The sequence below is a fragment of the Mustela nivalis genome, assembly GCF_964662115.1.
Source record: "Mustela nivalis genome assembly, chromosome: 15".
Lineage (NCBI taxonomy): Eukaryota > Metazoa > Chordata > Mammalia > Carnivora > Mustelidae > Mustela > Mustela nivalis.
Window position 1 is genome coordinate 30,071,277 of NC_139034.1, and position 72,089 is coordinate 30,143,365.

Genomic DNA, 72,089 nt, shown 5'->3' on the forward strand with positions numbered 1-72,089 from the left:
GTCAGCGCTGTGGAGTCAGCGCTGCACTCTTGTCTGACTCCTTCCTGTGCTTCCTCCAAACATGAACAAATCATCAGTTATTTCCCCCGCGTCTTACTTAGATAACATTTGCGTACAGAAGTGCGTTGCCAAAGGGTTGGTGGTTTTCATTTGGGAAATGGCATTCCTTCACATTCCTTCGCAGTGACTTCCCCCAGACTCAAGAAAGCCCATAGGACAGTGTGTCCACTCCTCACTCATTCCCCCTACTTGACAAAATTATACTCTAGTTTCTCCAGAGCTGCCTTCCAAAGGCCCAGCTGAAGACTATTTTAGTTCTTGTGCCCATTTCATCTTTAACGTTAGTTCTGAGCTCTCTCAAGTACCCTCAAATAGTAGGTGTAACCAGTTTATCTTAGAAAGCTTTCTTTAAATTAAATTTAAATTAATTAAAATTTGTAATTTATGCTCGTGGAGACCAATATTCGAGTGCGCCATTTTCCACTCTTTGGTCTTGAGGTCTGCTGCATTCATTTGTGGGTTTCTGAATGGAATTGGGATAGATGTCTCTGTTGGTGTTTTCCATATATTTCCATGAACCTAAACAAAAACCCGACATAGCACTGTACACCCATCATTTCCTTCTCTTCAGGAGTGGCTGTGTGCAATAATAAAATGCTATTGTTTTTTAGTGATTTATTTGTGACAAAAGAGCCAAAAATTATATCCTGCTGTAGAAAGATAATATTTGCCTTTAAAAACAAAATTCTATTTCTTTCAGATATAATACAGTTTCATTTGTCATTTTCTTTATGGATATTGAATTTTCATCTTTGTTTTTCTGAATTCTAAATTTCTGATTCTCTCTGCTTACCGTGGAGGAGATGAGAATTGAAGGCAAAACTCTCAATACTGGAGTTCAGCTTTACTTTTACCTTTGCAAAAGTGTGAGAGAGAAAATGGCTTTTCCTGTTACTAGCTCCCCCACCCTGTGGAGGGGACCACCATAGACTTAACTGGAGTTCATGTCCTGGTGACTTTGCAGCTAAGATATGGTAAGAGTAAGTAATGGCATCTTTGTTCACTGCCACAGCTGTTTGGCAACAAGGAGAAATTCTCTGAGCTGTGAAGAGGAGCCGATTAGCACAGTGGATGTGATTCCTGAGCAGTTTGCCATGGGTGCACTTCTTAGGGTTGAGTCCCCTTGTCATTGGGTGGTTTCAAATTCATAACACTAGCTTTCCATCATTGGATGGAAACTAGGGAATCTCAAATAGGGCCACATTGGCAAAAGGGCTCCGTGCCTCACCCTGAGCTGGTGGGGGCCATGGGTGCTCCTTGACAACACTATGCAGTAGGTGGAGGCCATACTTCTCTACATCCCTCTCAGGGGCTTTCACTCCACTCTGGGCTCCCTACTCTTGTGGAGCTGGGGGGTGTGCAAACCTTTTGTTGTTAGACCTCACCCTTGGCAGCTTTTGCTTCTTTCCTTTCTTTCTTGCTACCTTGGGGAGAAAAGATAAGTATGGAATATTTGCTTTTGACACCCAGTTCCATTTCAAAACCCTTTGTCACAGGACTTACCATCTCTATCACTGATTTTAAAATTACTTACTGGATTTTTCCAATAAAAGAAAATATGTACAGGACTTGTGGCTGAAAACTACAAAATACTGATGAATGAAATCAAAGAATATTTAAACAAGTGGAAAGACACATCATGTTCATGGAATGGAAGATTCAACATAATAAAGATGTTAGTTCTGCCCAAACTGATCTATTAACACAATTCCTATCAAAATCACAGCAAGAAATTTTTTGTAGATATAGACAAGTTTGTCCTAAAGTTTATATGGAAAGACAAAAAAATTAGAATAGCTTGAACAATTTTGCAGAAGAATAAGGTGGGAGTCACTCTCCTCAATTCCAAAACTTACTACATACTGTAGTAATTGAGACTGTGTAGTACTGGTGAAAAGGCAGAAACAGAACAATGGAGCAGAACAGAGAATCAAGAAAAAGACCTACACACATGCTCATCTGATTTTTTTACAAAGATGCAAAAGCACTCAATGGAGGAAGGATAGTCTTTTCAACAAATAGTACTAGTAGAATAACCAGACACCTATAAGCAAAAAAAGAAGAAAGACAGGAAGGAAGGAAGGAAGAGAGGGAGGAACGGCGCAAGGGAGGAAACTTGACCCAAACCCCATCCTTTAAAAGAAAATAAGCTTAAAATAGATCATAGATTTAAATATGAGACATAAAAGTATAAAATATTTAGAGGAAAACATAGGGAAAAATCTTTGGAATGCAGGGCTAGATGTGAAATTCTTAGATGTGATTCCAAAAAGCACAATTCATAAAAGAAAAAAAAATTGATAAATTAAACTTCATCGACGTGAAAAACTTTTTCTCTGCAAAAGACTCCATTGAAATGATAAAAACCGGGGTGCCTGGGTGCCTCAGTGGGTTAAAATCTCTGCCTTCAGCTCGGGTCGTGATCCCAGGGTCCTGGGATGGAGCCCAACATCAGGCTCTCTGTTCAGCAGGGAGCCTGCTTCCCTTCCTCTCTCTCTGCCTGCCTCTCTGCCTACTTGTGATTGCTGTCTGTCAAATAAATAAATAAAATCTTTAAAATTAAAAAAATGATGAAAACCAAAGATCCCTTCTAGAAGGAAATATTTGCAAACCACATATCTGACAAAAGATTTACATCTAGAATAAATAATCTCAAAACTGGAGAATTAAAAAAATACAAAAAATCCAATTAGAAAATGAGCAAAAGACATGAACAGACATTTCACTAAAGAATATATACCGATGGCAAATAAGAACATGAAAATCTGTTCACTATAATTAACCATTAGGGAAATACAAATTAAATATCGCTACACACCTATTAGAATAGCTAAAAAGAAAAAATAGTAGTGATATCAAATGTTGGCAAGGATGCCTAGCAGCTGGATTACTTGAACATTGCTGGTGGGAATGCAAATGATACAGTCACTCTGGAAAATAGTTTGACAGTTTCTTATAAAGCTACATATATACTTACCTAATAACACAGCAATGACAAACCTGGACATTTATCCCAGAGAAATGAAAAATTATGTCCACACAAAAATGTGTACACAAATGTTCATAAACATTTTATTTGTAATAACCTCACCTTGGAAACAGCCCATATATCCTTTGGTGGGCGAACGATGGTTCATTCATACCTAGGACCACTACTCAGAAAAGAATTAACTAGTGGTACATGCAACAACTTGAATGAATCTCAAGGAAGTTATGCCAAACAATAACCAAAAAAGCCAGGCTCAAGAGGTGACATATTATGTGGTCCCATTTATGTAACATTCCTGAAATGACAAAATTATAGAACAGATTACTAGTTGCCTGGTATCAGGCAGTGGGAGGAAGGGCAGGAAATGGGTATGGCTAGAGAAGGGTAGCACGAGGGATCTTTGTGGTGAAGGAACCGTGATGTATCTTGATTATGACGGTGATTACACAAATCTACACATGTGATAAAATTATATAGAACTAGATACATGCACGCACACATACACAAGTGCATATAAAACTCGTGAGAACTAGGGCATCTGGGTGGCTCAGTGGGTTAAGCCTCTGCCTTCAGCTCAGGTCATGGTCTCACTCCTGGGATGGAGTCATGCATTAGGCTCTCTGCTCGGCAGGGAGCCTGCTTCCTCCTCCTCCTCTCTCTCTCTCTCTGTTTGCCTCTCTGCCTGCTTGTGATCTCTCTTTGTCAAATAAATAAAATCTTAAAAAAAAAAAAAAAGAACTCGTGAGAACTGAACATCGTCTATGGAATGTGCCAATGTAAATTTCCTGGCTCTGATATTGTACTATCATTATGTAAGATGTTACTATTGGGGAAAGTAGATGAAGGGAACACAAGATTCTCTGTACTATTTTTGCAACTTCTGGTGAATCTAGAGTTATTTTGAAATAAGTATAAAAATAAAAATACTAGCTCAGAGGAGCCACTTATGTACTATAAAAGTATCTCTTAAAACGGGTAATTCCTTCTGTCCTTTCAGTTCCAGTTTCTGAAGGAGCCAAAGTCTACTGTGTGAAGCTTCCTTATCTTTTCTATCAACACAAACCAAAACATATGGGTTTATGTTTCTTTGGACTGAAGGGGGAAGCTGTCTTGTTGCTTTTTGTTTATTTGTTTACAAGTATACATAACACATGCATTATTTTGAAACTTGTTTCTAGCCCTTATGGATATTCCCTGGACATGGCTCTGATGTCAGGTCCACTTGTAAACATAGGTCTGACTGATGATGCTTAATGGCTGCAGTGTTTTGGGCACCATAGCTAAGCCACTGGTTATTCAATTGTTCTTTTATTGATTGACTTTGAGGTTGTCTTGAGTTTTCTGTCTCTAGCAATTGTAATGCCTCTGCTTTTATTTCAGGAAGGCCGGATCCCCCACCAGTGATTTTCAAACTTTATGTTAGTAGTGGAAATTTCTTTTCAGATTAAATCTTACCACAACACTCGATAAGTAAAACAGAAAGATCTGTTTTATTGGGTTATTGGGTAATTGGGGTCGGGGAGCTTGGATCCCCTGCAGCATCTTTGAACCATTAGTGTTTAGGAAACAAAAACTTTACCAACTCGATTCCCACTATTCTAGAAGAAATGAAGTAAATATGCAGGCACACTCTCCGTGCCCTAAACACAATGGGCAAGTTCTCACTTGGGTGCCTTCACTTGAACTGTTTCTTCCACCCAGAATGCTTCCCCAGGTTGACGATTCCTGTAGGTCTTTGAACACTCCTCACTTTATTCTTAGTATCCAGATACCGTCCCCGAACCTGCATGTGTGTCAAGTTATCTCTAGGTTCGCACACTGCAAACACTGATCAGGTTTGTCTTCTCCACGTCAGCATGTCACATCTGCGTCCAAACCCTGTCACAGGTTCCTGAGCTCAGGGACCACACCATACAGATACATAGTTCCCAACCTGCCTAGCAGAGCTCTCTGCATGTAGCCAGGACTCGGGGACATAGCTCTCACTCCCCTGAGTGCCTGGGGCATATGCCTACCTCCTGTTTCATTTTTTTTCCCTTAAACTTGAAGCCAAATTCATAGAGTCTAATGAAACCACAAAAAACTGGATTAGAAGTGATGAACACTGATGTTGATGAGGCTGCTTCCCAGCAATTATTTAAACTCTGCTTCTCAAGAAGTGCCACGGTTTGGCCAAATGGGGTCTACATCTGTCCAGCCCGAGCAGTGGCAACCAGCGTTCGCACAACCTTGGCAAGGAAAGCAAAGCCTTTTACAGGAATCAGTTTGATGAAGACGTAGGGCTTAAAAATTGCACTTCAGTGGCTGAGTAAACAAATGCTAAGAAGTCAACATTACCAGCTCCGAAGCAGGAAGTAGACACTTGAGCAGAGGCAATGAGGGAAAATCCGACATCAAACACAGGAGCATCCCTAGGATGTGGTAGAGAAAAACTAGGATGAGGGCCCCTTGATGGCCTCTGACACACCAGAGCAGTCCCCCCGTCCTGAGGATAAAGGGGGTTCGATGCCGGAACCCAGTAGGGATTGCCACATGGCGGAGTCTGAATATTGTTCTCATTAATACAGGTGAGTTTGGCTATCTTTGGCCAATCCCTTTGTGACCTTCATTAATTTCCAGTCTGGGTGGAATATTTGAACAGGGTGGACCCAGGCAACTCTTCCAGAGTGGACAGAGCCCAGTAAGGAGCCTCTCACACAGCCATTCTTTAATGGCTGCACTTTTGCCCTTGTGTCTGTTGTAGTTGCCTATCTCTAAATGTGGGCATTAGAAAGAGAGCATGCCGGGGTGGGGGTGCGGGGGAGAAGAAGAGGAAAGAGAATTCTAAGCCGACTCCCCACTGGGCGTGGAGCCCTCTGCCGAGCCATGCAGGGCTCCATCTCACAACCCTGAGATCATGACCTGAGCCCAAGTCAAGAGTCGCGTGCTTCACTGACTGACTGAGCCAGGGGGGCCTCCAAACAACTCTCACTCACCACTTTTTGTTAGGCAGCTCATTCACATTATCTGTGGTTCCTACAGGTGTCCTGAAGGGTGGTCAACTGTTCGTTCATTATGTTAAAGAACGACACTAAAGCTTAGAAAGGCGAGGCCAGCGGGGCTGGTATTTCGGCTGGGAAACTACAGAGCTGGGCTCCACCCACCTTGGAAGTTCACATTTTGTAGCCTCCAGTCCCTCATGAAAATCCGTGTGCAGCCTTCCTTCTCCGTGCCCTTAGGGCCTATAGGCTGGCTAATCTCAGGAGCTGCTCCTGAGATTAGCCAAATTGTTTCTTAACACAAACAGCAGCTATTTCCTGTAAGGTAGCTTCTTGGTGAAGAGATTTGGAAACTCCTGTGGGAAGGGACATGTCTCAGCAGAGCACAAGCCCTCCAGATGGCCACGTATGAAAGCAGCTCTGAGTGCTCCCTCAGAGACGGCCAAGGGAGCCTTGACTCACCAGAAGGGAGTCTTAAGAATAGTCCCCATTTTTGCCTTGCAACTCCCCTCCTCCCCACCCGCCCCTACATTATCTAGTTTAATCCCTATTTTCCGCACAGTCCTCGAGAGGCATCAAGGCCACACAGCTCCTAAAGAGCAGGGCCACTCAGGCTCAGGTGTTCTGAGTGTGATGTCCCTAGACATCATGCAAACGGTTTACACAGTCAAAAGGAAAGAGCGTGGGCTTTGGAGTCAGAACAGAGTTCAGCCTTGGCTCCACCAGATGTGAGCTGTGTGGCCTCAGGCTTGTTAGTACACCTCTCTGAGCCTGAGATGCCTCATCTATAAAGTGAGCAGGAAGTGCACAGAATGGCCCAATGCAAAGCCCAGGGGACAGTAATATGCTGAGTCAATGATAATCATTCTTTTTAGGACCTTCACGACCTCTTGATATTTTTGAGTTCCCAAAAGGTGTAACCATACGGAAGAAATAGCAAATCTTATTTGCTGACTTCAGCCCCAGCCTTAGGGAGGTCTGTAAACTCGGCCACGTTACTTACACGCTTAGCCTTTAAGTTCCTCACTTTAAAACCAGACTGTTGTGCGAGGATCAGTGAGCTGATGCACGTGAGAGTGCCATGTCACGTGGGAAAGCCTGCCTCGATGTGCAGCTGTGGGGGATATTTGGAAGTGCGGGGTCAGTCTGGAGCCTATAGCAGTTCACAGCTCCAACACTATTGATCAGAGTACTAATCACAGGTTCTAGAAAGCGCATGGCAGAATCTTGCTGGAGCTGTAAAGAAACTTTGCCTTGGGTGCCTTGGTGGCTCAGTGGGTTAAAGCCTCTGCCTTCAGTTCAGGTCATGTTGCCAGAGTCCTGGGATCGAGTCCCACATCAGGCTCTCTGCTCAGCAGGGACCCTGCTTCCTCCTCTCTCTCTGTCTGCCTCTCTGCCTACTTGTGATCTCTGTCTGTCAAATAAATAAATAAAATCTAAAAAAAAAAAAGAAATTTTGCCTTAAATTCTACATCTAGTCGTGTGTGTATATATGTAAATAGACATGTAAATTTTCTAGGTGAGTATAATAATACATTCTATGATGATATCAGTCTAATTATACATCACGTAAATCCAGCAAGAGGCTTGTTCTTTTGTTTTGAAGCCCTTTCGAGCACTGCCCTCAGGCCCGTCTGGGAGTAAGTCCTGCTGTCTATGCTGATTGACAAAAATAAACCATGACACTGTAAGCTGGTTCACCAGACACCCAGATGGAGCCCCAAGGTCACAGCTAGCCCCGAAGGCAGCATGCCCCTGAACAGGAGACCTCCAATCGCCATGATTGGTAGGAACGCATTCACAAACATGAGCTCCCTCTGAGATAAATGGAAGACAAATATGAAAAAGCCATTTGCAAATTTCCCCAGACAAATCAGGTCAGGAATAGGCCCCGCAGAGCAGAAAGCACCTTTGAGGTTGTTGGCAGCTGCTGGTGGCAACCGTCTCTGATGGGTGGTCTGGTAGCCCAGCTCCACCTGGAGGGGAGCCTCGCAGAGCCTGTTCCCTCCGAAGGATGCCTTCGCCCTTCCACCCGCTTCCATCAGCTAACACGGCGTTCTTACCGGTCATCTGTTTGCCGCACATTCTCCATCGTGTTTTACTAGAGGATTCTCTTCGCACCATACTTTGCCAGTATGGCCTGGCATACAGAACAGTTTCACCCGAGAGAAGTCAATATAGTGTTTTAGAATGCAAATAAATGCAAGAGGGGAAAACCCAGATTGTTTTACCGAGCAACTGGCCGAGTGGATATAGTTAGCAGCTATCGGGTCCTTGAAAAATGAAAATTAATTAAATTCAATTGGACGAATGACAGTAATCACTTCAAATAGGATAATGCGATAAATAACCCCTTACATAAGGAAAGGAATCATTTCAGTGCTACAGATGCCTTATTTCAAGGAAGGCTGAAATGAGTTTTTGATGCAAATGGCGTTCATGAAAGTAAAGTGCTGCACTGAAGACCCCTTGGGTGAGACTCCCTCTTCTGGACACTGGGCTTGTTCTCACATCCCAGCCAGCTGGGGTGTTTGGGTCCCCAGAGGTTTATACTTCTCTGAGTAGTCAGTTCCTGTTGCGGCAGTAACAAATTACTATAAACCTATTACCCACACCGATTTTTGCTCTCTTTTGCTTCTGAGATCAGAAGTCCTGATTACGAGCCTCACTGGGCTAAAATCAAGGCAAAGCTATGCTCCTTTTGGAAACCTTGGGGGAAAATCGTTTCCTGGTGTCTTCCAGCTTCTAGAAGCCATCTACATTTCTGGTTCCTGTCCCCCCCTCCCCCCTCTGTTTTCAAAGCCAGCAACTTAACAGCTTCAAATCTCTCACTAACTCTGACCCCTGCTTCCAGTTTAGACCACGCACATCGAGGGTACACATATCTGCTCAAACCCACAGGAAGCCCAACAGTAGGAGCAAACCCGAGGATAAAGCACAGACCGTGCGTGATTATGACGTGCCAGTGTAGCTTCATCAATGGTCACAAACGTACCAGCCTGGGGCAAGGTGTGGTAGTGGGGGAAGCTATGCATATCTGAGCTAAGGGAATAAATGGGAAATCTCTGTACATTCTGCTCAATTTTGCTGTGAACCTAAAGCTGCTTTAAATAAATAAAAATAAGTGAATTAAGTCTTGTAAGGAAAAAATTATCTGAGCAATGTTCCTGTAAGGGTTTATTTGCATTTAACTGTTAGCTCCTTGGGAGAGGAGACCTGACAATTCGACTTTCTATCTCGGGAGCAGCACTAATGCCTGCCCGGGGTGGGAGCTAAACCCATGAATAAGGACCAGAGGGTGAGCCGGTGGTCCTGAAGTTTCGCCCCGCCCCCGCACCCCCTCAGTGACAGTGAATCTTTTCGCAATGTGACCCCCAAGCAGTGCTGGAGCCGCGAGCGGCCAGCAGAGGGCACTGTGCAGACGTGGTAGCCCAGGTCTTGCCGGGCCTACTCCCATCCCCCAACACCCTACTCCACCACACCCCGCCCCCCTCGCCCCGCCCCGCCCCGCCGCCCACACAGACCTAGCAATGCCCAGAGCAGGTGCTCAGCGTGAAGCCAGGGATGGAGAAATGTCTTTTTGAACTCAACTGGTTTCCTTCTCTTGAGACAAAGTAACACAGATACTATTTTTCGGAAAGCAGTGGAGAATGAGGTTTGCCTCTTGCAAATCACTAATTGTGGTTTTCTTGCTCTGACTTAAAATGTCCTTCCGCTACAGCAGATGTCAGGAGGCAGGGGGGAAACGTGAGTATGGGCAATCCCGGATCTCTTATTAGAGGCATAGGTTTTGTTTCTTCTGAGGCTCCTTTTTGTTTTCTGTGTGCTGGAAATCAAAGGCTTTCTCTGAGGGGTCTGTTCTGAAGACTCAAGATAGTGTACAGAAAAGGTAAGTCCACGATCTTATGCCCTTTGCATTCATTTTGGTCTTACACTCTTTACACCCTTTACACTCTTACAAGTTATTGAAGACTCAAAAAGCTTTGTTTATGCAGATTCTATCAATCAATATTTACCACATTAAAAACTAAAATTTACTTTTCAATTAAAATTCTCATTAAAATATTCATTTCATTAGGAAATAAGCCCACCACACACTTTAAAAACATGTTTTAAAAAAATAAATTTTACAAACTATGTTTTTATGAAAAAAGCTGTATTTCAAAATAAAAAAAAGCCTAGATGAGTGACATTGTTTCCCATTTTTGCAAATCTCTTTAATATCTGACATTTACTTATATGTCCTCATTCAGACTGTTGTGGTATCACACTCACACCTCATGTAGCTTCTAGAAAGCTCTTCCGTACAATCATGAAAGAACGAGAGTGAAAAATGCAAATAACATCTTAGTGTTCTATGAAAATCCTTTTGATCTCAAACTCAGTAAGTGGTAGTGATTACATTGTTATCTGAGTGAGTTCTTTCCAAATTTCTGGGCAGCCACACCAGCCTGTAACATGGGATGCTCCAGGAGGTGACTTGGTCCTTGGAGAAAGGATCTGACAAGAGGCTACGAGGCTTATCACTCAGCATGCAAAGAACCCAACAAGAGCTGGACTAATCCATGAGATGAGTCACATGTTGGCCCGTTGGACAAGCCTGAGCTCACCGGCCTTCTAATGCATGCCAAGGTGATTATCTGTCTTAAACATACAAAATCAAGAAGTCCCTGAGTGCACCTGGTTAACCAAACCCTTTATTTCAAATTTACATAAAGTCTCTCTTGCAGTGACTTCCAAACTGTTTCGTTTCCTTCCTGCTTTTGATGATGAGACGCATTAACTGTGTTTCCATCTCCTCCCCAGCAGGCATCCAAGCCTGATGAGTCCCTGTTAACAAACTGCTGCTTCCTGCAGAGACCTATGAGACTTCCCTGGGCCTTAATTTCCCCACATCTGTCCAGGTTGGCACAGGGCTTCCCCGTTGTCTTCGGGGTGGGGGGTGCTACCAGCCAGCAGGGCCAGAGCTGCGACAGTGTCCATGGGTCTCTGTCAGATTCCTTCTTCCTCCCCTTCCACTCTCCTCCTCAGCCACTCCCTCCTGGCCATCCATTTCAGAGCCCCCTCTTCTTGAACCTTTAGAGGCTCAGCCCTCTTTGTGGCCTTCATTTCTCCGGAGTTTCCTCCGTCTGCCCTACCCGAATCCTCCATACTCCGACTGCTCGCTCCCCATCCATCTAGACCCTGCTTCCCTCCTCTCTCCTTCATGCATTGCACATTGCAGCTTCCCATGCCAGGGCCATGCTGGATTCTCAGCACATGATTCAGAAACAATCTACAAAGTCAGTGGCATTTGGACTCACTTTCCTGATGAGAAAAATAAGGCAGAGAAGAAGCTTGCCCAGGTTCCTATAGCCAGTTACTGCTGGGACCAGGGAGTCACCTTGTGGCTGCCCAGCTTTCCATCACATCACTGATGTCTCTTCTAAGAAGCTTCTTCATTTGACGTGGTCCATGTTCACTCTCTTTCCCATGCACCACCTTTGCTAGGTCTCTGCACACACACCCTCTATGAGGTGCCTTCTGGACACATCTTCAAGGAGACTACAAATTCACCAGGTACCAGTGATGCACCAGGGACCGCTCTCATCCCCAGGGAAAGGGAAGTGAGCAAGCGTTGTCTCATGGAGCTGTCACTCTCTCCTTTCTGCACTGACAGTAGGTCTCGGTCAGGATCCTTTGCTTCTGCCTTTAGCCCAGAAACACTTTCATCTTAGGCACAAAGTTTAGCAAACCCCTCCCAGGCTTTCTTCTTGCAAAGGTCACTCTGCATGCAGTGCACTATTTAGTTCCCACCCTTTAAGGGTGGTTGGCTATCCTTCAACCACTTTGCTTTTCCTCACTCCTACCCTCTGTACCACTTCGGGGCACCTGTCCTTTCTGGAACCTCCCCTGTGCTCATAGGAAGCCTGGCTTCCCACTGTCTGCAGCAAGCTGAAAGCTGCCACAGTGGGGATGGCTCTAGGAGCTGCAGGGTGATGGCACCCTAGAGTCCACTGAGATGCCCTCGCCCGTGAGGCCAAGGACAGGCCAGAGGCCCCCCCGAGGACTAGTCCTGAGTAAGGATGAGCCACGTTAGGGAAGCCGAAACCAAGATTAGGTGCCTCATTCATTCCCAGTCATTCATTCAAAATCTGTTTGGAGTGGCTTCTTTGCTTCTGGGGCTCTTCTTGGCATGGGCCGCAGCCCTGAATGAAACCAATGAACTTGCCCTAGTGGAGTCAGCAATATATTGGGAAAGACAAGCCACACACAAATAAATGTGTATGGTAACATCACGTGGTGATAAGTATTGGAAAGAGGAATCAAGCAGTGTCGGGGATGGGCCTGATGGAAGGGAGGAGTAGGTGCCATTTTAGATCGAATAGTTAGAGAAGAGCCTTCTGGGAGGGGCAGCATTTAAGTGAAGTAATAAATGAAGTAAGAGAATGGTCCAAGCCAATACCTGAGGGACAGATTTCCAGACAGAGGAAACAGCTTTGCAAAGGCCCTAAGATGGGCGTGTGCTTGTGGGTTTTGAGTAGAAGCAGGAAGCCAGCATTGGTGGAAGGAGTGAGAGAGGAAGAGTGTAAGGGGTGAGGTGGAGACAGCCGGAGCTTCAGTCATGAGGGAGCTCACAGGCCATGATAAGCTGTTGGGATTCGAACCCAGGACTTCTGATTCCAGATATAGAGCTCTCTACGTTGTACCACACTGCTTCTTGAAGAGTTTTCCTAAGAGATAGTCCGGGTTGAAGGTCAGCAAAAGTGATCGTTTGGACTGTCTTGATATTTGCTTTCCTTCAGGTCGCTGGCAAGCCAACCAACAACCAGAGGGAAGGTCATGTACAAGATCATGAATACAAAGGACAAACGTCCTGACATCTCCCTTATTCTTCCCGTAGAGTTTCCCCAGGTTCTGAGTTCACAAAGCCTATGAGGAGAGAGGAGTCTGCTGTAAGGAGAGCCCAGGACCGCTGGGCCAAGGAGGAGCAGTTCGCCTCAGATGTATTGCTGCATCTGCAGAAAGAACTGTGTCACCCTCGAAATTTCTGCTGAGGCCCTAATCCCCAGTGGGACTATATTTGGAGATGGGGCCTTTGGGGAGGGGATTAAGGTCATAAGGGTAGGGCCCTAATCTGATAGGACTGGTATCCTCACAACAAGAAGAAGAGGCACCAGAGAGAGTTCTCTGTCTCTGTCTCACTATCTTTCTGAAAGGCCATTGCAGGACACAGGGGGGCAGTAGTTCTCTGCAAGTCTGGAAGAGAGGCCTCCTCAGTAACCAACCCCAAAGGCACCTTGATCTTGGACTTCTAGCCTCCAAAACTGTGAAAAAATAAATGTCTACGTTTGAAGCTACACAGTCTGTAGTATTTTGTTATGGGAGTCTGAGCAGACTAACGTATACCCCAATGAGTTCTGTTTTCTTTCGCATCACTGGACCTCAAGCAAGCCAGGCCACGGCCTACCTCACCATCAGATTCGAGAGGGGCATTCCCTCTGACTCCCAGGAAAGGCAGTTTTGCTTGCAGAAGAGCTGAGGAGGGGATAATTCGGAATCCAAAATGCCCTAACTTGTTTCTGCTTTTGTATCTTCATCTGTAAAATGGAGATGATCCTACCAATGCCGTGGGGGAAATCGTAGGTACAAAATTCAACTGAATAAATAGTTGCTGACATTATTCATGCAAAGTGTTGTATTGGCAAGAATATAAGGATACACATGTACGATCTATTATAGGAAATTTTTCTCAGTAATAATGTATGTGTAGAAAATAGTTGTGAAAGCATTTGGGAGTGTCAGATTTTTAGATGAGGAGGGCTTTTTTCCTATAAAGTTAATAATCTTGTTATTTGTTGAATGTAAATGCACTGATTTTTGTAATCATTACTGCCTTCTAAGTATTGTCTCTTAAAGTGGTAAAATATTTACAAGACTCTAATACATTTGTGAATTTAATTAAACATTTAGAAGTATTGAAATAGGTTTGCAATGTTTAAGTATTAAGAAAAAAATACCTTAGCATATATATTACTTATTATACTTATATATTTGTTATACCTTATTATATATTATTATATTTATATATTTTGATTTATTAGTTATGTACATAGTCTAGGACTATTTGGGAGGCTGTTGATTATTTGATGTCCAAGGCAATGCTAATAAGCTTAATAAATGTATATATAAGATTACAGCACTATGCACTGCCCCAAGGTAACAAAACAATGGGAAGAAGTTGGGGGGGGGCTGTTAACAGTGTGGAGTAGGGGGTGTGCAGAGAGACCCCGAAGCAGCTGCCAGACATCTGAGAGATAATGACAGAGGGAAGGATAGGGGGAGCCTTGCTGTAGCCAAAGAAAATAAATCCTCTTGGGCACTTTCGTGAAGGGATGTAATAACGATTCTAATTGCTTCATTACTCCTGCCGGTGTTTATGTGAGTGTGCCTTCCCTGCTGGAGCCGGACCACACAAGCCCCTGACTCCACATAGGTTACAGGAATGAATGTGCACGGGAAATGCACGGAATTATTCAAATGAAGCAGTTTTCTCTGGAGTATTATCCAAATAGCCCAAAGGCTTCCCTTCTGGTAAGTACAAATCGACTAAACTTAAGATGTCTGCAAAGTGACTTGTCCAAGTCCAAGTTGTCCAAAGTAACCTGCAGATGGAGGATGGTGGTGTTTAGGGAAGAACATCTCAGGGAGGCCTACCCTATATGAGTACTTTGCTAGGTACTTTTACATACATTGTCCTATGTCATCTTCACAGCCCCCCGAGACAGAGCTCAATATTTTCAGGCTTACCGACTAGCAAATAAAAGCTTCGAGGGAGTGCCTTCCGTGCCTGAGGACTCCCGACCGAGAGTTCAGACACAGGCTCCCAGGCTGCGAGCCCCCAGCCTCCCTGTTGCTCCAAACTGCTTCCCCAAACCACAGCCTTGAGTCTTGTTTGTGACCCACCATGCTGTGGGGGCTGCATTTCTTGCGGCCTTGTGGCAAAATGGAACAAACCACCACAAAGGTTAGGTAAAACCCCTAACCTTCAGTTTAAGCTTGTGAATGTCAACCCTCCCCTAAAGAACAGGCGGTCAGGACTGAGTTCAACCAGGTTTTGGGTTATTTTTGATTTCTAGCACACATCTCTGATCGTCTAACCTTTATCTTTTGAGATTCTGGCTTTGTTCCCATATTTCTGGAAGTAACAAAGTATATTTACGTAAGAAACTGTTTATAGATGTCTACATTTGAGAGGTGAAGGAGACCCAGACTTGCTTTGATTTACGATGAATTTGGCTTCCATGACCTCACTTCTTACGCAAAGGACAAAAGTTCTTTTATCTGACAGGATCTGGGGGACCCGCCTAGAGCAGGTCCAGGAGGCTTGCTTCTCCCTCATCACAAGGGCCAGCGCCGTCTTCTGGACTCCCTTCTGCCCAGAGCTGCATTACGCCCAGCATAATCACTGCGTTCTTTTTTTTTTTTTTTTTTTAAGAATTTTTATTTATTTATCAGAGAGAGAGAGGGCAAGAGAGCAAGCACAGGCAGACAGAATGGCAAGCAGAGGCAGAGGGAGAAGCAGGCTCCCTGCCAAGCAAGGAGCCCAATGCGGGACTCGATCCCAGGACGCTGGGATCATGACCTGAGCCGAAGGCAGCTGCTTAACCAACTGAGCCACCCAGGCGTCCCCACTGTGTTCTTTTAAGTAGGAACTTGAGTATGTGTTTTCAGAACCCTCAAAATAACAAAATTCAACTATGAAGAACTAATTAGAGACCGACTCATAATTAATTAAAAGTAAATAATTAATAAAAGATCAGCTTACACAAAGCATCTAGTAGTTCATGACAACTTGCATTTCTGCAGGGTTTTATAGATTCCGAGAGGACTGACATGCGCTTTCATATTTTATTTTGTCCTCACCACTACTTTGCAAGATGGGGCACGTATGTCACTTCCATGTTACAGATGAGAAAACTAAGGCAAAGACATCAAAGTCCTTTGCCCAAGGTCACGTGGATGGAAAGTATCAGAACTGAGGCTGGGTTTCAGCTCATTTGACTCAGTGTTACAACACTTTATCCTTTATAAGCATGTTTCTTCTTCAGATTTGTATTTTCCTTTGACGTAGAACTTACAGACTCAGGAGCTGCTTTGGCATATATTCAAATCTGAAATGGAGAACCATTTCTAAAAAAATGATTCAACTTTTCCCAAAGAGGGCAGTTGGGGGTCGGCAACATTCTGAAAAGAGTATCTGAATTTATACACCATGAGGAGCATTAGCAAAGCTTTTAAAAAACACAGTTAATCAAGTATGACTACAAGTACATTCAATAAAAATTTCCAGGTGTGGGTTAGTTTATTTGTTTGTTTATTTTAAAAGCTGAAGAGTTGATTTCAGCCCAAACTAAAAAGCACAAGTTTAAATGTGGATATTAGGCAATCTGAGAACTGGTGAGGAGAGTCACTGATTTGCAAAGTGAGTGGCTCCTGTGCTCAAAGGCTTACACCATTTCATGGGGGTGTCTGGGTGGCTCAGTGGGTTAAGGTCTGTGAACTCAGACACTTGGGTCATGATTCCGGGGTTCTGGGATCGAGTCCTGTATTAGGCTCCTTGCCGGGGGAGGGGGGTACGGTAGTCTGCTTCTTCGTCTCCCTCTGCAACTGCCCCCCACCCCCCCACCCCGGCTCACACACTCTTTCTCAAATAAATAAATAAAATCTTAAAAAAAAAAAAAGAAAGAAAACCTAAAAAAAAGAAGATTCTAATTCTTAGAGTAGGGAGTAAGAACAGAAGTAACAGTTTTATTCTTCCTTAATTCAAACATTTTTGTTTGTTTGAAGGATCTTGTGAATAAAGAAAGCATCATCTTCATTTTAAGAAAATTAATTTACAGAAGACTTGAAGCACCTATCCCACAAGGCTAATAGGAAATTCCATCTTGGCCGTTATACAGGTTCCCCAATTTGATAGTTATACAAGAGTTTGTTTTTCCCTGACTTGAGGGTTATGCAAAGGTCCTGATGTTCTACATGAGCCAACACAGGCTGTAGTAGCTTCCTTCCATGTCCCACAGGCCCTGCTATGTCTGTCCCATGCTTGGCATGCAAGGATCTTTGGGGACAAGGAAGCAGGGGAAGGACCATGGGTCCCTGGGCTTAGAATTTTCAAGCAGCTGAAACTTCTGAGACCTTTCCAACTCCCCATGTAAATTAACCTCCGTTCCTGTCTATGTATCTTTGAAATTCACACTAACTTTTTTTTCCATTTGTTTATTTTCAGCATAACAGTATCATTATTTTTTCACCACATCCAGTGCTCCATGCAATCCGTGCCCTCTATAATACCCACCACCTGGTACCCCGACCTCCCACCCCCCGCCGCCACTTCAAACCCCTCAGATTGTTTCTCAGAGTCCATAGTCTCTCATGATTCACCACTTTTTAACAAGTTCTCTATTGTTAAAACTCTCCTTGCGGCTTTTATTAGCCATGAGTAGCTGCCCCTATCTACTTGGGGACAAAAATATCTTAGAGGAAGGATCTCCTATCACCATATTCTCTGGATTACCCCCTCCCACCTACCTCCATTCTCCCCAACAGGGTCTCTATTTTCAAGCCCTTTTCCAGAAAGAAAAATGAAAGCTCTGTAGAAAGCCATCTCCCTTGTCCATCTCTCCTCGTAAACCTGTTTTTGGTCAGTTTGACATTTTTGTTGCAGAATCAATTATAAGTCATCTTAATTAAATCCAACGCAGAGAACTGGTCATTCAAAATAGTTACAAAACTTAATGGTATTTGCTTCTTAGGTCCCCACTGAAAACAAGTTGCAGTATCATAATTCCTCTAAAGCTGACACAACAAACACCCTTTCTCCCAGTTGAACAATTTGTGTACTTGCTTGAGGGGCTATCTAATCTTTCAAACAAAAAGAACTGTATCTAAAACTTTGGGACACTCTTGGCTTTCACTGTGGTAAATAAAGAAATCAATTTTGTTTTCTTCCTCAAGGACAACATTCTTTACTAGATGAGATGCTTCACTCTGACTGGAGAAAGGGAAAGTCTTGGAAAAAGGAAAAATAAGTCATTAAGCATGTATTCTCTCACACACCCACATACACACATACGCAGGCACCATAAGTTTAAAGACACAATGACTCACAACCCCTCCATTACTGTTGATTCCAAGGATGTCGGTTGCTCTCAGGTACCCCAGCTTTACCTGGGCCTCCCCTTGGAGAGTTGTTCAGATTTCTAATCACCTTTTGAAAATCCTTATGACTTTACAATATAAACTCCTATTTTAGCTTTTGTCTTTCTTCTAACCCATCATTCCTTCACACTCCTGAGCTGCTGGGGCTGGGTGGGTCTCCCTCAGAGGCCCAAGTCCAAGTTTAGCCATTTCCTGCTTTCCTTTCTCCTGTCTGTGTTCAGTGCCCATTTCTGGCAACCTTTCTTTTCTGTCTCATTTCTTTGAAAACGAACAAACAAAACCCACAGAATCCATTTGACTTTTAAAGTTTAATTTAAACTTAATTTTTATTTCAACAATACATATTTACAAGTTAGATGGCTGAAAAGTTTTTAACAGGAAAAGAGAAATCTCCACCCTATTGTTCTACCCCTAACTCTCCAGAGGCCATCCCTGTCTCTCCTTTTCATTGTTTCTTCTGGACTACAGCTCCTGTTGCTAAATAACATTTTTCTACAGCTTTTGTCATTCCCTAGCTTTAGTTATTATGCATTTTCTGTGACAGAAGATGGAGATCTAGACATCTTACACCTCTCCCCCGCATATATACCCTCTCATTTCTTAAAAAAGTTGTATCACAGTATTTTGTTATTTACATTATTCTCTGTGTGAACATTATTTACAGCTGAGCCACATAGTGTACTACGATTAAATTTCTGTTCTTAAACAACTGTTTCTTTCTGCGAGCATTCAAGGATCACAGTGTCTTTTCCCTTGTTTATTTTTCTATGTATTTTCACTAGTTCATCCCAAATTCTTCAAGAAAAATATAAATCCCTCCAATGCGTGCAAATCAATTAGTTTCTTTTTTATTTTCTGCTATCACCAACATCTTATTTTCTTCACCTTTCTCCTGTGTTGGATTCTTTGTTTCCTAGATCCCATGTTTTCCCCTATCTTGGCTTAATCATTTATTTTGGAGGAACACATCCTCCAGCGGGTTTCTGATAAAAAGTGCAAGGGTGATAAAGAGTGTTGAGACCTTCTGTACTAAAAATGTCTATCTACCCTCTCATTTATTTGTAGGTGTTTTTCATGTTTGGGCCTTTGTGCCCCATGCCCCCACCCCCTGGCCTTGCTGGCCCCCAAGTACAGTGGTCATTGACTACTCATAATTAAGAGTGAGGCTCTAACAGGCTGACTAGGTGCTCTCTGAATGTGAGGGATTATTTGCAGTGTGGGCTTCCCTGTCAGGTAGGTAATAAGGGAGGTTCTGGCTTTTTTGTTAGGAAATCCTCAACGGTCGGTTAGTCTTTTTCTTGGGTTGGACAGTTTCCCCACAGTGGAATCATATACGCAACTGTTTTGATGGGATATGAGTCTCTCAGCATTCTGATACCCCCCCCCCCCCGGGACTCCTGTTTACTACGAAGACATTTCCTTTCTCCCTAGCTTGAGACCACCACCTCCCTCCCACACTCTACCAGAGGTCAGTAACTCCAGAGAGAGTATCTTGTGAAAATGAGAAGGGGTAGGTGCTTGATGGGGAAAGGGAACTTTTATTCAGACCTTCAACCAATCTTCCTGGAGTTTTGTAGGGAAAGCAGTGGAGTAAACACCCAGCTATCTCTTCTCCACAGATATTTTTTAAACACTTACAAGCTTGTGAACTTGAACAAGCTTCTTAATTACTCTGAGCTTCAATTTTTTCATTCGTGAAGTAGAAACACAAGGCTTTGGTGTGAGGGTTAAATGGGGTTGCTGAATGCGAAATGTCTGGCACAGTCTGCCCAGCATGGAGAGGGCATTCAATTGTTCATGGTACAGTGGTCTGGGAGGTAGCAGTTGGTAGTCTCACTAGGTTTGTTTCAGTGGACAAAAGAACCCCTTCCCAATATCCAGTTCTTTTCTATACTCTCTCAAAAGGAAAGCCACCCTATTCATGTTTTGCCAGCATATTAGTAGAATTTCAGAGGTACAACAACCTTTGCGATTTATCCTCTACCCCACACTCTCTCTCAGTGCCCACCCAAACACTTAGAGCAACCTCCTCTGTTCTGGCTCCCACCCCATTGGATTAATGTGCAAGACTGAGAACTGAAGTGAAGTCAGTCCAAACCCAAATCCCAAGAGTAAAACTGACTCCCTCTTCTCTGTATTTTTACCCATAATCTTTCTAATCCTAGGCAATGGCCTAGTTCTTCCTCCTACTCTTCCCATCCTTTCTAGCCTCCTGGCAAGAAAGAGGCAAAGAGAACTTTCTTGCCTTCAGTGTGCTAGAGCCTCTATCTCAGTCCAAAATGAAATATCTCCTTCTCCCTACTTTTCACCCAGCTCTTTCTTGCCCCAGACCTCCTCTCCCTTTCTCTCTCACTGTTCTTGTTTGGGACCTGTTAAAGGGCAACCTTCTTCACAAAGTCTTTTCAGTGAATTCCTAGGATGCTTTTCTTATCTGCTCTGGAACCTCCTTTAGCTTTGTTAACTGGCTATATCTTAAAGGATTGAAGGTGTAAGAGGGGCTGGAGAAGCTGGACAAGTTGAGATTGTCCTAACCTTAATCTAGAATGCCTGGTGGGACCAAGATCTGGTACAGGATCTGACAAAAAGAAGCACACAATATGCTAAGCACTTTTTCCCCAGTCTGACCTTTTAGGTTGCAAGACTAGTAGAGACTTTGCCTGCTACATTTCTCATCTAGACTCAACCACTGAAAACACACCTAATAAAATGTTTGAAGTAGGACTTGATTGACCTTTGTTGGAAATGGTGTAAATATATGGTCATTTGAGACTGCATGTGAATGAATGTGAGCACAAGGATACAAGAACAGGCCTTATCTACAAAACCCTTAAACTTGTGTTTCCTTTTTCAACCAGATGCAGACAGGAATACTGCACTTTGTCTTTTGTAGGTGATCTTTTCTGAGTGTAGCCCTTAGCCTGTCCTTAAAATTTTCCCCAGCAAAGTAATAGAGCAAAGGATTGAGGCACGTATTGGCTGCTGCCAAGGCCAGTGTGATGACCACAGATTTATGCAGCTTGTCTCTGCATACACCCACTTCCCATGCAAGCAGGTGGAGGGTTCTCAGTACATGATAGGGCAGGAAACACAGGAGGAAGATGATCAAGGCAATGATGATGGTGATAAGAGCCTTCTTGTGAGAAACCCGCACACCCAGTTCTGGGACCTTCACCTTTAACAGAGCTCGGATGATCAGCAGGTAACAAATGTTGAGCATGCAGAATGGCAGCAGGAAGCCATCACCAAGGCAATGTAATTCATGGTCTTCAGATTAAAAATTTTACGCATATTCAGCTCTAATTTCTAAATTTTACTGCCATTCCGCTCAGAGCCATTGTTCAGAAGCACTGCTGAGGAAGCCATGATAAGGAACCATATGATCCCACACAGAGTCCAGGCACTCCTGGTGCTGGTGACATGGAGGCGCCTGAAGGGGTGAACGGTTGCCAGGAAACGCACGATGCTCAGCACGGTCAGGAAATAAATGCTGCTGTACATGTTGACATACAGAGAATAAGACATAATCCTGCAGGCCAAGTCCCCAAATATCCAATTGGAGCCTCTGAGGTAATAGTCAGCTCTGAAGGGTAGTGTACTTGTGAATAAGAAATCTGAAATGGCCAGGTTTAGCATGAAAATATTCACAGACGTGGACTTCTTATAAGACTTCAGGAAAACATATATGGAAAAGCCATTTCCCAAGGTTCCCCAGATAAATATTATCAGGTACACGGTAGGGTAAAAATCCTTTTTGAAGTTTTCAATTGTACAGTTTCCATTGCTGTTGTTACTGGTGAAGGTGCCATTGGATTCCATTTCTGGTATGGCGGTGGATGGAGGCAAGAACATAAATTTTCTCTTCATCCTAGATGAAAAACACACACACACACAAAGTTACTTCTTGTTCACTACTTATAGCTTTTCAGATTTTTTTTTTAAAGATTTTATTTATTTATTTGACAGAGAGAAATTACAAGTACACTGAGAGGCAGGCAGAGAGAGAGAGAAGGAAGCAGGCTCCCTGCTGAGCAGAGAGCCCGATGTGGGACTCGATCCCAGGAACCTGAGATCATGACCTGAGCCAAAGGCAGCAGCTTAACCCACTGAGCCACCCAGGCGCCCCAGCTTTTCAGATTTTAATGAAACAGAAATACTTTGCTACTTGAGTCAAAAAATATCTGAAAAGTCTTTACTGTATGCTCAATTATAAATTTCTAGAATGCAAAATAAACATTAATTTATTTGGTTAAAGCCAAAGCTTCAAACTTGGGAGACCTTTGGCCAAGTGCCTATGCTAATACTGCAGCTAAATCTACCAAAGAGCAGTTGGCTCATCAGAATGTATGGAAAACAAAAGGAAATGGCACAAATTTTCAAGTGCTAAAAGAAAACTCTACCAACCCAGAGGTTCTATATGCTGCAAAAATACCCTTCAAATATGAAGGAGAAGTCAAGACATTCTTAGATGATGGAAATCAAGAGAATTTGTTGCCAGCAGACCTACCCTAAGTGAATGGCTAAAAGAAGTCCTCTAGACAGAAAGGAATCAATAAAAGAAAAAACCTAAGAACATAAAAAAAAAAAAAGGTAAGACATGAAAATCAAAAATATATAAATAAGTACAAGAGGATTTTCTTCTCTTTTTGAGTCTAAGTTATGTTTAATGATTGAAACAAAAACTCTAACATTGATGGGATTTGATATGATGTAGGGGAATTTTTAAAGATAATTTATTGTAATTGGGGGAGGGTAAAGGGATATAAAAGAGGTAAGTTTTCCACACTTTGCTTGAGTTGGTAAAATGATGATGTCAATAGACTGTGGTTAGTGACATATCTATAATGTAACACCTAGAGCAACCATTATGAGAAGAGACCCCAAATTGCTACGGAAATGTTAAAAAACAAAAATAAAACTGGCGGCATCATGTTACGTGATTTCAAGCTTTACTACAAAACTGTGATCACCAAGACAGCATGGTATTGGCATAAAAACAGACACAAAGAACAGTGGAACAGAGTAGAGAGCCCAGATATGGACCCTCAACTCTGTGGGCAAATAATCTTTGACAAAACAGGAAAAAACATACAGTGGAAAAAAGACAGTCTCTTCAATAAATGGTGCTGGGAAAACTGGACAGCTATATGTAGAAGAATGAAACTCGACCATTCTCTTACACCATACACAAAGATAAACTCGAAATGGATAAAAGACCTCAACGTGAGACAGGAATCCATCAGAACCTTAGAGGAGAATATAGGCAGTAACCTCTTCAATATCAGCCACAGCAACTTCTTTCAAGATATGTCCCCAAAGGCAAAGGAAACAAAAGAGAAAATGAACTTTTGGGACTTCATCAAGATCAAAAGCTTCTGTACAGCAAAGGAGACAGTCAAAAAAATGAAGAGGCAACCCACAGAATGGGAGAAGATATTTGCAAATGGCAGTACAGACAAAAGGCTGACATGCAGGATCTATAATGAACTCCTCAAACTCAACACACAAAACAGATAATCATATCAAATAATGGGCAGAAGATATGGACAGACACTTCTCCAATGAAGACCTACAAATGGCTATCAGAAACATGAAAAAATGTTCATCATCACTAGCCATCACGGAGATTCAAATTAAAACCACATTGAGATACCACCTTACACCAGTTAGAATGGCCAAAATTAGCAAGACAGGAAACAACATGTGTTGGAGGGGATGTGGAGAAAGGGGAACCCTCTTCCACTGTTGGTGGGAAAGCAAGTTGGTGCAGCCTCTTTGGAGTAAAGTGTGGAGATTCCTCAAGAAATTAAAAATAGAGCTTCCCTATTACCCTGCCATTGCACTACTGGGTATTTACCCCAAAGATACAGATGTAGTGAAAAGAAGGGCCATCTGTACCCCAATGTTTATAGCAGCAACAACCACAGTCGCCAAACTGTGGAAAGAACCAAGATGCCCTTCAACGGATGAATGGATAGGGAAGATGTGGTCCATATACACTATGTAGATTATGCCTCCATCAGAAAGGACGAATACCCAACTTTTGTAGCAACATGGACAGGACTGGAAGAGATTATGCTGAGTGAAATAAGTCAAGCAGGGAGAGTCAGTTATTATATGCTCTCACTTATTTGTGGAGCATAACAAATAACAGGGAGGACATGGGGAGATGGAGAGGAGAAGGGAGCCGAGGGAAATTGGAGGGGGAGATGAACCATGAGAGACTATGGACTCTGGAAAACAACCTGAGGGTTTTGAACAGGCGGGGGGTGGGTGGCAGGTTGGGGGAACCAGGTGGTGGGTATTAGGGAGGGCGTGTATTGCATGGAGCACTGGGTGTGGTGCAAAAACAATGAATACTGTTATGCTGAAAAGAAATTAAAAAATAATAATAATAAAAGCTATACCAAGAGATATGCTCAAATACACAAGAGCTAAATCAAAACAGAATTCTGAAAAGTCTTCAAATAATCACCAGGAAGATAGGAAAAAGAAAGTAAATAATGCAAATAGAAAAATAAAATAAAATGGCAGACTTATCTCTAACAAAAAAATAATTACATTTAACATAAATAGTCTAAAGATGCCAATTAAAATACAGATTATATATATATATATATATATATATATATATATATATATATATATAATATGCTTATATAAGAAATTCACTTCAAATAATAGTATTGGCAGGTTGAAAGTAAAAGGATGAAACACACATGCCATGCAAACATTAATCAAAGGAAAGGAAATAAGGGTTGGTTTTTAATATCAGATAATGTAAACTTCAGAACAGAGAAAATTCTGGCAGAGGGACATTATATTATGATTAAAGTGTTTATCTGCCAAAAGGACATACCAGTTCAAAATGTCTATACACCAAACAACAGAGTTGCAAACTATGTGAAGGAAAACTGATAGAATTGAAAGGAGAAATACACAAGTCCACTGTTATAGTTGGTAATTTCAAAACCCTGTCTCAATAACAGATAGAGCAAATAGGCAAAACCTCAGCAAGAATATGGAACACCTCAAATACAAGATCAACCAACAGGAACCAACTGTCATTTATAAAATACTCTATTCAGCAACAGCAGAAAACACATTTTTTCAAGTGCTCACAGAACATATAGCCAAAAACACCATATCCTGGGCCATAAAACAAACCTCAACAGATTTAAAAGAACTGAAATCATATAGAGTGTGCTCTATAACTACTATGGAATCAAACTAGAAAGCAATAGCAGAAATATAGAAAATCCCCCAATTTTTGGAAACTAACAACACACTTCTAAATACTCCATGGGTCAAAGAGGAAGTCTCAAGGGAAACCAATAATGTACTGAACTGAATAAAAATGACAATGCACCATATCAAAATTTGTGGAGTATAGCCAAAGCAAAGCTGACAGAAAACTGTATAACACTAAATGCATAAAGGACCAAAGAAAAAGTTTTAAATCAGTCATCTAGGCTAACCTTCTCAAGAAGGTTAAAAAAACAAAACAAAACAAACAAACAAACAAAAAAACCCAAAAACCCTTTAAAGGTGGAATAAACTCAGGGAACCTGGGTGGCTCGGTTGTTTAGGTGTCCAACTCTTAATCTCAGCTCAGGTCTTAATCTCAGGGTCATGAATTCAAGCCCTGCATGGGGCTCCAAGCCGAGCATGAAACCTACTTAAAAAAAAAAAAAAAGTGAAATAAGCCCAAAGCAAGCAAAATAAAGGAAATAATAAAGGTAAAAGCAGAAATCAAGGAAATTAAAAACAGAAAAAAATAGAGAAAAATCAATGAAAGAAAGAGCTTGTTCTTTGAAAAGATCAATACAATCAACAAACTTATAGCAAGGTAGACAAAGGTAAAAATAGAGCAGACACAAATTGCCATTATCAAGAATGAAACAGGGGACATAATTATAGACACTACAAACATCAAAAGTATAAGGAAATACTATGAATACCTCTACATGCATAAATTTGATAATTTAGGTGAAATGAACTAATTCCTTAAAAATAAAAAAAACCTACTTCAACTCACCAAATATAAAATGATAATTAGAACTACTGAGAAAATTACAATTTAAACTCTCAAAAAGAATCTCCAAGTCCAGGTAGTATCACTGGAGAATTCTACCAAATTCTACCTTATTTAAATAAGAATTAACACCAATTCCATAAAATCTCTTCCAGAAAATGGGAGAGGAGGATACACTTCTCAATTTATTTTATGAAGCTACTATTACCTTGATATCAAAACCAGACACACTAGAATACAAAAGACTACAAATCAATATTTCCTATGAATACCGACACAATATCTTAGCAAAATATTAGCAAATAAAATTTAGCAATATTACAAAAAGAATTATGCACCACAACCAAGCAGGATTTATTTCATGCATTCAAGTCTCGTTCAATATTCAATATAATTCATGTAAAAATTGTATTTTTTTAGTGTTAATGTCATATTCATCTAAAGTGTTCCTCTTCTTTTTTTTTTTTAATTGTTATGTTAGTCACCATACAGTACATCATTGGTTTTTGATGAAGTGTTCCATGATTCATTGCCTTTTTTTCTTCTTTCAATTCCTCTTTCTCTTTTTTTCCTCTCTTAGGAAATGAATGATTACCTGATCAAGAATCCCTCACTCTTTTTGTGCACATTTCTAGGATCATATGGTCTAGATAAACAGGCAAAATGTCTGAAATAAAAGGAGACAAATTTATTAAGATGTATTTCATTTTGCGGAAACTAAACATGTATTTATATTAATAGCTTTTATTATTACAGTTGTAAGGAAAAAAAGAAAGGGCATTATATACAAGTTAAAAGAAGATACCAATTTTGGCATGTTTCAGTCTTTAAAAAATTAATTTAGTATATAACAACTAGTGTCAGCACAATATTTTGATTTGAACAAGGCCAGGGTTGATTTTCCATTGGCTAAACTGAATTTCCTCCATGGAATTTGTGAATTAAGCAATATTTCATCATTTCCATTAAGTTGTTTAAAATTTAAAATTATACATATAAATTTGTATTTAACTAAAAGGGATGGTGACCATGAGTCCTTTTTAAAAGCTTAATTTTATGACATTCTTACTTTGGGACAAATCATAAGAATTTAATGTTTTAACTAGCAGCCACTATGTAACCATATTGTTTAAGAGCTCCAGGAGCTCCAGCAAGGCTTCTAGAGGCCTTAAGTCAACTTTGCTACTTAGTTCTATGGTCTCCACTATCTTAATAATCTCCCTGTTGGGGGCACCTGGGTAGCTCAGTAGGCTGGGAATGGAACTCTTGATCTCTGGGTCCTGAGTTCAAGCCCCACATTGGGTGTAGGGATTACTTAAAATAAATAAATAGTTTCCCGGGGTTGTACAGAACTTCCTATTGATAGAAATGACTTGGGACTTTTCAGCCAATCGCATAACCTGCTATACAATTTTGTTGGTTTCCCTTAAAACATTACCATCCATTGCTGTAACATTAAACCAAGCTACCCTTCTTTCCTCATCTATATATGTATGTGTATACACACACACACACACACACACACACACACACATATATATATATATACACATATATATGTATATATATTTATATAAAAGCACATGATTGGTTATCTTAGTAACCGAGGCGTCCATACCTTGCATGGACCTTCTCGATTCTCCCTTGCATATCCCTGATTTAATTTTGTTAGTTGGGTGGCTCATACTTAGAAAGAAAAATAAAATTGTCAAACAGGCTATGCTGTTGGTGACATGAATTTATCCTTGAAATATAAGCTTTACCTTGAAATAAAATATTCAGATGGCTAAGTTAATTGCCTTTACCCACACTTGCTGACAAATGGATAAAAGAACAAATATTTATACTGATACATAGAATATGATTTTGGATTCATTCATGAATTCAAAATACTTTAGAAATAGAGATTTCTCAAAATGGATAAAAGACCTCAATGTGAGACAGGAATCCATCAGAATCCTAGAGGAGAACATAGGCAGTAATCTCTTCGATATCAGCCACAGCAACTTCTTTCAAGATATGTCTCCAAAGGCAAAGGAAACAAAAGCCAAAATAAACTTTTGGGACTTCATCAAGATCAAAAGCTTCTGCACAGCAAAGGAAGCAGTGAAGGAAACAAAGAGGCAACCCATGGAATGGGAGAAGATATTTGCAAATGACAGTACAGACAAAAGGCTGATATCCAGGATCTATAATGAACTTCTCAAACTCAACACACACAAAACAGACAATCATATCAAAAAATGGGCAGAAGATATGGACAGACACTTCTCCAATGAAGACATACAAATGGCTATCAGAAACATGAAAAAATGTTCATTATCACTAGCCATCAGGGAGATTCAAATTAAAACCACATTGAGATACCACCTTACACCAGTTAGAATGGCCAAAATTAGCAAGACAGGAAACAACATGTGTTGGAGGGGATGTGGAGAAAGGGGAACCCTCTTCCACTGTTGGTGGGAATGCAAGTTGGTGCAGCCTCTTTGGAGAACAGTGTGGAGATTCCTCAAGAAATTAAAAATAGAGCTTCTCTATGGTCCTGCCATTGCACTACTGGGTATTTACCCCAAAGATACAGATGTAATGAAAAGAAGGGCCATCTGTACCCCAATGTTTATAGCAGCAATGGCCACGGTCGCCAAACTGTGGAAAGAACCAAGATGCCCTTCAACGGACGACTGGATAAGGAAGATGTGGTCCATATACACTATGGAGTATTATGCCTCCATCAGAAAGGACGAATACCAAACTTTTGTAGCAACATGGACAGGACTGGAAGAGATTATGCTGAGTGAAATAAGTCAAGCAGAGAGAGTCAATTATCATATGGTTTCACTTATTTGTGGAGCATAACAAATAGCATGGAGGACATGGGGAGAAAGAGAGGAGAAGGGAGTTGGGGGAAATTGGAAGGGGAGATGAACCATGAGAGACTATGGACTCTGAAAAACAATCTGAGGGTTTTGAAGGGGCAGGGAGTGGGAGGTCAGGGTACCAGGTGGTGGGTATTGGGGAGGGCGCGTATTGCATGGAGCACTGGGTGTGGTGCAAAACTAATGAATACTGTTATGCTGAAAATAAAAAATAAATTAAAAAAAAGAAATAGAGATTTCTATTAAAGATTATTAAAGCATAACTGACATATAACATTATGTTAAATTTTAAATGTACAACATGACTTTGGGAAAGGATCACCAAATGAATCTAGTTACCATGACCACCACACATAATCAACAGATTTTTTTCTCTTGTGATGAGAACTTCCAAGATCTACTTTCTTAGCAACTTTCAAATATGCAGGAAATATTATTGACTATAGGTACCACACTGTACATCTCCCTGACTTATTTTAATAATCAGAAGTTTGTACCTCCGGATGTCCTTCACCCCCCTACTCTGGCAGCCCCCAATCCGGTCTCTCTTTATGAGTTTTATTTTGTTTGTTCATTTGTTTTTCAGACTCCATATATAAGTGAAATAACATGGTATTTGTTTTTCCTCTGTCTGAATTATTTTACTTAGCATAATACCCCATAGGTTCTTAATTATTTTCTTAATTACTCCTCTAAAATTCAGCCACCTTTAAGAGTCGGCAATAAAGTTTTAGAAAATGCAAAAAAAAAAAAAAAGGATCAAAGTAAACAATGGATCAAAGGTAAACAATGGATCAAAGAACCCTGAGATGCTTTGGTATTTATTACCCCAAGATATAGCCATAATAAAAGTAGAGTTTAGCAAGGCTGCTTCATGATATTACCTGTAACAGCAGAGATAAACTGGTGATGGTATTAAACCAACACTGGCAGGGTAACTTGAAGGCTATCGCTAAGGATGCTCCCATGTATGCCCCATCTGCCATCAGCACAATTCTAGCAAGTCTGTAAAGGTAGAACATGGACATGCACAGTCCCAAGGCTCCTTTGGACATCTCCAGAAAGTCTATGAATGTGTTCTGGTTATTGTTCATTCTCAGAGTGTGTCAAGGCTTTTCTTTGCTACAGAGCTCTGTAGAAAAAATAATTGCTTAATTTGGGAATCCCAACTTGTCTCTTCTGTAAGACATACATTTCACTGATAGAGTCATCAAAGAACCATAAAGCTTTAACTTTTACTTAGTAACGTCACTGTCCTTATCCATAGACCACAGAGAAAGTAACAAGAACGAATGGCATTCTCACATCCTCAACCTTCTCATGATTGAAGTATTTCCACTGGCCTTGATTGCAGGCAATGAGATCAGCCCCTCCTAGAACCCACAAATTACCTGAGTTTACAAACTCATATTACAAACTCCTCTTAATTTGTTTGTAATTGCTTAATTTGTTTACTTAATTTGTAAACCCTTCCCTCTCCTCCTCATCCTCCTACTTTTTTTTTTTTTTTTAAAGTAGATTTCACATCCAGCATGGAGCCCAATGTGGGGCTTGAACTCACAACCCTGAGACCATGACCTGAGCTCAAGAGTTAGGGACACGTAATTAAGCCACCCAGGCACCCCTCTGGGTTGTTTTTTTCTTAGATCATAGCTACTGTTCTGAATTTAACAGATTACTGACAAAACTTAATAAATAAAACCAACCAAAAAACAAATGAAAAATACTTCAAGATGTAAATTATCTTCTCTCTATCCCTTCTGATAGTTAAGTTTCTCCTCACATAATTAACCCTAATTTCAGTCTTATCAAAATTATATATTGACTCCATATCAACAAAATGCTTCTGCCGAAGTCCTTACAACCCTATCAGCAAAACCTAACCCTTCGGGAGTGGGAACAAAGATTGAGTCTAACCTGGGTAGAAATCATTACTTTATTTTCCTCAACAACCTTCCAGCCTGTTTTGCAGGACCTGTTTGATTCCACTGAAGGTATCTGTCCACCTCCAAGGACTCTACACCACAGATACTCAATAATGAAAAAGTCTCATTCCTATTGTGAGAAATGAATCTTAAATTCCCGGTTACCAGGCGCCTGGGTGGCTCAGTGGGTTAAGCCACTGCCTTTGGCTCAGGTCATGATCTCGGGGTCCTGGGATCGGGTCCCGCGTCGGGCTCTCTGCTCAGCGGGGAGCCTGCTTCTCTCTCTCTTTCTCTCTCTGCCTGCCTCTCTGTCTACTTGTGATCTCTCTGTCAAATGAATAAATAAATAAATGTTTAAATTCCCGGTTACCACTTGTCTAATTCTTATGGAGACATCGAGCTTATACCCACCTGCCACACACTAACTCACCCTGTGTATTCAATATCATCGTTAGAGGACATCAGATGTCTAAAATTACCACCCCTCCAGGAATTACATTTCCCTAAAAAGTTACAGAGAGACATCTGAGAGAGTCAGGCACACGCTAATTGAGAGAAGTCTCTCTCAGGAGAGATAACAGACTGCCCGGTGTACATAATGAGCAACCAACCACCAGAGCTGGAATAATGCAATCGGAAAGAATCACTCATAACTTGTTTCTGACCCTGACGAGAGCATTATGTATTTAGAGTATACAACTTCTGCTCTGGAACCTGACAAAAACTCGCTCTCAAATGCTAGCCAGGCTCCTCGGAGTCCTCTTCTTGCTAGGCTTCCCACTTGAATAAAGGACTAACAGTTTTTTGGTTTTTGTTTTTTCTGTTAACATTTTTTTTTTAAATTACAAAAACGACAGTAGGTTGTAAATGCTTTAAACAATTTTCCTATAAACAAAATGTCACAGTCGTTTTCCCATTTGATAGATTTACTACTACAACACGAAAAAATATTTGCTTGTGTAAACAGTAAGGATATAACATGACTCTAAGCCAGACAACTTTGCCTCATGCCCAAACACATAAGAATTAGTGGTAGGATGGAGGAGAAAACATTTCTGAAGGGGTAGACGGCCTAGCCTAACCACATAAATATGCAACAACTGTTCATACAGTTTATGAGGGTTTCTCAACCTATGTTTGCCACACTCTTTCTTTTTTAAAAAATATTTTTTATTTAAATTAAATTAACATACAATATATTATTGATTTTAGAGGTGCAGGCCTGTGATTCTTCAGTCTTATACCCAGTGCTCATTACATCACGTGCCCTCCTTAATGAAGGACTAAGAGGGGCGCCTGGGTGGCTCAGTCGGTTAAGTGACTGCCTTTGGCTCAGGTCACGATCCCAGAGTCCTGGGATTGAGCCTCGCATTGGGCTCCCTGCTCAGTGGAGAGCCTTGTTCTCCCTTTCCCTCTGCCTGCCTCTCTGCCTACTTGTGTTCTCTATCTCTCTGTCAAATAAATAAATAAAATCTTTTTAAAAAACAAAAGACTAAGAGTTTTGTTTTTTTTTAACAGTTTAGGGCTACATCTCTAGGATGACCATAACCTCCCCTTCTTATAGAGCCTGAAAAAACTCAAGGCAAACGAAAGAACTTACTGTTTGTTCCAGCCAACACCTGAAGATAGGCCTCCTGTCTCCCTCCCTTGGTGGGGGGGGGGGGTAGCATCCTAAGCTTCAGAAATGTCAGTTAGCAAACCCAGATGCAGTTCACATACGCCAACCTCCCCTTCCCATTTTTGGTAGTTTTTCACTTCCCTGACTCTGCTGAACACCTGTTTACCCCCTCCCTAAGCCTTCATTCTTCCTTAAAAACATCCATTCACCTCTGTAAAAAATGAAGTTGAGTTCAGTTAATGTTGGGCTCTTTTCTCTACTATAAGAGTATATTACTGATTAAAATCTGTCCTTCCTTTAACTAACATCTGGCTTTGTTTATCTTTGACAAAGCCCAGGTTTAAATGTAAATTCGTTAGAGAGAGTTGTCATAGATAATAACACAGTCCTTACTTTCTCCTTAACTAGCCAAAGAGAATTTTCTACTAGAGTAAACACTTACTACTGCACCTGTATAAATATTACATAACAGCCTAAGACTTAAGGTATGGGTATAGGGAACCTTGCTGTATGTCTAGAAAAGAACAGGAGGATCAGGGGACATGTTTTCATTATCGGAGTATGATAGTATGGGTCCCTGTTTTTCAGTCTGTTACACGAACTAACCATTCTTGTTCCTGAAAAGTCCTGCTTCCTTGAATATTACCCCCAAAGTATCCAATGCAAGCATAAATCCTATTATAATTCCTAACATCCTCTTTCTGAAATGCCCCAGTTTCCCTTCATGTGCATTCCACCTTGACACAAGTCAATAGACCTAACTTTGTTCAACAACCGGTATGTTCCCAATGGCCTTGGCTAGAAGACATTGACTCTGAGAATCCACATAAAGATCTAAAGAATAAAAAAGTTATGGTAAAACATTAGTTAAGTTAACCTACCCAAAGAGATGGTTTGTTAATATATTTTAATGCAGCAAGGATGTTTTTCAATTCTCCTTCAGACACTTATGTGAAGGTATAACTCAGAAAACATGGTTGACATGGAAATGATGTACCAAAAAAAAAAAAAAGAAGCTTTTTTCTTTAATTCAGCATTTCCCAAAGTATCTTCCACAGAATATGAATTCCATAGGATGCTCTGTAAAAGACAAGCTTTCCATGTTTAAATCAGCTTGAGAAATCTTGTAACCTCTAGTATTCTTCTCTTGGAGATTCATAATGCACGTTAAAGGTTCTATGGGGGTCCTGCAGAAAGACAGAAAGAAGACAGCTTGATTTACACACAGTAACCTTCCCTTTTTTTGATCCTAAGAACTCTTGTGCACATTAACATATTTTAATACTCCACAGAACTAATGTTCTACATAATCTTACAGGGAAATGCTGATGTTAGTATATAATTTTTCTGGAACAGGAATTTTTGATAGAAGAGAAAGAGAACCCCCACCCAATGGACCAGTCCAACCAGCAAGTGTTCAAGTGTTTGGAGTTAAAGAGTTCTAAGCACTTACTTCTGGGCAAACCAGCATTTCTGAGCATCCATTACTTCATGTGTAACATGGAGATTGTATTAATTTCCTAAGGCTGCCTTCACAAAGTACCACAAACCTGGAGGCTTAAACAACTGTATTATCTCACAGTTCTGGAGGCTAGACATCTGAAATCCAGGTGTCAGTTGGGCCATACTCCCTTAGAAGCCTCTAGGGAAGACATCTTCCTTGCCTTTTCTAGCTTCTAGTGGCTACCAGCAATCTTTGGCTTTCCTTGGCTTGTGGATGTGTCACTCCAATCTCTTGACTTTCCCATGGTATTTTCCTCTGTGTCTTCACATCATCTTTCTACTACATATTCTATGTTCCTGTGTCTTCTCCTCTTCTTACAAGAACCCAGGTCTTTTGGCTTAGGACCCATCTTACTCCAGTAGGACCTCATCTTAATTAAATCCATCTACAAAAATCCTATTTCCAAATAAGGTCACATTCACAGGTACCTGGGATTAGGACTTGGATCTGTCTTTTTGGGGAGATATAATTCAACCCACAACAAGGATATATAACATTGATTTCATGGGGTTGTTGTAACCATTAAATGAGTAAGAGAGAGAGAGAGGGAGTGCTTCACACAGTACTTGGTACTGGATAAATGCCCCCTTGCTCTTCCACCCTCAGGAATGTATGTAGGAATGATCTTGCTTCGACATCTGTCATTCCACTGACCATGAGGGTGATGACCTCAGTTCTCATGTTCGTATGAAGTGTAAAAAGTAGACTCCTCTTCATGTTTGCTAGAAGGGCATACTGTACAGAAATACTGACAACTCTTGGATTTTTCTGACAAGTTTATGATGAAAATATCTCAAACAGCTCCACTCTTATGCTTTCAGTCCATTTCTATCAGGCAGCCTTCTAACAACCCATCTGCTCCATCAGGCCTCTCTGGAAGGGTGGACTTTGAAACGTGAGCTGAAAGGTTATAATAAAGGGAACATAGAACCTCCCATTATAAACATTCAAACCAGAATAACAAGAATTCTGGGCTAAAAATTATTTCCCTGTGAACTGGACTTGTGTAAATTGATTTCTTTAGGCCTAGGAGTAGACTGGCAAGATGAGAATTCTCATATGCAGAGCTGAGGGCCACCTCTTATTTTGGAGAGGACCATAGGACCTTCATTGTGATGACATGAATCATGGCTCTCTGTTTTTGATCTGTCTCAACAGCAAGTCTGAGGTTTCTTGCTTGAGTTATAGGGAGAATGGTGAGGCCATCAGCTGGGATGAGGAGAGCATGCTCTAGAGCTTAGGAGACAGCTCAAGGTAGAGAAGGAATTCTGTAAGCCTAACTGAGGAAAGGGAATACAGCAAAATGAGGAAGTTGGAGACAGTGTTTGAACTCATCTTACAGGGAATTAAAATTTCTATTGGTTGGCAGGACTAGGACAGAAGGATCAAACCCCAAATCCCAAAATGCTAGAACTGGTATAGGCAGCACAACCCAAGTCCATGAAGCAAGCCTGGAGCTGGATTCAATGTCACAATTCTGTGTCTGGAAGGGTGGAGCACTAAAACCAGGATCAACAAATAGAGCCTTGGGGACAAAGAGACAAGGCATGAGAAATAAGACTGGTATACACCCAGCCAGAGGAATTCCCATATTCCCAGGGGTTTCATTACAAATGGCTTTTTTTTTTTTTTTTTGGTGGGGGGTGGGGGAAGGATGGAGTCTTATCCATATAACCATACAGAATCTATTCTAGTCTTAAAGACCCTAACTTTGGAGCCAGGATTCTGATAGAATCTTAGGGAAAGCTCATATCTAACAGACCAGGGAAGAATCTGAAAAAAGTAGAAATGGACCTAAAAATGAGCAATCTTTAGACTTTTTGACCATGAAGACCACAGCTCCTGCCTCAGGACCAACAGGACTTGTGAATTGCTATGAGAATGGCAGCGGGGCTGGGGGGGTGGGGGGCGCCTGAGTGGCTCAGTGGGTTAAAGCCTCTGCCTTTGGCTTGGGTCATAATACTGGGGCTCTGGGATCGAACCCTGCATCGGGCTCTCTGCTCAGCGGGGAGACTGCTTCCCCCTCTCTGCCTGCCTCTCTGCCTACTTGTGATCTCTGTCTGTCAAATAAATAAATAAAATCTTAAAAAGAAAAAAAAATAATGGCAGCTGGGGAAGGTTTGGAAGCAGCCTGCCCTCCTCCCTGACTAGGGTGTGGCAAGCATTCAGAGACACTGTCAGCTACGTATGCTGAAAAAAGTCCCTCATCATAGGCAGGGCATGGAATCTAGCAGGTGTGACCACAGACAAGAGGTCATCAAAAAAGATGGTAACAGGTGTTCCCACCAGGAAGTTGAGGGGTGTGAGGGAACCAAAGCCAGACCCTAGCAATAGGGACTGTGCGCCCACAGGTGTACTCAACTTCAGTGCTGACATATGGGCCCGGGACTTGTCTCAGAACCTGAAGACTGAGGCACTCAGACACACCGACAGACACATGCCCCAGGGAGCAGAGAGAGAGATAAAATTACGCAACCGCAACCGGAGGCTGTGAAATTGAGATAAACCGGTGAAGAATCAAGAATCTTCTGGAGAATAAAGGTCAGTGCCCCAGGCATCATCTTTACGAAGAAGTCATGATCAGATTTTTCTAAGCCATCAGCACCAAGACAGGAGAGCTATAGAACCGCCTGCCAGCAGCCTCCTACATTACCACTAGGTGACGTTCTGGGTCCTCTGTTTGGCCACTCTCTCTGGAACTTCTAACTCCCACAGTGAAAATCCTTTCCTCAAGTTAACATCAGGCCCTTGGTTGTCTGATTTCGTCAGCTACCCTCACTGCCCTCACTTAAAGATACCCGCCTTTGCCAGACCTTCCTGAGGGTTCTGAAAAAGCTCACGTCCTCCATCAGTGACAAATGAGCAGCATTCAAAATAAGCAGCAGACAGCCCGTACTGTGTTTGCTCTGTGGTCCGCACTCTGCAGAGCTCCTTCTGTGTGTTAACTCAGGTAGTCCCCAGATATCCCTAGATAGTCTGAATTGGTTATTTTATAGATGAGGAAAATTAAAGTGCAAAGATATGGAATAGCTTGTGTGCCCAAGTTCACTTGTCGCTTAGTGGTGGGATGGGGCTTAACCCCGCTCCCAGCTCTCTGTCACAAAGCTCTTCTGCCTCTCTCTGCACCACAAATACTGGGTCCTGTGTACCTGACAAGGAAGAAAATACAACCTTAGAGCTGAAGGACCCCCCAGAGTGGTGAATAAACCAGAAACGTAGTAGACAAAGCCAGGTGAGAAGGGCCATCAGAATGAAATGCTGTAGGGAAAAGCCTTGGGGAACAAGAGCGTTTTTAAGGTACTAAGGGGAAAGGCTGGCTAAGGAGAGGGGCCAGGGGTTCCAGACAGAGGACCAGGCTGTGTGAAGACTGGTTGCTGTGAGCGCAGGGTAAGTCTGGGGAACGGCAATTGATAACAACCTAGGGGAAGCATGAAAGGGAGGATGAGTTGGGCAGAGGGTGGTTTGAGAGTGACCTACATCCACACAAAGGAGTTGGGGTTTTATTCTGGGGGCCATACGAGCCACTGAATTGCAGAAAGCCGATGCGTATTTTTAGAAGGGTGATATTGGCAGCAGGTGGAGGACAGCTGGGAAGGAGGCAAGCCTAGGTTCAGAGAGACTGCAAGGGATTGTCCGGGGCGGAGGGGGTGGACATCTGGATGGGACTGAGAGACATGAAGAAAAATGAGAGGTGGCCAGAGTTGTGGATGGACCAGTTATGGAATGTCAAGGAAAGTGGGAGCGGGGAGGGGAATCTTCTCAGGTCTTTGCTGGGAGAAGGGTGCCTTCCACTAATAAAAAGGACATAAGAAGATGCTGTTTTATAAATTGAAAAAATTAAAAAAAAAAAAAAAGAAGATGCTGTTTTCGGGTTGGGGCAGGGGAGGGGCAGAGAGGATGAGTTCAACTAGGGACATTTTGAATATGAGGCTTTTGTGACACATGTAAATAAACTGTCCCCTTGCAGTCTAGAGCTGGGGTGGAGGGGTTAAGAGAGCTTGCTGAGTTTGTGGTTCATCAGCACTTATGGTGACTAAAGCCAGAAAAGCTGAATGACCTCCCACAGGGGCATGAGAACAGAGAAGGAAAGAGGACCAGAGATAAGACCTTGGGGTGAGGGGTGGGGGTGGGGGAATCACCAATTAAGAGCCAGGCAGAGAACAGGAGCCTGGAAAGATGGCTGAGAAAGGTTGGCCAAACCCAAACCAAAAGAGATGAATCAAGAATGCAGTGTCAAGGAGACCAGGAGAAAGACTGGTGGAAGGAGCAGGAGGTCGGTGGGAATTAAAAGACTCAGGGGACTCGGCAATAAGAAGTTTATCAGTGACCAGAGGGGTCGGGTGAAAGCCCAAGGCCAGGGGCAGCAGTGACTGCTGAGCTGGGAGAGGACCCTTTCCAGTTCTGCGGCTGTGAAGGGCATGTTGCTGGAGGAACATTCTGAGTCTGGGAGGGAAGCTGCAAGTATTCTCTTCTCTGGAGACACTTTGACTGGGACCCTTAGCCACACTCCCTCCTGTGACTTGGGTCTCCTCCTCTCTTCATTTCTCCTTCTCTCTTCCAGCTTCATCCACCTGAACCTCTAGGCTAGAATGTACTCTGTACCTGAAGGCTAGCGGGCCCAAGCGACTCCCAACCTTCCCGCTTTTCCAGCTGCATAACTCTTCTCTCTGCCCTTCAGCTTCCTCACCCTCAAAGTGAGGCTAAACAAGAAAGCCTGTAGGGTTGTTCTGAGTTGTAAAGGAAAGAATATGCTTACTCCACACAGCGAGTGGTCAACCCAATGCCAGCGTTCTCTTCTACCTAATTCTGCGACCTACTGGAATTTTTGTTTTTGCTTGTCCTCTCACTCTTAAATTCTTGAACTCCGGGCTCAACTGTTGTCATTTCTTCTCATCGTCCTCTTTTTTTTTTTTTTTTTTTTAAGATTTTATTTATTCATTTGACAGAGAGAGATCACAGGTAGGTAGAGAGGCTGGCAGAGAGAGAGAGAGAGAGAGAAGCAGGCTCCCCGCTGAGCAGAGAGCCCGATGCGGGACCCTGAGATCATGACCTGAGCCGAAGGCAGCGGCTTAACCCACTGAGCCACCCAGGTGCCCCTCATCGTCCTGCCCTGCCCCATCCCCACCACCTCATTAGAGCCACCTGTGCATCACAGGGGACTAGGATAAGGTCATCTGTTTCTATTCAACAGTTGGTTCTATTGCCCTTTCTCTATTGAGAAAGTTCTCTATTGAGAAGTCTATTGCTTCCTTCTCAGCTACTCTAGGATTTGATCCTCAGGTCTTATCAGTGAAACCTCCATTCTTCTCTTTCTTCTGTGGTCCCGAGTCCTTGTGGTTTTCCATTTTGTGACTGTTCAGCCCTTCTGAATCCACTGTTAGTTCTTCTTTACCCAATTGTGGACCCCACTGAACCCCCACCAGGGTCCTCAGTTCACCTCTCTCTATAACCCCCCAAAAACTCACCCAACATGGAGACCTTACCCCATCTCTGCCCCCGACTCCCAGATGTCGCTTACCTATGAAAATACCATATTTTCATCTTATAATTTTTTAAAAATATTTTATTTATTTATTTGACAGACAGAGATCCCAAGTAGGTAGAGAGGCAGGCAGAGAGAGAGGAGGAAGCAGGCTCCCTGCTGAGCAGAGAGCCCGATGCAGGGCTCGATCCCAGGACTCTGGGATCATGACCTGAGCCGAAGGTAGAGGCTTTAACCCACTGAACCACCCAGGCACCCTCATCTTATAATTTACAAAGATTTTTTTTTCTCCATTACCTCATTTGCTCCACTTGGCTACCTTTTGAGATAGGCTGAGTTGGCATTTTTATCTCAGTTCTAAAAATAAAGAAAAAGAGCTCTGAGACCTAGAAAATTTAAGTGGTTTTTCCTGAATTCTAACCTAAGCCTTGGTCCAGTATTCCTAGTTGTCTAGAGGATAGTCTTATTTGGAGATTCTGCCACTACCTCAGATCTTACTTGGGTCCATCCTTCCTCTCAAATCAATCCCACTCAGCTGGTGTTAGGGACTGAACATGAGCCCCTGACATTTACATCGTGAAGCTTCAACCTCCAATGGGACTGTATTTGGAGATAAGGATTTCATGGGGGTGATTAAGGTTAAATGAGGTGATACCGTAGAGTTTTTATCCAATAGGACTAGTGTCCTAGGAGAAGAAACACATTCTGCCATGTGAGAGGACATAGCCAGATGGTGGCCACCTACAAGCCAAGAGGAAAGGTCTCAGAATAAAACCCATCTTGTCAGCATCTTGATCTTGGACTTCCAGCCTCTAGAACTGTGAGAAATAAATTTCTGTTCTTTAAACCTCTCAGTCTGTGGTATTTTGTTATGACAGCTGGAGTGGAGCTAGATGGCTGGTGACCATTTGAGGGATGTTTTCTTTCATTTTTCTCTTTCTTTAATATCTCACATCCAATCAGTTGACAAGGTTATCACCATCATTTTTGTATGACATGCCTTGAATTCTATCCCTCCTCTTCATGTCAAGTCACCACTGTAACCCTGAGTTTTGATAGCTGATGCCTAGAAACCATTAGCCTCTCCTGACCTGTAAACCACTGCGAGATTAAACCAGTCAAAACATTGCAGACCCGTGGGATTTGATGGTCCAGGTGAATTCTCGGCCCCATCAGACCTCTCCTTCTCCTCCCCACTGATGTCTCTATTCTCCCCCTAAGTTCTCCACAGTGTGAGGTTTCTGCTTTAATAACCACGCTGCTGTTCACTACTCTCCCCTAACAATAATGCTCTTCGTTTTCTCCAACAACTTTAGTTAAAAACTTCGATTTGAGCCCCCAGAGCTACTGCATACTGTGGAGTGGCAAATAGGACATTCTTTTTATATCTCACAGAAATATTCAGAGGAGGGAGTTGGGCTAAGATCATGGAGCCAGATCTGGCCTTTACCAGCTCGGGGATTCTTTGCAAGTGATGTAACTTCTCTGTGCCTCTCTTTCCTTGTCTGTAAACGGCACAATGAGTGTGAGGTATTTCACACTGTCTGAGCCCTCCACGATGTTAACTATTATGATTAAACTTCAAAATTGGGGTCTAGAGAAATGATTTAAAAGGGCATTAGTAGAAATATAAAAGCAAGGCTGAGAGATGATTTGATTCCAAAAATAAATAAATATGGTGTCTGTGCTGCGGGAAAACAGCAGAGAGCGGCGGGTGTGGGCAGAGATCCCAGGTGTGAGCGCCGGCTCTTTTACTCACAAGGGTTGTGATCTTGGGCAAGTCACTTCATGCCCTTGAGCCTCCACTCCCCCATTAAAATGGGGGCAGGGATGATACTAGTCGCTCCCTCACAGGGCTGCTGTAAGGATGACGGGCGATGACACATGAATGGCACGCAGACCAGGGCTGGGATGAGAGACAGCACCATGTGGGAGTCGTTGTTGCTTCGAAGGATCACAGACTGAGAGCCCCTGAAATTGGGCGGAGAGGATGCAATCCTCTGGATCAGAAGATTCTGCATGTTTGACCCTCAAAACCCCAAAGGCCCCAGAATGCTGAACTGACACATCCCCCCAAACAGGAAAGTATCATCGAGTGCTGATTCTGGGAATGCGAGACTGCTAGCCTAGCCCTTTCTTGAAACTGGCCCCAAATGCCATGGCAGACACGTAAAGCTTCGTACACTTTCTTGCCTCCTCAGAACAGTCTTGTACTTTCCAATTTTTTCCCAAAGGGATCAAGTAAATTAAGTTTTAGAGACCAAAACAGAACTGAGAACAAAAAGAACTGCGATTATGACATCTTTTGAATGAAGCGCTGAGCTGGTCCCCAGGCCTCCAGAATAAATGGGGGACGGGGAGGAGGAGTGACCCACACAGGGCCCCGTTCCCATGGAGTCAGCACGCTGGAGCATTCTGCTGCTCCCATCCTTGTTTGGCCCTGTCTCTCCGGAAGTGCCTCAGAGTGCCCCACAGCGCAAGCCACTTCCCGAAGCACCAGGCTACGCCGCTTTGCCTTCCAAAAGCCACTCACTTCCCCAGGCCTCATAGCCCAGAAGTCAACACTTTGGCCCCGATCTGCTGCTGTAAACCAGTAAATGCTGAATAGTATTTATGGCTCTGCAATTCCCTGAAGAGGAAATTCTCTAATTCGTTTTCTCTCTACTGCAGAAAGTCTCCTTAACAGCTCAGGGGCCAGAGGGATTTTTCAGCCGGAGTCCTAGGACTTGGTAACTCACCCTGAAGGGAGTTTCTGCTTCGTGGCCAATGCAGAGTTTCACTGTCTAGTTTCCATCTTCTAGTTAGGACTCCACGTTTGGAAGCCGCAAAGCTCACAGAGCCCTGTCCTCCCAGATTCCACCAACCTGTGCCTGGCTCGCCCTGGAGCTCGGCAGCCCCAAAATTCAACGTGTGGTTGTTCATAGCATTGCTGCCGGCTTCTGGAGTAGCTTGAAACCCCTGAGCTTGAACCCCGGATCTGGCCCATTTCCCATCTAGGGGAAGACCTGAATAAGCCCTTACTGCGAGGGTGGGAAGGCTTTCACCAGCATTCGTTGCTATAGGGCCAAAGAGGATCTCTGTGGGCTCCCCAGTGCGCTGAGCACATTCTCCCCTGTAATCGTCTGATGCAAGTGGTTTCTTTTGTAACCAGACTTTCCAGCCCCATCGCCATCTCTCCTCAGATCCTTCAGCCAACCGCCAGGATCGGCAAGGAGGAGACAGCCCATCAGTCCATCTCCCTGACCCACCTGCTGACTAAATTCCAGGATATCCCGAGAAAGTTCAGAAACCCCAAGAATAAATTCTGCATTTCGTTAATTTGGTTTCTTGTTTTATCTCTAAAGACCAGATACCTTATTGCATTAAGTTTGCTAATTAGAACATTTTCTTAAAGTCACAGCAGTTGGGTTGTCAGCTTTCCGGTGATTTTGCCCAGCTGCCGATCCCCATGAGCCCCTCAGTTTACACCTGCCTTTCTCGCGTTCTAGCACTTTTCCCAACTCCTGGGAGCTCAAGGAAGCCACCAGAGCCTTCCTGGCCTGGGCTCTGCCTTAAGTTGGGTCTTCTTGAAATATTGACAGTTGAGCCCAGTTTGGGGACGGGACTGGACACGCAGCACCCACTTCTTCCCCCAAAAGGAGAACTTAGCTCAGACCCCAGAATGCGTAGTAAAATGACATCCACCACCACAAATGCACATGTACAGATGGAAGAAGAGGCACCTTGAGAACATGTTTATTGCCAGAGCTGCTGTTAGGGCAAAGATCTGCAGGGATGAAAAGTGGCTTTTCAAAAGCATCAGAGGTCAGGTATCAGCATCAGATTTATGGGTTAGCAATATTTGCCTTCTTTCTACCCTTTGCTAACAAGTTTTTCTCCACTGTTGGCTTGTTTGCTTTTCTCCTCTTGTTTGTTCATTCTCCCTGTGAAGCTTCTTTCTGGATAATTTTTCTGTGCAAAAAGGTGCTGATGGATTTGGGGCATATTTGGGGATAAATGCCCCCTTAAAATTGGGCTTTTTTTCCACAATTTCATCCTTTCTTGTGTATTTTGAGGGTACAAATGCTTCCAAAGAACCATTTACCCCCAGGGGAAGAAGCAGGCGCTGAACCTTAGCAGAAGGTCGGCATCCACGCACGTGAGGGATCTCTCTTCAGCCCCCAAGAGTCAGATGCACGGCATTATCTCTGACATCCTACTTCCCACCTCTGTCTTCTTAATCTCCTTGTTTCATTCTCTAATGTTCTCCAAATCTAGCTTTTCTCCCAATTTCTTCCTAACCAGCAACACTCAGCCACAACAACAAACAAAGACAAGCTGAACGCAGGGAACTTAGAGAGTAAAGACTGCTCTGAGCTCCTTAAAGATATGACTTCATTTTCTTTGGGCATTATTTTGACTAAATACTGTCTTTTCTCTGGCTCTTATCACTTTTCAGCTCTTGTTTGTTAATAAAACATATCAACCCATGACACTGATTATGGATTTAATTTTATAAAACCATCTCAATGATTTTTTTTTTTTTTTTTTTTGTCCCCTAGTCCCCTAGTGTTCTTCACCAGTGTATCTGGGAAGACCGACCATATCTGGGACTAACCCAGTCGCTGACCTCAGGAAGGCCGCAGGGCCACTCTGCGTCTGCCTCTGATCCCCTCCAGTCTTCTCATTGCAAAGACAGAAAAAAGATGGAAGGTCAGCAAGTATCATCTCAGAAGCCATCAGGCAACACAGTCCAATAAGTTCCTAGGAACTGCCAGCATCAGGATATCCTTGTTCACAATCAAAGTGACAAAGTTTAATCAAATTAAAACTGTCTCTCTCTCCCTTCCCTCCTACCAAGGCACTTCATATTCTGCCATTAAATTCACATTGTAGAGCCAAGAAATTATTTACAGAGATCACTTGTTAAGCATCCCTTGTTTTTCCTGAAATGATACAGAGACATAATGATATCATAGAAAATCTGTACATCACAACAGGAGCCAAATCCTAGCTCTACCCCCTTGCTAACTGCATGGTCATTAGCAAGTACTCAACTTCTGGGACTTCTCCAGAAGACAAAGGAGGCGACACAGGCAGAAGCCTCCAGCACAGCTGCACTGAGCCTGGCACTCACACACGGTCCATGCGTTAGCATGCTAGATGCCACCCTGTCTGTAGCCGAGGGAAGCAGAGCCTGAGAACTTCTGGGTATGCCAGCTCTAGGACACCTGCCTAGGAGAGTAAGAAACAAAAGGAGAAGGAGAGAATGTTTCAGTATCTCTGGAAAAATGGAAAGCCAGGGGAATTGTCCTGAATGGTGCCCTAGGAAGCTGCCAGTAGCATGGGCCTGTGAGCATCTGTAACCTAAAGAGGAGAGAGTATGGAACAAAAGCAAACCAAGGGCTTTCCTCCTTCCCCGGGGCAGACCTGGCCTCATTACCCGCCCATCTCCACCCGCACCTCTCTCTTCTGTCCCAGGGACCAGATGATGGTGGGCCCAGTACAGGTTGTCGTCTTCCACCTGCACAAAGGACACACAGTCTCCTGTTTCACTCCAGCTATGCTCAGCCCATTCTCTACACGGTGGCTAGAGTGACCTTTCCAAAATGCATACCTGACCATATGACTTCTGCTTAAAACCCACTATCACATCAGAATGAAGTTCAACTCCAAGAATATCACAATGTGGACTTGTCAACCAGCATATTCTCTCCCCACAACTTGCCTCACTAAAACCCATTCTAGCTTCACGGAACTTATTTCAATGCCCTAAACACACTGGCTCTCTCTTGCTTATTCACTCTGAGCTCCAGCTCCTCTGGCCATCTCTGACCCAACCTCAGATTTCTTTCTAGACATCACTTCTTCCAGAAAAAGACTTTTCTGACCCCTCCAGGTCTTGGCCGGCTGCTGCCCCAGCCCCACCTGGCCTTGCAGGGCCATGGGCTTCCTGTCCCAGCACTTCCTCCTCAGGGCCACCATAGTTCCTGTGTATCCTCCCCCCCCCCCCAGGCTGTTCACCACTGATAGCAGGCATGGGGTCTCACCTGTCTACTACTGTATCCTCAGGCTCTGGCACAGCTTGTGGCCCATAAATGTGCTCCAGTGAATGATCCCTGAGTGAGCTACGGATGGTATTATTCACCTCCCCCATTTTATGTCTCACAATAAATGTCTTCCGAGGGAGAAAAAAAATGCCCAGTAGTCTTTTGCAGCAAAATGATGTTTGCATATTTTCCCTCACACACTTACTGTTTCTAAAAGTCAAATATAGGTTCTAGGGACAAGAATACGGAATCAATGGCATTGAGGGTAATGGGGTTTCGACAGAAAGGACCCAAGTGGTACTCTGTGCTGAACACTGTAGAAAGGGACTCTATTGATATATCTGAAGGTTGATGGTTGTTTTTCTCACTCTGTGCCAAATGAGTTCCTGGTAGGGATTTGTCTGCTACACGTTAACAAGGAAAACTGCCTTCAATTCTCTCAGAGAATTTATAAGAGAACAAAATGATTGTCATGGTAAAACACAAAATAAAAAGAAACCGACTTCCTTTAAAGAATCTGCGATGCCCCCACGTCCCCTGCAGACAATCCCATCTCCTATCCTGGAATCGCAAACAAGGTAAAATGCTATTCCACTGCCTCAGAGGAGGACCCTTGTGTGGGACTCAGTTTTTCTTTAGTGATAAAAAAAAATTCTTATTTCTACAACGCACAATAAAGGTATGTGGACTGGATCCTTTTAAATTCTTCCAGCTTAACCTTGAAGCCTCTAGAGCAAAGAGGCTCCGCTCCCCGCTCTTCCCGCTTTCCCTCCACTTCTTCTTCTCTCCGTCCCGTCCCTGGCCTGTCCTCCCTCCCTTCTCCTCTTCTCTTCCTTCTTGTTCTCCTTCAAATTGGCTCCCCCCTTTCCTCAAAACTCTCTTCAAAACACTAGCGATTCAAAAAGCTTCCTTTCCTGACCCTGGCTCTTCCTAAGGACGCTTCCACCTTTGGGATTCTTTGGTTCCAACTCACTACTCCAGGTTCCATTACTTGCTTTGTGAGACGCATCAGCCCACACCACCACCAAGTCATCAGTCCAATGGGAGAAGTTTTCCTTCAAATATGGCCAGACATTGCACCATCTTCTCCACGGAGGAGTTACTATAAAAAAGTTAATAGGTTCAACAGAGATAAACATAAGGTGTTATCTAACTTGCACATTCATCGGTGACTTAGTTTATTTATACCTTTCCATCTATTCTTTCTTTTTTTTTTTTTTAAGATTTTATTTATTTATTTATTTGACAGAGAGATCACAAGTAGGCCAAGAGGCAGGAAGAGAGAGAGAGAGGAGGAAGCAGGTTCCCTGCTGAGCAGAGAGCCTGATGCGGGGCTCGATCCCAGGACCCTGGGATCATGATCTGAGCCGAAGGCAGAGGCTTTAACCCACTGAGCCACTCAGGCACCCCCTTTCCATCTATTCTGAGTGGAGCGCATGTGCTAGTTGCCTGCAAGGACTCCATCCTCAAGCATTCTTGGTCAGCAGAGGGACCAAGACCTGCACATAAGGAACTCCGGGACAAGGAAGGCAGTGGTCAGTGCCCCGAGAAAAATCACAGACACAGGGCTGGAGGTTCTGATCATTTGATAAGGCGCTATGACAAAGCTGAGCAACCCAGAATGCTTGCCTTTCTCTGCAGCATCCCACTTGTATTAAGGAGAGCCCCCTGGGTAACAGTATGGGCCCTTGCTTGGCTTTTATCTTCCAGGCTTAATCCTGGGAGGATTAGTGTGCCACAGATTTCTGGTGTGTAAGACAAACTTGGAAAATGGGAGTCCCTGAGTCTGGAATACGTATGAGATACTAAAAATGCCCAAGGTGATCCTGACATATCACAATGAGCACGTTGCAAAAAGATGTTATTTTCTTCCAGAACAGGTGTTGTTTATGTTGTGTTGTATCCCTTATGACCCCAGGCCGGTAGGAAGTCGGAATACTAACAGATGCTGGGCATAATTTTAATTCATTTGGAGCATTCTGGAGCCCCAGCCTCTCTAACTTTTAACCAATGGACTGGAAACAAATCCATCTCTTTAAAGCATTAGTAAATTGGAATTCATAAGTAGATTCTCATCACAAGGGTTTATGTGGTTAAGGTGGATGATAGAAATTTCTAGAGGTTTGGGGGTGCCTGGGTGGCTCAATCAATTAAGCATCTGTCTCCCTTCAGCTCAGGTCATGACCCTGGGGTCCTGGGACGGAGCCTTGGGGTCCTGGGATAGAGCCCTGTGTTGCACTCCCTGCTCAGCCAAGGGTCTGCCTCTCCCCCTGCCTCCTGTGCGCACGTATGCTCTCTCTCACTTTCTCTCTCTCAAATAAATAAACAAAATCTTTAGAAGTATTTCTAGAGGTTTCCTTCATTTTAGGTTTCCCACAAATTACTTCTGCATTATTAATACAGTATTCAAAGAGAGACTTGGGTGGCCTGCCTAAAATTGTACCTCTCCTTCCCTTAATATGTATTGATCTCAGGTATGTGACAGAGACAGGAAAATATTTCAAATGACCTAGGTATAAATGACAGGTCTCATAATGCTGGCCACCCATTAGAATGACCTGGGAAATTTTTAAGAAACAAACAAACAAACAAAACCAGAACAAAAACTACTACAGATGATTGGCTTACCGCCAAAAGCCAAGTTTCAATTATTCTAGGGATACTTTTTTAATTCCTCAGAATCAGGTGATTCTGGCTGAATGTGTAGCTAAACCAGATTCAGGGTCCAAAGGGGTAATAAGCAGATAAACACATACAGTCTCACACATGCCTTACCTCTCATTTAACCCCCGAGTAAAGCCACTGACACATTCTCAAATTTAACCTCCTCTCCCCGCTGGCCAAAAAAAACACCTCCTATCCTCCGAATGGGAAAAAATACATTTTTTAAAATAAAATAACCCAGTCTATGAAAGACAGGAAAGATGCTATCTGGTCAAAATCAGGGGAATCCTTGAGTGAGGTGTGGCAAGTCTCAATGCAACAGTACCCAGCAGTTTAAAATTATGATTATGAAGAATTTACAGCAATGCAGAAACAGTTCATGCTCTAAGGGGGAAAAAAATGAGCATCAAGTAATCCATGCTGTATGGCCACAACTGTGGAAATCAACCTGAAATTATATGCAGACATGCAAAAAAAGAATGGAAAGAAATACTGCCCAGATGTCAATAAACACTAGCTCAGTGGTGGTTTTACTTTCTTCTCCTTTTTTGTACTTTCCCAGTATCTTTTAATCGGCTATGTATATGGTAGGAAAAAAAAATTTACAATGGAACAAAATTAACGTACTTTTCAGAAAGTTGCTATCAGCAACTTCTAATACTCAGTAATGAATTAACAAAACAAAGATTAAAAATGCTCACCCGAAGGTTCCTGTGTTCCCGCTGTCTTCTCTCTGGTCTCCTCTACTCCTCCTGCTTTCCTTCTCCAAGTAATTCAGCTTGCTGACTTAAAAGTGAAAACAGCAAATTTATTTTATAAAAATTTCAGCTAACATCTCGAGAATAAGGAACTTGGGTCAGCTGGTCTCTCAGGGCTTTATAGCACTTGGTGTGGGGGTTGGTCTGGCTTCCTTCTTAGAAGGGGAATTCTTCCAGTTAGAGACTACACATCTAAAAGGAAGACGCCTGGATTAACCCTGTCGCCCTGATGCCTGTTTTTATTAGCATCTTTCATAATAGATCAAGGGAATGTGATGGGCTAGACGCAGGGCTGTTAAATAGCTATTAGATCTCCTAAATGTTTTTTGTTTCCATGACAATAGTAACAGCAAAGCTGCCTTATCCACCTTATAGGTACAGCTCTACAGAGCTGTTTAGAGCACTTCCCACCCCTTCTTGCTTTTCCAGCTTACTTGTTCCTGGGCAGAGGCCTTCCTCCATTCTGCTGCAAATGCTCTGTTGGAGGTCACCCATAACCTCACTGCTCACGTAAAAGGTCCTTGCTCAGTCTTCATCTTCCTTCCCAAGCTCATTGTGCAATTACGGCCACTTTCTTGAAACTTTCTCTGTTTTGTTTCTCTGACTCTTCTCATTCTTTTTGTACCCCTTGGGCTGCTGCTTCTTACCTTCCTTATGTTTTTCTTCTACTCCTTTTCTAAAGGTGAGTTTGCCCCAGAAGCCTGTCTTCTCACCTCTTCCTACCATCTTCTCTTGCTTTTATTTATATTGTCCGCTTCCATGGATACATTTAACATGGCCCCTCCCAAGCATACACTCCTCCATCTACCCCATCTAATCAAATGGCACCACAGTGATTCAGCCAGTCATTCTATCTGCAAGCCTAGAGGTCATTCTTTTTTTTTTTTTTTTTTAAAGATTTTATTTATTTATTTGACAGAGAGAAATTACAAGTATACTGAGAGGCAGGCAGAGAGAGAGAGAGAAGGAAGCAGGCTCCCCGCTGAGCAGAGCGCCCGACGTGGGAATCGATCCCAGGACCCTGAGATCATGACCCGAGCCGAAGGCAGCAGCTTAACCCACTGAACCACCCAGGCGCCCCAAGCCTAGAAGTCATTCTTAACTCCTTTCTTTCTCCCACAACCAATATCCAAACCAACCAACTCTATTTATTCTACCTGCAAAATGTGTCCTAAATCCTAAAGAGAAATGCATAAGAGAATTTCTCTTATGCTAAGAGAAATAAATTACAAGATTTAATCCCCTTTAAAATCTTCTTCATCATGTCTTGGACAGAATGTTGCAGTAACATTAAGCAAGAGCTAAGAGACATCCAAATTGGAAAGAAAGAAGGAAAACTATGTCTGTTTACAGATGATGTAATCTTTTATGTATAAAACCCTAAAGATTCCACACACACAAAAAAACTGTTGGAACTAATAAACAAATTCATCAGTTGCAGGATACAAAATTAACACACAAAAATCAGTTGCATCTCTATATACTAACAATGGACAATTTGAAAGGAAATTTTAAACAGTTCTAATTACAATAACATCAAGAAGAATAAGTAAAAACAAGACTTGGGAATTAGCTAAGGAGACGAAAGACTTATACACTGAAAACTACAAAACATTGCTGAAAGTAATTAAAGAAGACATAAAAAAATGGAAAGATATTCCATGTTCACGGTTTGGAAGATTTAATATTATTAAGACATCAATACTACCCAAATCAATCTACAAATGCAATACAATCTCTTTCAAAATCATAATGATGTTTTTCTCAGACATAGAAAAGTCTAATCTTAAAATTTATATGAAATCTAAAGGGACTCCCAAATAGTCAAAACAGTCTTGAAAAAGAACAAAGTTAGAGGAACGTTACTTCCTGATTTCAAAACTTACTACAACACATAGTAATCAAAACAATATAATCTTGGCATAGAGTTAGATAGATAGACTAATGAAGTAGAATAGAGAACCCAGAAATAAACTCTCACATATATGTTCTAATAACTTTTGATGAGGGTGCCAAAACTATTTACGGGAAAAGGAACGTTTTGAACAAATAGTTCTGGGAAAACTGGATATCCAAATGCAAATGATTGAAGCTGGACCCTTACCTATTACCATACACAAGAAAATTATAAAATGGATCAAAGACTTAAACATAAGAGCTAAAACTATCAAAAAAAGAAAATATAGGGGGACGCTTCATGGATTTTGTGACGATTTGTTGAATATGACACAGGTTTTAAAAGAAAAAATAGGCAAATTTGACTTCATCAAAACTATAAACTTTTGGGCATCAAAGGACACATAAACAGAGTAAAAAGGCAATTCACAAAATGGTAGAGAATATTTGCAAAACACATATCTGATAAGGGATTAATATCCAGAGTAAAAACAGAACTCCCAAAACTCAACAACAACAAAAACTAACAGCCCAATTTAAAAATAAGCAAAGGACTTGAATAGAAATTTCTCCAAAGAAAATATAGAAATGGCCAATAATCACATAAAAAGATACACATCACTAATCATTACAGAAATACAAGTCAAAACCACAGTAAGATACCACCTCCTACCCATTAAGATGACCATTACCAAAAAAGAAAAAGAAAATAACAAGTGTTGACAAGGATGTGAAGAAATTGGACTCTTGTGCATCACTGGTAGGATGTGTGTGGTTTCTCAAAAAAACTTTTAAATAGAAGTACACCCCATATGGTCGGGTAATTCCACTTCTGAGTATATACCCCCCAAAGAATTGAGGCATCTACTGCATACCCAGGAACATTTGAAGAGCTATTTGTACATTCATGTTCATAGTAGCGTTATTCACAATAACCAAAAGGTGGAAGCAACCCAAGTGTCCATTGATGGGTGAATGGATAAACAGAATATACTATATACATACCATGGAATATTATTCTTTAGTAAAAGGAAGGAAATTCTGCTCCCTGCTCAGCAGGGAGTCTGCTTCTCCCTCCTTGGCTCATACTCTCTCTTTCTCTCTCACATGTGCACACACACACACACACACACACACACACGGGCAAAAATAAATAAATAAATAATCTTTAAAAAAAGGAAGGAAATTCTGGCACATTCTGCAACACAGATGAACCTTGAAGACATTATGTTAACAGAAATAAATCACAAAAAGACAAAAACTGTACGATTGTACTTAGATGAGGTATCTAAAATGTCAAATTTCAGAGCCTGGCCCAGCAAGATGGCACTAACTGCATTGTTGCTCCTGTTCTGCAAGCTGCTGACTCTGGCTGGGCTCCCGAGAGGCTCTTCAGCCAGATCAATTCTACATTCAAAAGCTACCACATGATAGACCTGACTGGCTGAGAGTTGGACTGATCTTGGCCACCTCCATCTTCTTGTGGGTCTCTCTAATCAAACAACATGATGAAGATGTTTTAGTTTATCAGAGAAGAAATGGTTGGAATAAACAATTGAAATACTAATGTGATATGCTCCAAATAGTGATTATACCATTTCCTTTGGATCCACCAATGTGCTGGGTCATAAATGTGACAGAAAAAGTGATATGTGAATGGATGTCAAGTCAGCATTTGTGTTTTGCACCATCAAAATGAAAAAGTACAAATACTCTTGTATTCTTAAAAGTAAATAAATTAAAGTTAAAAAAATAAAGTAGTCAAATTCATAGAGACAGGAAGTAGAAGGTGGTTGCCAGCAGCTAAATGAAGGGGGAAATGAGTTATTTAATGGGTACTTAATGAGATTCAGTTTTATAAGATGAAAAAGTTTTGGAGATGGATAGTGATTGCACAACAATGTGAATGGATTTGACGTCACTGAGCAGTACACATAAAAATGGTAAATTTTAGGTTATGCATGCTTAACCACGTTTTTAAAAATAAGAAATTTTTAAAATAAATTGGAAAAACCTTTAATAAAAGAATGCTGTCTAACAACTTACCTAATTGTTTTCCCATTTCCCCTTTTGTTATCCTACCGTCAAGTTTTTTTTTTTTAAGATTTTATTTATTTATTTGACAGACAGATCACAAGTAGGCAGAGAGAGAGAGGAGGAGGAGGCAGGCTCCTTCACCTATTTCCCCTCCTTATGTTCTCTCTCTCTCGCTGTGTCTCTCTCTGTCAAATAAATAATTAAAAACGTAAAACACAATTGTATAAGGTAACAGTTGTAAATTATCATACTTGTGTTCTCATTTCACAGTGGATGTATATATGTTAACACATTGTTATTACAAGTTTATATGATTGTTTTTGTTCATTGTACCTCAATAGTAAACAATAAACAGGTAAAAAGAAAGCGGGTGATCAGTTATTGTTAAAGATACAAACCTGAAGACCCTCATTCAGGAATTTGGAAAATTTGTGCTTTTAACTGAAGGAATTACAGAGATAGGAGCTTCACAGATGTTATTAAGTAAAACTTAGCTTGCTTTCATTACTTGTGTTTTTCTTCAGAACTTGAACTGTGACTTCCATATACTAAATAATATGAAATGCACCTGTATTTCCTTGTGTCCTTAATCTTGCCAGTAAATAGCTCTTGGTGGAAGGAAGGAAGGAAGGAAGGAAGGTATGGTTAAGATGGTGAGATTTATGTTATGTGTGTTTTATCACAGTTAAACATGAGAAAGGAAGAAAGGAAGGGAGGGAGAGAGGAAGAGAGAGAAGGAAGAGGGGGGGCGGGGAGGGGGAAGGAAGGAAAAAAAGGAAGGAAGGAAAGGAAGGAATAAACCCCAGCAAACTATGAAAGCATGTTATAGCAAAACATCCACCTGAACCAGAGAAAAACAAACTAATGTTCTCGGTATCTCCAAGAATCAAATCAAAGATCAGCTATATCGTTATCAGATCAAACCAGAGGAGCAAGCGTGAAGTCAGGCCATTAGTACCTAAAAGCCCAGACGCTTCTCATGTTTGCAGAACGGCTCATTTGACCCGGCGGCTGGGACGCACACACCCCATGTTTGGAACAGGGAACATTTTTTAATAACACGGTTGAGTTCAGTCACCAATCCCGTTAGAATCCCCAAAGATGGGGCTCAGAAGAATGTTCTCTGCTGTGCAAACAGGGACAGGAACAACCCCAGGCGAGGAAAGACTACAAGCGTCAGTGTGTGCGCTGCTGAGACAGGAAGGGGGAGATTGTGACTCACGCACTTACCCTGAGGCGCAGGAGGCGCCTTACCTGGTAAGGCCCCCTTACCAGGAGGCGCAAGGAACACCTGTTTCCTTCCCAGGGAAGCCCTCATTTGGGCAAGTTTACCTATAATTCGGAATTATTTGTGGAGTGAGACCATAAAAATCAAAAGCAAAATCTAAGCTGCCTGGTCCCATCCGTTTATCAAAACAAATGGTGCAATGATACCCATTTCTGGGGCTCACAGTGAAATCCATCAGATTGTATAGGAATTTATGAAAAAGGGAAGAACTAAAAATTAATTTATGAGGAGTGCCCAAGTGGCTCAGTCAGTTAAGCATCCAACTCTTGATTCCGGCTCAGGTCATAATCTTGGGGTCCTGGGATCAAGCCCTGCAGAGCCTGCTTCTCCCTCTTTTTAAAACTTTTTAAATCCTTTTAAAAACTAATTTGTGAATCATTTACATGATGCAGTATATAGCAAAAAATAGTTAATGGCTTTTTAAATCGTTTCACAGTTTTTGAGACTCCAATAGAAATTAGTTAAAAAGTACAAGAATTGTGTGAAGACATACAAATGTGTATGACCCAAGTTTATGAACTCAGAGCAACAATTTAACTTTAGATAACTGGGGTTTGTGTGATGTGCCAATGATATTAATCAGGACCTACAGTCGAATCCTAAAAACAACTGAAGACCGGTAGAGAAATACCTGTGCAGGCTGTTCGCTTTTGTTTAGACCCAACGTGATCAAGTTGGACGGCATTCCAAATCCAGTCATATTATCATAATACCCTATCTGTTGACGGAGGAAAGGAAAAGCTGCTGGATTTGAATCCTTTTACCATGAAAGCATGATTTAAAGAGATCAAATTCTGTGAATCTTGGCTGGTATTGAGGGCATTTCAGCCAGACGAGGAGTAAGAGACACGGTGATACCGTTCGCAGCCACGCAAGTGATCCCAGGCTAACCATGAAAATCTCAAATAAGATTTCTGCCCAGCCATTGTAATTAGAAAGCTGATGTTGGGAAGTAAGCCTGCAAACATAGGCTCAAGCTTCTCCTTAGAGATTGCTTTTGAAAAGGAAGAACTTATGTTTCATCTTCCCACCGCAAGAATACAACCTACCAAACGTCACCCCCTGCTGCTGTCCCAGTGAGCCGTGGAAATAGTGTCATCTTCCCCACGTGTGCAGCGAGGTCAAACGTGGGAGCAGGCAGGTCAGTGCATCACATGCACAGCATGTGGACCCACGAGGGGACCGCAGCACGCATGCAGTAAAACTTAAATTGACCCTGCATCCACCCCCAGGGGAACCTAATTAAAAGCAAGCCTGGGAAACCAGTGCCAGGTAACAAAGCCCAAATACAAGGGTGGGTCAGGCCAGGTGGAGACATTCAAACAGTGGGGGCGCATACTGTCTCCTACCTACCAAGGGGTATGGGACCTGTCCTTGGGGTGCCTTTTGGGCACCCATTCTGACCAAGGTGATAGGCTAATTCAAATAGCTACTATGGGGTGAATCGTAGTTCAGTTGGCCACCCGTGTGTGACCTAGCATGACTGGGCGGCTTTCTCTGCGTGTTGTAATCTCATTCGCCACCTGTGTGTGGCCAGGCCCAACTGCTTGGCCTTTGCTCTATAAAAGTCAGTCTGTGAGGCAGGGAGGGGTCGCGCTCTCTGTAAGAGGTGTGGCCCCGGCCGGTAGGTTTGATTCTCGATGCTTGGCCTGAAATCAAGCTTTGCTTGACCTTCGCTTTGTCTCAGTCTTGCTCCTTTAATCACGGACCCATTATTGGGGGACCCAACATTGGGGACCCAAAAATATTTCCTCATTTTTTCAAGCAATTGGCGAATGTGACTCATCAGAGAGTGTTTTTCAAAGCTCATACTCCCCTAGTCATGGAGAAACTGGAAATGCAGATGGTCATCCCAGAGCTCCGGAGCCAGGAGCCCCACGACCTGACATATGCGGGAGTGGGGGCAGGACCGGAACCTTCTAGACTCAAGCCTCCGACCCTCATCCTTAACTCCCTTCTTAGACTCCCCATAAGGATTGAAAGAGAGCCCAATATTCCAGTCTCGGCCCCTGTCACATGCTGGGTGTTAAGAGTGGCCTTGGGGACAGAGAAGCTCCCTGAAGGGCTCAGTTGTGCTCATGGAGGAGGACGGCAGCTACAGCAAAGGCCCACCAGGAGCCTGGAGACAAGTGACCCCCCCCAGAGTCATCCCCAGTGGGGCCAGAGTCCCAGGCCCCGTCTCCCTCCAAGGATGCCCAGGTACCTCCAGGAGCACTATGCTGTCTGACCTGTGTTTGGGAGATGGTCCCAGCCCCTTCCTGGGAGGACGCTGTATTCACCAGTCACCGCGGCAGCCCTTGCCGCATCCCAGAGCCCGAAGCAGCAGGCCAATGCAGCCGCGGTGCGCTGCCCCCGCTGCGTGAACCCCAGGCGTCCTCCCTCCTTCCTTCGGTGTCTCACAGATACTAGAGCAGCCTCCTCCATCCCGAGTCCACAAAACGCTCAATGAAACAAGCTTCAGTGCATACCTGCAGCTCTCCTGGCCTCGTCTTTGCACCCGGGATTGTGCGTTCGGCGAGCTGGCCGGGAGACGGTGCCACACGGTGCTGCCTGGTCATTAGCAGCACATGGCTCGGGGCTGACGCCTCCCTCTGCCACTCACCATGGCTCCTGCTCCAATTCCTGAAGCTCTCAGGGTCTCGGTTTTCTGGTCTGATCCATGGAGATTTGAAACTTTGTCCCTCGGAGGGTTGGTGGGAAAGTTTGTAACATTAATACAGGTAACCTGCTTCCAACAGCATGGGGGCACTCCAAGCCAGGCTCACAGACTCTCTTCCCGCAGGATTTCCCTCCACAAAGTCCTGACTCAGTTGAGTGGGTTTCTGATTGCCCTGCGTCTCCGCCCACCCCAGGGGCCGCCCCTCGGGGCTCTGACCCATGGACTTCAAAAACTTGTCCACAGTGTGTTCCCCTGGGAGGAAAGCCAGGCGCCTCCTCCCTGCGGAGCCCGAGGTCCAGACCATGAGGGACCTGCCAGGACTCCCAGTCTGCGGTCTAGTCCCACTTGCCCCAACAGGTGCGAGCCCTTCCCTGGGCCCCAAGGTATGCGTACCCAGCTGCCGTCCTGTGCCACATGGGGAAGAGGAAAATAAAAGAATTCATCTCCCGTGATGCAGATGCCATCCCTCCCCGGCGGAGCGGTAATCACTCCAGCCGCCACAAAACCACTTCAGCAAAAGAGCGTGCCAATTAATTTTCCCTTATCTGAGGCCAGAATGGATTCCTCCGGGAAACACAAGCCCCGGGTTTGGGGGGGGGGGCGGATTTCAGGACTCCATTGTCGTCCCTAATCCGCCTCCTCCAATGAGCCTGACTTTCTCATCCCTCCAACAGCATTTCCCGGGAGGCAGTCAGCCCCAGGGCCTCGGGCAGAATCATGGTGGTGTAATTACTCGGCTGCAACACCCCCCCATCCTCCCCCCACTCCCGCCTTGTGGTCATGGCTCCTGGCCACTGCTGCGGGCAGACAGGCCCAGAATGCAAATGATAAGATTGCTTTCACTAAATCATCTTTTTATGCCTGTATAATTTCAGCAGTTAAAACCTGTACTAATATATGCTGTGACGCAGGCAGAATGTTACACTAATGTATGGCTCTTATTAATTTTTGAAAAACAGGGGTGAAATTTGGATAACCTGCTCTGGCACAGTTAAAAGCTCTGGGAAGAAGAAGAAGAAAAAAAAGAAGCCTGGTAACAGTTTTGATGAATGTAAACTAATTAGCATTCATTGTTTCCTACTGCCTCTTCCCCGCCTGAAAAGTCACCGTGGAGGATGCTAGCCAAGCCTTGAGCCTGTTGAAAGTCCTCTCTTACTTCCGGCTTCTTGGGCTCGTGACCAAGAGAGAAAGAGGGAGTTATCACAATTACAGTGAGAAATGTACCTGTCCATTACTCCCACCAAAAAAGGTCATGGTGTTTCAGCTGCCCCAATGGCCTCAGGGCCCTGGGGGGCAGGGAAGCCTCCGGTCTGTTCCCCCATCCCAGGACCTCGCCATCCTCCAGGGAACGCTGCTGTGCACAATCTTTTCTTGTGCCACAGGGCAAGGCTCTAAACCGGTAGCTCCTACTTGGTGCTGATACTGAAGGTTGGATACTAAATCTGAGACTAAAATCTGGATAACAGGTGGTTTCACTTAGATCCCAAAGCGAGTCTCACGCCTGTGCTCATCACCAGAGAGGTCAGACGTCTGTGCCTTAGAGAGAGACAGCTTCCCCATGCACACTGGGATGGCCATGGCTGAATCCGGGTCTTAGTTTGAAAAACAGCTCCTCTGTGTGCGGTGCACGAACCCTGTCCCTCTGAACGGAACCACCTCGAACACGGAGCGCAGACCCTGTGACGGGGAACCCCAGAGGGACTGTCCCTTGTTTCTGTGAAAGAGTGAATGAAGCAAGTCGTGAGCTGGGATTTTTTGTACTCGTGTGTGTCCTCATGGATGGCCACCCCCCTCGTCTCAGCCTTTCTCAACCCCGTTTTTGAACTTCTAATAGGTGCCGCTCTCCATTCTGAGCTCAGGAAAAAAGCCATCAGTGGCTCCCCGTCTGCTAAAAATAAAAGGGTCTATTCTTCTAGGTCTTCCCTGATATGGCTCCAGACCCAACTATCCTGACACCGTCTCTGCCGTCCTCCAGCATTCACCTTTGGGTCTGCACGACACTTTCGACCCACCGGATTCTGCTGTGCACAGCCCCTGCTACCCCGCCCAAAGGCACAACACGCCTGCCATCTCCTCTTGAAGGCCTTCCCACAGGCAGGGGAACCGTGTTGTCCATGGGTCCACATCTGTGTCCCACCGGTTGCAGGGGGCAGTACATGCTGTCTCCTCAGGGAAGGTGACCAAGGACCTGAGGTTTGCTGTTACCTGCCTCCACCAGCCCTCTGTCTCTTATGGACGGGAGCTGCTGTGGACATCCTCCCCCTCACACACACTGTAAGGGCCTATTCAGCCAGAGCGGCCCCACCCTGGTTGAACTGCCATTTTTTTGTTTATGCAGTAAAACTTAAATTGACCCTGCACCCACTCCCCGGGGAACTTACTTAAAAACAAGTCCCAGAAACCAGTCCCAGGTAACGAAGCCCAAAAACAAGGGTGGGTCAGGCCAGGTAGAGACATCTGATCAGGGGGGGGGGGGGCATACTATCTCCCTAGTTACCAAAAAGGATGGTCCCCGCCCTTTGGGCACCTTTTGGATGCCAATTCTGACCAAGGCGATAGGCTGGTTCAAATGTCTACTAGGGTAAATTGTAATTCAATTGGTCACTTATGTGTGACCTAACATGACTGTGCAGCTTTCTCTGTGTGTTACAATTTCATTGGCCACCTGTGCATGGCCAGCCCAACCACATGGACTTTGACCTTAAAAGCCAGTCTGTGAAACAGAGAGAAGTCGCTCTTTCTGGGCGCGGCCCCCAACGTTCGGTTTGATTCTTGATCCTTGGCGCGAAAGAAAGCTTTGCTTGACTTTCGCTTTGTATCAGTTTCGCTTCTTTAATCACGGACCCATTATTGGGGGACCCAACATTGGGGACCCAACAACACATGTCCAGTGGGTCCCAGATTTAACATGAGAACCCTGGGGGCAGATGTGCCTCTCAAGGTCAACAAAGGTGACAGTCAGAACGTCGGGTCTCCTGATGTCACTGACACAGAGCGTCAAGGAGGATGACAAGGCCCAAGGGGGTTAGAGCCCAGGACTGGACTCCTAACAATTAGGAGAGGGCTTCAGAAGAGTGATAATGCCCACAAGCATTTGGGGGGAAAGACTCCCTTGTTGATTAGTCCCTGAAAGTTCCAAGTGGAGAGAGGAAGCCTGCCTTATGGCATCACACAGTTTTGTCTAACAATTATGCCCAAAACTCACTCTCCCCAGAGCTGTGTAGGAGGCAGAAACCTGGGTATGCGAGGCTAAGAGCAACCTACAGTGAGATGGCTCCTTGCCCTATAGGCCACGTGACCTTTCTGCACCTCCATTCCTCATCAGGAAAATGGGGACCACAAGAGCATCCACCCCATGAGACTAGATCACATTACAGGCACAGAGGAGCCTCAGCTGCCACCCGGCATGTGTGGGCTGACGGGTGCTGACTGTTTTCAATGTCACTGTTTCTGGAACATGGAGGACAATTCCACCCACTTCAGACAGGTGGAGGTGTGAGGCCCTGCTCCTTGCCAGCAGGAGAGGAGACTATCTGGTTAGAGCTTTGGGATGCAGCTCAGTGGGCTTAATTCACTGTGTCTTTGTCTTCTTGGGAGCTGGGGGGGCTACTGATCATGGCATCAGCCCTGCCCCATGGGGAGTGGGACAGGGGGTCCTGGGGGCATACAGCACCCCTGGGATGGGGTCACTACCTAATTTTGAAGGTTCAGTTCACAAGCCAGTTTGCCCTTCCTCCAAACTACATCTTTCAACCACCCAGTACTCTTCGCTGTATTTTGGCCTCATTCTGCTTTATGTTTGCCTTATTTTCCAGTCACTTGAGAAGTTGATGGGAGGAATAACTACTCTTAGTGGAGAAAGGGGCCCCGCTGGGATCCCTGGACAGAAATTCAGGTCAGGTTGCTAGATGACACACAGATCCTAGAGTCTAGTCTTGCCTCTGGAGACAAGGCGTCTGGCCGAGGACTGGGGGAGAGCCGGCAAAGCCCTTACTGCGGCCAGGTCCAAGGGATCCGGATCCACAATTTGGCAGACTATGAGCTACGCTTCTGTGTGCAGCCGGGGGTCACTCAGGGTAGGGGGCAAGGGGGGGTGAGAGGGATGGGGGGGATGATATTGAACATACAGGGGCAGCTCCCAAAATCCATCCTCCAGCTGCCACTCGCAACTCAGATGTTTGTCACCTGTTGCTCCAAAGATCCCAGCTCCAAGCCACTCACTTTCTCTGACAGAGATTTGCTCCGTGCATTGAGAGGCTGGAGAAGCAGTTTGCTAGTCATTGATGTGCGGTTTCTGCTCCGTGGGACTTTGTTTCCCCTGAATGAGCTGAGCTCCTCCTCCTGGCTGACCCTGTGCACTGTCCCTCCCCAGCCCGCCACTACTCCTCACCAAAAGCTGGGAGCCTGATACTTCCAGCGCCCCCACCCTGTGTTGCGAGGGTACCTGCTCCTGGCCGCTGGCAGCCACAGCAAGCCCACTTCCCCCAGCTCCCCATCTCTGGCAGCATGATCTGTACTTTCGACACAGGCCCTCGACCCACTGACCCAGTTGACATTTGAACTCTGTGACCGACCTGCCTGGCCCACTGTTGACCCCAGGGACCAGACTCCGGACACCTGAGCTTGCCCTGGTTTGTCTGTCCTCTCTGGCCCCACATTGCCCCAGGGGTCTAGGGAGCTCCTGCCCTGCCCCGGTGCCCCTTCCTGCCCTGTGTTACCCCCGTGTCCACCGCAGTTTTCTCCCCAAACCCCAGCAGTGCCATTCAGTGGATCGTCCAGTCCTTCCCATCATCACATCACCGCTGCGTCCTCTTCATCCATAGGCCTTTGAGAGGACACCCTGTGTCGCCCCCTCCTTGGGACAGAATTCGAGGGGCACGCACTCTGAGCCAGAACCTAGTCAGATGGTGACAAGGGCCTACACGGTTCCTTCACACCAGAGGTGGCTGCTTGGGGTTCTCAGCTCATGGACCTCACTCCCAGAGCAGCACTGGCCTGGCCCCCAGGGATGGGGGAGGAAGGTCTCCAGCTACACTCGCCTCCACGGTGCAGTCCTTCACCTCCAGCCCCGGGAGCCCCTGACCCGGGGGGCTGGGAGGCAGGCTCCGCACGGCCTCTCTGGAACTGAATTTTCACAAACAGCCCCCGCCTGCACAGCCCAGCAAATGGTTGGGGAGCAAACCCCCTTCTGCCCACCCTCACGGGCAGCTCAGTCCTCCCACACGGGGTATGACAAATGACGTGCAGAATGGCTTCACCTGCAGGAAAGTCGCCAAAGGGGTGGCCATAGAGGAGAGCAGCCGTGCCCCAAACTTCGCTTGTGAAGGAGACCTTCCCACACCCTCTGCCTCACCCCCTGTTCCTGCTTCCCGCCCGGCCCTGCTTCCCTCCCTCTCAGAGACCGCCTTCCCGTGCTCTGTGCTCACCGTGGCTCCCTCCATAACCTCCTCCCAAGGGACTGTCCAGGCATGAGGTGCCCTCTTCGCTAGGGAGACCCCCCCATCACTAGTCCTGCCTCTGGGATCTTGCCCCTGGCCAGAGCTGATAGTCCCCTTAGTAGACGCTGACCCAAGTCATGCTGGCCAGTTTTTCCTGCAAATTTGAACTTTAGAAAAGAGAGGAACGGGGTGGTTGGAGCAGAGTCTCGCTGGGGCAGTGCAGTCCGGCCTCCCGCTGCATCTCCTCATTCCCGTGCCGGCCAGAATCACCGTGGCTGCTAACTCTTGGCTTACATGAGCTGGGGTTCGTCTACCCATGCATCAAGAGAAACCTAACGCTGCCAGAGCCCTCGTCTGCATGCTTCCACTCCAGAGTCCAGAGAAGAGAACCTGGTGTGCCCTTGCCTCCCAAGGGGGTTTTTCCGGGCCTGGTCGGCTAGTCGGCTGTGGCCAGGGAGGGCCTGCCCTTCCTTGGATGTCCTGGGGCCACTTTTGCCAGAGGACTGTCCCACGACGAGCTCTGGCAGAGGAAGGGTCCTGGGTGGATGAGAGTGGAAGAGAATCTGGTCCGACTGAGGGAAAGGGCTTTGGGTGAAGGCAGTGGGCGATACAGGGTCTCTCTGAGGCAGGAGGGGCTGTGTCTCCCTCCCGTCGCCTCCGCAAAACTAACGGCGGGGCCTTGTGGTCTGCAGGACCCAGAGACAGACGTGTGATGCCAGGTGAAGCACAGCATGGCTGGCAGACAGGCTTCCAGAAGAGATCCCTTATTGGCTGTTCAGGGATCGGTCGAAGCCACCACTCTAATCAGTGTGAACATCCTCACCATGGCAAACACTGACGTGAGCACACAGACACACACAGGGATGGCAGGCACATGCATTTAATTAGCCTCGCGAAAACAGTGTTCCTTGCAGGGGAGGACGCCGGCAGCTTCTAGGTCTCCCGCCAAAGCGCCTGTGTCTGTGCCCGTAGCCCCACGGATGGACGGACACGAGCTGGCCGCTCCTCTCATCTTCCCCAGACTCACCTGGTGCCGCTGGTGTAGTGGTATCATGCAAGATTTTCCCAGACTCACCCGTCCGAGCTGAACCAGGCTGCAGAGATGGCCTGCCAGGAAGGCCCCCTCATTTTATCCTCTCACTTTCTTGCTTCATGGTAAAATACACGTAAATGTGGACTCTGCCGTTTTCACCTTCGGCAAGTGTACAATTCAGTCGGCTGCTGAGCGGCCATCCCCACCATTCCCCTCAAGGACGGCACCATCCCAACAACAACCCCGTTCCCACCAAACAACTCATCCAGCCGTCCGCCTCCATGAGTTCGCTCACTGCAGGTCCCTGCAGGCAGAACTGTCCTATGCGTCTGGTTCCTGTGGCTGAGCACGTGTCTTTGAGCTCCATCCACGTGGCAGCAAGGCCTAGACCTTCCGTCTTCAGGCTGAACCGCATTCCGGGCTTTTCCGACACCACACTGCTTTCCATCCATCTGCGGATGGACCTTCGAGTTGTTTCCAGTTTTGCTACTGTGAACAGTGCTGCTGTGAACATTGGTTTGCATTATACAGTTTCTTAATCTTAATGCTTTGTTACACAAATAACCTGTGCCGTTGTAGAAAAATCAGAAAACACAGATAAACGAAACACAAATCTGCAGAATCCTTGACCACCACCCGAGAGTTGGCCTCTCAATCATTCGCCCTCCACCCTCCCAGACGCTCTCTGTGTCACACCCGCGGGCACCTTCTCCTTCTGGACACCCACGTGGCTGGACTTGCATCGGCAAACCAGATGGACGACACTGTACATCCAGTTTATATCCCCTGAAGCTGAGTCTATCCTGTGTCCATGACTCCCTCCCTGGACAGACCACAGACACACGCAGACACATGGTTGGACACTCAGATTATTTTCAATATTTTGTTATTTAGAAGCATTGCTGTGTAGCCTCCCGGTAGCCCAGTCTTTGTGTACAGTCTTTATCCTCCACGAGAAATCCTTAGGCAGCATATCGGAGGACTTTCCCACTCGGAGAACTGGGGCCCTCAGAGGCCAAGCATTTCCGTGCACTTGCATGGGCGTGTATGGCCCTTCGCCGGGTGGCTCTTAGCCATCCTGGAAAGGGTGCGATGTGTATTTTCAGAGCCCCTTTCTGGTCTCCTGGAAACCAAAAGCCTGCATTCCTTCCTGATCAGAGCCCCGCCTGCGTCGACTCTCCAGGGCTAAGCCTCCCCAGGGTCACCCATGCCCCCCACAACCCTGGCACCAGCCTCCACTGTGTGTCAAGGTTCATGGGATCGGCTGGTCTTCCCGGCTAATGGGGGCTGACACACTCTGCTGACAGAGCGTTGGCTAATGACGCAGATGGCGGACACAAACAAACACATACAAGCCCCGTGTCTGAAGCCTGAATTCCAAGGTGAGCAGCAGGTGCCGTGCAGCTTGTGCTCTGCAATTAATTGTTAACAGCAAAGGAAGGACAGATGGAGGAAATCCAAGATTTTTCCCCTCCCTAGCCCTGTCCCCCCGCCCCAACCCTCCTCCCAAGTTTGGTGGAAGTGAGCCTTCCTGAGGAAGAGAACCCCGAGGGAAGAGAAACAGGGAACCCGCTCCGTCTCTTCCAAGCACCATATTTACAAGCTATGAGCTGGGATGTGCAGGGCTTACTGGGCTCGGCCGCCATCATCTAGAGCAGCGTGATGAATTAGGGCACTGACATATGGAAGGCACAGCTCTAATGCACTGTGATGCTCCAGCTTGGAAAATTTATGGAGATAAAATGGTGAATGTGGAAAGAAATGGGGGAATCAATCTGCATGCGGGAGAAGCTGGGGAGAGAGGACCAGCTCTCAGGACGGGCCCTACACCCACAAGCTCCCACAGAGGCCTTTGCAGCCCGGATCCACAGCTGCCTGGCATCTCTGGGCTGGGAAGGCATGGTTCTACATAAGCTCCATCTCGTGGTAGGAGTCTGCCTCAGCATGTATGGCTCCTGAAATCCACCTGTTGGTTGAACTTGTCCTCAGGCCACAAGGCAGACCTTCCAGGACGAGGCGGTCCAGAGACACAGGAGCAAACAGGGAGCTACCCACCTGCTTCCAGCCAGATCCCGTCCATGCTCCTGTGAGGACAGGCCACCCTGCAGCTGTAGGAACGAGGGGCAGTGACCTGGGCTCCTGTTATCCTGTCCTGTTTGCCAGCCAGAGACCAGGACAGGGGCTGCAGCCCCCCAGCACTCATCTTTAGCCCCTGCCAGAGCCCCCACCCTGGCCAAGCACACCAGCCTTCCCCCAACCAGGAAAGCATGATGGGGAATGGAGGCAGGGTCCTGCTGGGAGAGGGGCCCCAGCCACCTGCCCCGGAAGCTCCTCCTTCTCCATCTCCAAGCCCATGGGGGGCTCTGAGAACTCAGGTTTCACTCCCGACTCCCTGGGCCTCACACAGAACATCCGTGTGCATGGCATGTATATGGCATGTGCACACATGTGCATGTGTTGTGTGTGTGTGTGCAGTGTAGGGAGAGGCCAGGGACACGTGCAGTGGTCCCACAGGGAGGCCACACCAGCTCTGTGACACACAGTTGTCTGTAACTATGGGCAGGTTGTCAGTCAGATGCTGCAGGAAAAGGGAATCAATGGAGAAGCCAGCTTGTAGGACTTCTGTCTTGTGGGTTTGCAGGTTATTCTGGCCCACAGAGCTCTGGAACAGAGCGTCTGGGTGATCTTCGCCTTAATGGGCCCTGGAGATGCCCTCGGGGACCTCAGGAGCCTGACATGTCTTCTCGCAAGATATGTGTTGGGGCCATGGGTCCATGTTGCCCAGCACCCCAGAACAAAATGCCAAGTCCCGGCTGGCCCAAGAGGACCCACCCACCTCCCTAGTAGGACATGTGCCCAGGCAACTCACCCCAGACTTCCACGTGGCTCATGCCCCCTGCCCCGAGCCCAGGGCCTCCCTGACTGCTGCGTTTCCCACAGCCCCCCTGCTTTCCTGGTCTTTGAGCCTCCTCCTCCCAGAGTCCCCGGGGCAAGCTAGCTCTTTACCCGCTTTCGGAGAGCAAGCCCCGGGAGGGCAGGAGCTCTCCTGCTTTATCTTTAACTCCAGGCTTGAATTTGGAACCTGACACAGAAGAACGTCTCCCCACTTACGTGCCATGAATACGCGAGCGAGGAAACGAGCTGAGGAGTGATGTAAAAACATGATTCAACAGATGAAGGGCTTGTCCAAGGGCACTTCTCCTGGCCCGAGAGGACGGCATTGGGCCTCCAGGGGTCGTGGATTAGGAGGGTCCTACCCTCCTGCCCGGGGGCCGCCAGCCCCACACGGTGGCAGGGAGGGCCCAGGCTCTATGCAAGCATCTGCAGACATTGAGGATTGTGGAAGACACGGACGCTGCTCTTGCTGCCTTTCCCTCGGGCCACTTGGCAGCACGGCCTCCCCAGACCCATCTCCCTTCGCTGACCACAAAGTGCACAGAAGCTTCTCTCAGCCCCACGGGTGCGGAGGCAAGGCCACATCCTAGGCAGAGTCCTCGGAAGGCCCATGTCCTCAGGAAGAGCAGGACACACACCATCTGGGCTCCAGGAGCCACAGCGCCGACGGCTGACATGGCACGGAGGCCCTCTGTCCTTCTCAGAGGCACATGGTCAGTCCAGGGCTGTGAGGCCCCGTCGGGTCTGCTGTCGGGCTTAGCTCGCCCTGTGTGGTCACTCGCAGCCCCCGGGTCCCCGTCCTGCAGAGGCTCCCAGCTGTGGTAGTGGGCAGGCTGCCCTAACCGCGTACAGACTCAGCAGAGACGTGGTCTCGGGTCGGAGACGGGACACCAAATACAGTGGCTGCAGAGGGCTCCCTCTCAGGCCAGGGGCACCCTGTGTCATGCTCTCCCGGCTTCCAGGGGTTTATGACGTCCCTGGTACTCCCTGGGGCACAGACACCGTGCTCTGACTGCTGGCTGCAGCTGCGCACGCCGTTCCCTACAGAGCATCAGCGTCCAAAGTCCTCCTCGCAGGGACACCAGTCCAGCCCCGCACCCGCCCAGCTCCACCGCCATCCCTTTCTGGCATAACAGGTTCTGTCTGCAGCAGCCCTACTTCCAAGTAAGGTCCAATTCGGACCTGCTGGGGGTCAGCACTGAGTCATAAGCCCATGAACATCGTGGGGACTCACTCAGGTCGTAACCAGCTCTCTGCACGATGGAGTCTGAGTCCTGCCGCGGCCCCAAGGGTCTTTCCTCACCTGGTCCAACCCATGTCCCGCAGTTGCTCCCCTATGTCTCCCCCATGTCAATCTGCATGGAGCTGGGGCTTCTGAGATTGAGGAGACAGGAGTCTCGCCTGTGTCATCCCAAGCCATGCCCCGGCACCCTCGTGCAGCAGCCATCCTGTCCATCCCACTGATGAGGGCATGGGATCACACCTATGGTGCAAAGGGAACTCAGGGACTGTCTCCAGCAGGGATGGTCCAGAAAACAGGGGAGTGCCGAGAGGGAGTGAGCAGAGAGTGAGAGCAGGACGAGGTGTGGGGGTTGGGCTGCGATGCCCATGTGGAGGGACATCTCATCAGAGGGGGAAGCCTGAGGGAGGGGGCATCCAGGCGGACTTTGCAGGCCAAGGTCCCACAGAAGGACTGCGGAGGTTGGGGGGGTACTGAGGGACCCCTGTCACAGGGCTGTACCCGTGGCAGGCTGGAGCTGCCTTTTTTTTTTTTTTTTTAAAGATTTTATTTATTTATTTGTCAGGGACAGAGAGAGAGAGCAAGAGCGAGCACAGGCAGAGTGGCAGGTAGAGTCAGAGGGAGAAGCAGGCTCCCTGCGGAGCAAGGAGCCCAATGTGGGACTTGATCCCAGGACGCTAGGATCATGACCTGAGCCGAAGGCAGCTGCTTAACCAACTGAGCCACCCAGGCGTCCCTGGAGCTGCCTTCTGAAGGCACATGTGATTAACCCCCTCTGTGCAGGGACTGCTACTCCCAGGCCTGTCCTTGGCTCCATCCCCAGCAGCGTGGCCTTCGTGGGAGCAGGAACCTCATTCAGTAGGAACGGATGGCGAGTCCCAGAATCAGGTGCTGCTAGGGGCCCAGGGAGCAGGGGGAGGGGGTGGGGGGTCCTGCAGATGGGATGGGGTGTCCTCCGTGGCCTCAGGGTGGGGGAGGCCATGAGCAGGGCTCTATCTCGCCATACCACTCAGCAGCTCTGCTCTCTGTGTCTCCCATAGACTGCATGCAAGATTTTACCCCAGGAAAAGGTCCCGCTGCTAAAGGGAAGTATAAGGACCACTGAAACGGCCCTTTCCCTTTACAGGCTAGGAAATGGCCTCCAAGAACATGACAGCTTCCTCTCAGGGCCACAGAGAAAGGAGAAGCAGACGAGCCTGCACCGCGGGTCCAACTCCCTGCCCAGGGCTATCTTGTTACCCAACGTTTATGACAGCAAGGGGGACACGGCCACCCTACAGGCTCTGTGGGGAAGAAGCCAGGCTGACTCGAGATGGCGGTGGCTCAAGGGGAAGGGGACAGGAATGCCCAGGCTCCATCCCCAAGCGCTACCTCCTTTCCCAGCCCACATCTGCGGGGGACACTTGGCCAGCTCATTTTCCCTCTCATAACCTCTTTAAAGACATCAATAACTTGATTCTGCCCTGGAGGGCCTGGCAGTGGGGCTCCGGAAGCCCATGCACTGGGCATTTTGCCCTTGTACATCTGGAAGCCTGTGCACTGGGCAGTTTGTCCCCGTGGCTCCTGGACCCATGCACTGGGCAGTTTGTCCCCATGGGGGCCTCTACCTCGGCCGCACACCAGACCCACTGGCATCTGTGAGAGCCCTGTGGGCCCAGCAGAGTCTGACACAGAAGAGCCAGAAGGACAGACACCATGTGATTACCTGCAGACAGGGTACCCTGGGGTACCCGGGGTACTCTGTCTCACAGAGACAGAAAGTGGGGAGGTACACACCAGGCGCTAGGGAAAGCAGTCACAGACTGGGAGCTAGCGTGGCAGCGTTACCACCAGGGAGGCTGAGAAGGTTCTGGAGATGTTGGTGGCTTCCCTGCACGCAGGGAGAACATGTGCAATGCCACCCAGCGTGCAGCTCGCGATGGTTCTGCTGCAGAATTACATCCAGCACACAAGGGGCCCTGCATCCCCCTGCAGGCTTTCCCTGCCAGCCTCACTGCATGCCCTAGAGAACCCCATCCTTCGGGCAAGTCCGCCGTGCTGCCGGTCCCTTGGGTAACTGTCTTCACTCTGGGTTGGGGAGAACCTTCCATTTCCATCAGCTAGAGGAGAGAGCGCCCACCCTCAGGGGCCTGGGAAGGAACTGACAGGTGCAATCCAGCCAACCCAAGCCGGGGCTCTGGAGGGCTTTCACAGGACTGCGGGCAGGGACTCCCTTCTCCATGACACCACAGGGCCCCTCGGAGTACCTGCCTGAATGTGGCTTCGGCCCCGGGGGTGGGCTCCAGGCCATGCGTGGGTCAGTGGGCTGCAGCCCCTCTCCTTCTGGCCCAGGTGTGGGGGGCCCGCAGCTTCAAGCAGGATGGCAGGTTCGGCTGGGAGGCCTCTGGGTGGGTGGAGGCTGTTGGTGGGCACTCCTTCTGTCCTGCTGACCTTGCAACTTTCTGTCCCAAGGGCCCTGTTGAGCGGCTGGGTTTGAAAGAGGCGGGGGACAGGGAGCACCCTCAGGGACAGGAAGGGGTCTGGAATGTCAAGCATCCAGGAGTACGAGAATATTAGCAGTTTGAGTAAAGATTGGCGAAGGCCAATCCAGCCCTCGGACTGTCTCCATATGACCAAGAAGCCAACAGTGGTCTTTAAATAGTTGTAACACAAAGAATATGCAGCAGATGAACATGGCCCCATCACCTAAAGGGTTTACCTTGTGGCCCTCGAAGAGTCAGCATGCCAGGCCCAGCCGAGTGCTGTAGATCATGAAATACCCACAGTCACAGGAGAAGGAGGAAGACCCTTGGGGCTGACTTCGTCTCCAGGTGGGGACAGCTATACCTTAGCAGGTGCCTGGTTTCTCTCTCACCTGATGCCACTTGCCTCCTCTTCTGTGGTCCATGGGTGTGGTCCGTGGGCGTGGTCCTTGGACATCTTCCAGGAAGATGGTGGAAGCCATGTCCCCTTGCCTGAAATGAACAGAGCTGATGTCCCATGGTGGGGTGATGGGGAGTGATGGCCGGATTTACATCTGCTTGGCTGCGCCACGGTGCCAAGACCCCCCAGTCAAGCACATCAGAGTGACTCTGGGATGGTGTACTTTACATGAGATTAACATGGAAATCAGTAAACTTGCCCTCCATGCACTGGGTGTATCTAGTACATCAGTCAAAGGCCCTAAGAAATAAAAGACTGACACCCTGAGGAAGAAGGGATAATAACAGCCGACCATCATGTCCCCGGGTCCCCAACTTGCTGGTGCCTGTGGGTGTTAGAGCCAGCAGACTCTGCCATGGTCAGTCAGTGTCTTACAATAAATACCTCCAACCTCCACCCCCCCACACACACATACACAAGAACCCGACTCCAAGGGGCCTGGCCCATATACGGATCTTTGCTCTCTGGCTAGAAGCAAGGTCTAGTGTGGCCTGTTCCCGTGATGCTCGTGGGTCTGGGTCAACAAGGAGTCCCAGACGCCTGCAAGTCTCTCCTCCCTCTGTTTCTCCAAGACTGGCCATGGAGCCGAGGGCACAGGACACAGGTGCCTGGCGAGTGCAGCAGCCTCTCTTGGGTCTCCTTGCACTTCTGAGTGCATCTACAAGGCCTTGGAAAACTGCTCAGGGCAGAGCTCTCACTTAAGGGTCCCAAGGCAGCAGGCAGGTCCCTAGCCTCTGTCACCATCCTTCCTCCCACTCAGGAGGCAGTACAGGGACGGAAAGACTGCAGGGCTGCAGCTGTCGTCACATGGGCTCCCAGAAGCAGGCGGAGGCAGAGTTCATCAGGCAGTAGCTTTATTGGGACCGACATCTTTGCCAGGCAAGCAAGGGAAGTGGGAGGGCGATCCCTAGGGAGGACTCAGTCAAGAGCCAGGTGGGCGAGGAGAAAGCAAGTCTGGAGAGGAGCGAGACCTTTGAAGGCGCACCCCACACTCAACACAGTGACCTGCAGCCAGGCACTTCCCAGATGGGGCCGCCTCCCCCCACTGCATCTGCACCTGCTCTGGGCTCCGTGGGCCGACACCGCCGGGTGAGGTCCCTTCCACGGACACAGCCCGAGTGTGCAGCCGCTCCCGCTCACAATGAACGTGACACCAACATGTGCCAGGTAGGACCTGTCACGTCTGTAGTGTCGACGCCATGTGATACCTGGGTGTCCATGAGTGTCACGTTTGTGTTCTTCCAGTGTTTTCCGGGAGAATCTGTTTCCTGGGGAGCCCCAGGTAAGGGGCGAGGGGAGCAGGTCTTACAGTCAAGCTGCCACTGCTGTCTTCTGTCCCCCGAGGCTCTCACTCAGCTGCCGGGAGGTTCCAGCAACACTGCCTCACACCCAGGGCCCAGGCCACTCTGTCCACCAGCCCCTCGCCCACCTGCAGACGGTATCGTCTGCTTCTCCTGAGCAGCTCCTGTCTGCAGGCCATCAGCACCTGGGTTGGGAGACAGCCTCTGTCTAGTTGGGCTTCAGCCACATCTGGAATGCTGTTCCCAACACCCAGACCTGGC

General features: G+C 45.6%; 2 long non-coding RNA genes and 1 pseudogene across 3 annotated transcripts; 1 reads left to right on the forward strand and 2 right to left on the reverse strand.

The window, feature by feature from the left end:
- Positions 1 to 4,769: 4,769 nt before the first annotated feature.
- Positions 4,770 to 8,920, reverse strand: LOC309848734. Its single transcript, XR_014303247.1, has 2 exons — positions 8,420 to 8,920; positions 4,770 to 5,460 (listed from the first exon to the last, which is right to left on the reverse strand). It is a non-coding gene; the product is annotated as an uncharacterized lncRNA (long non-coding RNA).
- Positions 8,921 to 9,559: 639 nt separating this feature from the next.
- On the forward strand, positions 9,560 to 13,360 carry LOC309848735. The gene is made up of 3 exons (XR_014303248.1): positions 9,560 to 9,916; positions 10,469 to 10,659; positions 12,813 to 13,360. It is a non-coding gene; the product is annotated as an uncharacterized lncRNA (long non-coding RNA).
- Positions 13,361 to 18,527: 5,167 nt separating this feature from the next.
- On the reverse strand, positions 18,528 to 56,933 carry LOC309849241 (cysteinyl leukotriene receptor 2 pseudogene; annotated as a pseudogene). Its single transcript, XR_014316582.1, has 3 exons — positions 56,809 to 56,933; positions 49,063 to 49,147; positions 18,528 to 22,093 (listed from the first exon to the last, which is right to left on the reverse strand). The product of XR_014316582.1 is annotated as a cysteinyl leukotriene receptor 2 pseudogene (transcript).
- Positions 56,934 to 72,089: the final 15,156 nt, after the last annotated feature.